Below are 72,089 nucleotides of genomic sequence, written 5' to 3'. Positions count from 1 at the left end.
TGCTTTTCATTTATGCATGTACATTTACTTCCACACGTTAAAAAAAAATGCTAAAGGTTAAGGAAAAATTATTATCACTAAAGATTCAAAAATAGTATAAAGACAATTGTCGCGTGACAATTAAACTTTTGAATAAGATATTCGGGCTGGGGCGATCTTTTCACTATAATATGAATGTTTTTTTTATTATCAAATAATAGGGTTAGATTTGTTATTTTATTTTTTATTATACAGTAAAATTACTAATTTAATTTTAGAATAAAATAATCTAATGCCTAATACTTAGGATTTTTTTTGTATTTTTAATTTTTAAGAATAATATAATTATTTTAATATTTTTAAAAACAATACCAACAAAACTCCCACTCATGAGTTATTTTATTATTTTACATTGGTTTTATTATAAATTCTAAAGGTGCTCATAAAAATTATTGTAAGTTATAATTATTAAATACAATAAAAAAATTATTGGTATATACAATGCATGTCTTAGTGTGTAGATAATCCTGAGAAATTAGCATGAGAAAAGTCGTGCAACCATTTATCATTATTTTTCATGATAGCTTTTAGAAGGCATTGGCTCTTTAAATGTAATGAGACGATGTATGTTTGTAATGATTATTTTTTTTATATTCATGTAACAAAGAAATTAGTAAAGAAATATACTAAATTATACATGGTTACAAATACATTATGTCCACCAATATTTCATGCAAAGTAAACTCCCCTTGACCATTTTTTTTATATATAATCCTGTAATAAAAATAAATGCTAATTACTGCGATGTTATGTGAACCATGAAGATGACATGTAATTGGAAATGAAGCGCACAAAATGTCCTGCTTTGAAAAATAAATTCAAACCACCTTTTATATATATATATATATATATATAGAGAGAGAGAGAGAGAGAGAGAGAGAGCAGAAAATTTGGGATTCTCTTGCCATCTGTTATCTGTAAAAAAAAAAACAGAAAAGAAAGAATAAAAAGGACAGAAGATTCCATCGTTCATGACCTTCAAAATTCCACAACTTCAGCCACCTGGTTTCCTTCCATTTCCACATCCGATCGGATAAATCCACGTCATAAAGCACGAGACTCCATTACGCCCGCCCAACAAACCCGGACGTCATGGATTTGGCTGATGTTATTGCCATTGCTTAAGAGTATATTTGTTTTTATCTTTTAAAAGTGTTTTTTTATTTTAAATTATTTTTAATATTTTTATATAATTTTGATATAATAATATTAAAAATATTTTTTAAAATAAAAAAATATTATTTTAAGATATCACTAAGTAAAAATTACTTTAAAAAATAACTATTATTATATTAATATAAACATGCTAAAAACATGTTTTCATTATCAATCATATTAACCTATACATAACATACACTATGCATAATATTCTTATCAAAATGATCTTATGTATGCTATTATAATTTGTCAAATAATAAATTATCAAACCACTTTATTGAATGTTATTTATTTTAACAACACTTTCCACTAAAACTTTTGCCCCATGCCAACAAATTCAATTTGGGTTTTACCTATTTAAAAAAAAAATCAATTTCTTAAAAAGAAAATTAAAGACTTTTACTAGCTAAAATGAATATTGCACATGAAACAAAACAAAAAACATAAATAAAGAAGAATATCATGAATGCATCACTCCGATCAACAACTCAATTATTATTATAATAATGGTGTTTTTTTAAATATGTTTTATTTAAAAATATATCAAAATAATATTTTTTTATTTTTAAAATTTATTTTTAACATAAAAAAACTAATAGGTTTGAGTACCTAATTAAAATTTTGAATAGGTTTAATTAATGATACTAAGAGCTTAATTGAAGAATTTATAAGTCTGGGGACTTCATTGAGCTTGAAATTAGTTTAATTAATGAAATAAGGAGCTTAAATTAAAAAAATATCAAAGTTTGGGGTTGATTTAGAACTTAAATTTAAAAAATATTAAAGTTTGGGGTTGATTTAGGTCAAAATTGCAAGAAATTAAAGTTCAATGACCAAAATGAAAATGAGGGAATACTATAGGGAGTTTAATTGATTTTTTCAGGGGTGATTTTGAAAGAATTAAAAGTTGAAGAGTCAATTAAAGACTAAATTGATTAAATTGGAAGCCTTGGACTGTTTTGTAAACGGTACTGAAATGCAAGGTTCTAATTACAACATTAAAACTTAGAGGACCAAATTGAAAACCGGCAGCTCCACCCCAGAAACGGCGTCGTTTTCATTTCTTTCTTCGTCTTCTTCCTCCGGAAACAGAGGAGGCCCCTTGCAAAAGGAAATACCGATTGCCACCCAGACAGGCAACCCAGACACATATTGCAATTCCCACAACTTCCATTACCAGTTTCTCAGTTCGTTTCCGTTTCCCTCGCCGTCATAACAAGTTATCGAGGCGTGAAGGAAACCACTACCAACAGTCCAGCAATGACAGGACTGCTGGTGTTCCAATCCAACCAAAAAACAGAGTCTCAAGTTCTATCTCCACATGAAGATCAGTTTTCGAGGAAGATGAAGATCAATTTTGCGCAAGAAAAGCCTATAAAAGGCAGAGGACACAACGAATCCAGGGGGAAGGGAGAACAAAAAAAAAAGAGGAAGAAGAAAGCGAAATAAAAAAAGAGACTGAGAGAGAAGTGACTAGAGGAGCAGGAACGGAGAGAACAAAAGGAAGCCAAAGACAGAGGCTTCACCTGCAACAAGCACCTGTCGATTCTTCGTCCAAGACGTCCGCAAAAGAAAACCCAGGGAAGCACTCTTTCCCTCCTTGCAGAATTAATTCACTCTTTGGTAAAGCAAGCTTGCGTGAACAGTTCACGCATGCCGAGACATAATCCATAATCGGGCCGGGCTGGATCTGGCCAGCTGTATATCAAGCCTAGTAAAAAAAGTGTGTCAGGTATGGATTTTAAACCCAACAAGCCCAAACTGCTATGTTGCCCAGAACATACCTTTATGCTTTTTTCTATATATTTTATTTCTTTTAAACTATATTTAGCCAAACAAATCTCTTTTTATATTTGAAAATTCTAGAAATACTTAGGATATTTGTTGGTATATTTATAGCCCCCACACTTTATTTTATTTTTTCTTTAAATTTTATATTTTTTTGCTCTATGCTTAATTTATGAATTATTATTGTTAAATATAATTTCATTGGGCAATGTTTTTTTTTAATTTATTTTTGTTTAAAAAATCAATAAAAAAATAATTTAATTTTTTATTAAAAATTCAAATTTTTGAGAATTTATTTATTAGAGATAAGGGAAATTTTTTTGGACTTGTGTAATATTTAATAACATTAAAGTTGAAAATATGTGCAGAAATATTAGAGTTTTGAACATGATAGGAAGAATAAAAAAAAATGAATAAAATTTTAGCAATTTTAGATAAAACTAACAATATAGTTTATTTCGGATATGATGTTTAAGGTATGATATTATCTTCTCTTTTACGTAACCAGTTTTATATCATAAAATTTTTATTAACCAGTTAGGGTTTCCAGTAATCATAATATTAGACGGTAACTTTTTGAATTAGATATTTTTTTTTTAAATATGTCATATATTTATTCCTTTTTCAATTAAAAAATTTTAATTGATTATTTTGATATGTATATCAAAATAATAATAAAAAATTAATTTAAAAATAAAAAATAAAAATAAATTTTATTAAAAATATACTTAAAACTGAAAAACAAACAAAATCTGATAAAGTCATTTCACGTTTGCCTAAATGAACGTTAGAGGATAATACGGTAAATCTGCCAGATTAAACAACTTTCCATTGGTCACAAACTTCAAAAAAAGTTCCACCGTTTCTATCGAATCCACGTGAAAAAAACCACAGGGACTAAACTACCCTCAAACAACAAACTCAGGCGTTGTGGATTAAGCTGGCCAACGTTATAATTACCATACCGGAATATACCCATATCGACGGGGACCATTTCAAAATAACTCACCTCACCAAATCCCGAAAACTATAAATACTTCTCATTCTCATCCAAATTTCTTGCCCTAATAATTGCCCCCGTACCCAAACAAACCCCTCCCTCTTTCCCTCAGCCGCAACCATGCCTTCCCTATCCAAACACCTCCTTTCCTTTCATCTTCCCTTCAATTCCTCAATTCTCGTCATCAACTCCTCAACACGACACCGCTTTCGCTAATTTATTGTTAATTATACGGCGGTGATGGATGCGTCGGTGGAGGTGAACTATCCGGTGGATGTTGTTGTTGCGGCGGCGAAGAAGAAAAAGAAGAATTTTGTTATGGGATCTGATGAGGTGTTTAGTAGAGATAATAGTATTAGTAATAATAATAATAATAATATTAGGGTTTCAACGGTTGCTGTTAAAGAAGTTGAGGTTGAGGAGTCGATTTTAGTTAGCCCTAGAGTAGCTGACGCTGCTTCGATTCAGCAGTGCAGCTCTTTGTTTGCTCAAAAAGGTTAGTCTTTTTCCTTTTTTCTTGTGAATTTTTGAGCTTACACAAGAATTTGTGTTTTTTTTCCTATACTTTCTTGAATTCTTTGTTTTTGAATTTAAATTTTTTTCTTGTTATATTTAACTGTGTAATCATTTCTAGCTGTAGATGTGATAACTTGTTAAGGAATTGATCGGTAAGGGATTGAAAGGGAGAAACTAGTTAAAGATTTATTGTGGGAAACAGGTCTGGATCTAGTCAAGCATGTGTTAGACTCGTGGATTGTAGAAGATGAATGTTAGGTGAACGAGTGTGAGGTCGGAGAGGCTGCTATATTGGGTGCTTGAGCTTGATTTTCAGTTATGTATTGTTAATTAGCTTTTAAATGCATCATTAAGTGTGCTTTAGGGTAAAAATTCCTGTATTTCAAATTAAATTAATGTAAGCTAGGTTATCATGTGGATGTATAGTCTGTTATCTATCAGTTCAACTTCCGTGGCAGATGTGTCATAACCCTTAGAAGCTTCTAGAACTGGGAATAGTTAAAGAAGTGGTTCTGGGGAGTGATAATTAAAGAAAAATCCAATTTTGGATATTTTGCTTTGCTGACATTAAAGCTTTGTATTAATTAAGATTATGATGTATTTATCATTTGTGGCTGCTTGCATGTGCGGGTGTGTGGTCTTTCTCGGTGGTGTAATGTTCTATTAACCATTGTTTGGCAGATGAAACGAGCTCAATCACCGCTTTTGGGTCAACTTCACGGGAGAGGGTTTTACCTTTGGAACACTGTGAGCGAGTAATTCAGATGCTGAGCTTACCTATTAGAGACATTTCTGAACACCTCCATTGTGGTGGCTCAAATGGGCCTTCATGGATTCCTAGGCCTGAAGAAGTGCAAGTGCAAAGAAGAGGAGGGAAAGTGTCAAGAAGTAGCAGTGGTTGCTCTAAGAGACCACGATTATCTCCATCGGAAGATTCCACCGGTCCAGCTGTTGTTGACAACTCAAAGGAATCCTCTGATAAGCTAGGTTCAAATCCAACCAAGAGTGACTCTCATGGTAAACCCCTTTTCCCTGGTATAAAATAACCAGTTGACCTCAAGTATTTTTCTGTCTACTTAAGATGCCTCTGGCGGAAGCTCCTTAAAATGATTTTCATAGTTGTGGTCAATTTATTAACAATTATAATGTTTTCTAGTACATACATGTTTAATTCTATATTCATGTAATATGGCAGCTCTTCACCTAATATGATGGCTGCCTGTGTCTGCAAGCTATGGTGAATACCTAGCAGGATTCCTATAAGTGTGCATTTATTTCCTCTTTGTATTGCTTGCAAAACATACACACAGAGAGAAAGCAGTTTTGGAACTGCAGCATACCTTTTCTCTTCCACTTCTCTAAATCGATAGTCTTTCACTGTCTTTTCTTTTACAATTCATGTGTTACTTAAGTCAAAATCTGAATTGTGCCAGGATGAATTCTCAAAATGATCTTGGATAGATTTAATCTTTCCATATCACTTACAACTGCTGGCATCACTGAAATTCGATTGTAGCAATTAACAATAACCTATCATATGTTCTTCTATTACGTGCAATTTAGTACTGGGTGTATAAGAATATGCAACAGTAAATATTGATGTAAAAGCTGTTGGCGAGCTCAATCCTAATACTGTTGTGTGGTTTATATATCTAATGTACATTTTAGAAAAAACTCAATCGGCAAAACAAAAGAACAACTTTGGTAGCAAGCGAGGTGAAAGGAGACACTCTAGAGTTACTGTGAAGACTAAATATGATTCCTTCTCTGTCAAGGCGGGTTTGTCGAGCTTTGGTTCAGCTGCTGGAGGGAACAGCTTTTTTGGTATGATACAGTCACATGAATATTTTGCTTTTGTTTTATGATTAGTTTTGATTGACAATATGTGTAAATTTTGTAATTGTTGCCTTGGCTTATTCTGTGTTACATCCATGCATACAAATTTAGTTTTCATACATTAGAGATATATGCCAAATCAACCTTCTAATATTTATGCAATTGGTGCAATGTTGATATTTTTTTATGCATGATTTAGAATTCAAATTAATGAGGTTTGCTTGAGACTTTTTTGGCAAGTTTTTGAGAGAAACCCATCAATTTGGGGTGAGGGAGCAGGGAGCATCAGGATGTTGTTGAAGGCACAAATCGAGTCTATTGCCTCTTTCTTTGCTAGTTTGAAACTGCCCCCATTTCCTGCTTCTAGTCTGGTTCACTGAAGTTGTGTGCTGTCCTGGTGATGAATGGACATTTGATTTTTGGTTGCCATCAGTCTATGAGATTTAACCATATGATTCATAATTTCACAGATTTTGCTTCTTTTTATGCGCGCTTTGAAGATTATGCCTCTTATCTTCACTTTCTGCATCACTTTTTTTTGCCTGTTTCTATTGCGCTGGTAACTTATTGTGCTATGTATCTTCTTGTTAGGTAGGGTTGCATGAAACTCATGTGTTTATATTTGGATATTAATCTCAGGACTATGTGGTTTGAAGGCAGATGTTCATGACATCACAAAGCCTGTAGATGATATATCATTGAATGATCTTCTCAATGGCACTTATGACTGTCCTAGCTTAGGCAAAGACAAGGGGAAGAAAGCTGCAAATACGACTGAAAATTGTCTGCATTCAGTTAGAAAAGCCTGCTCAGTTCTCCAGTTCCCCAGGCCTGCACAGTTCCAGTATTTTGCCGAGATGGATGTCTGTTCCAGTGAGAAAATGCCCACATGCCCATCTAACTCTGTTTCTATAGTGGAAAATGGAGATTCTTCAGCAACTAATATGTCTTCTTCATCTAACAAGGTTAGTTCAATGAAGTTATTGAATGCAAGAGAAGGTAGAGAAGCATGGCATAGATGAGAGTCTAACAGCTCGCTTAATAAGTCCTTGTAAACTCTTCCTCTCTCTACGAACCCCTAACACACAAACACATAACTATTCACATTTTCTTTCTAAAATCTTATTATTAAATTTCGAACTCAAGTCACCTTGAGTGTCATTTTACTCCCGACAATATCCATTGGAAATCAGTTTGTAGAGCTGATTGAAATTTGGGATGACCTGTATGCAATTCTGTGTGATTTTTTAAGTCTTTAGGCTCAAATGAAAGAAATGTTTTGGTATGTTGTCATCTAACATGCGATTGTTACTTACCCTTTGTAGATACAGGATTCTTGCAACAGGCCTGAAACTCCTGCTAATTTGCTTGATTTTTCGTTTGACCAACCTAAAGATACTTTGGAACATTTGGCACTTCCTCCACCCAAGGATCTGGAGTCTTTGCTTCTGGATGCAACCAAGCATGCTACATCATCAAGGCATGTCCCTGATCCACGTCCAGGAAAGACAACATCTCGCCGAGCTAGCTTGCCAGCTTTTCCCTGGTCCCACACTTTCAGTGGGTACTCCAGAACTAATTCTGATTCAGTTAAATGTTTGCCAAGTAGGAGTACATGCCAAGGTAGATGGGTAAGAATAAGAGACAGTTTCAATTCTCCTGGGTCTGCCTCTGATTGCTTTATGAACTTGGAGTCCCTTGCTTATGATGAGACATTAGTTCCTTCACAAGGACCAAAGTTGGCTGTTGTAGGAAATAATGTTGATTCATTGAAACCTTGTTGTGGGTGGAGCTTGTCATCATCACTGGCTTCTATAACATCCCATGTTCTGTTAGGTACAGTTTCTTGAAGGGCTAGTTTTTTGAGATGGTCTTTTCAGGCTATTATTTAACAAAGATACATGCAGATCTTTGAAATACCATTAATAGGGTCATTTTTCTTCCAATTGCAGAATCTGAAGGTGACCCAAAGTCTAAAGGAAAAGGTAAAATATGAAGATACTGGATAAATTTGTTTTCATTTGATTTGAAATACTCAGCTGCCATTTTGCAACTGTGTTTCATGTTGAGTAACTAATTTATGAGTTAAATGGCCTGGATGCGTGCACTTTTGGCATTAAAGACCTTGGTTTGATTGGATAATCATCGCATTTTAATGTGTATTTGTTTTATGTGTGTTTTTCCTCTTCTGTCTTACAGTTGAACTTTGTCCAATACTGTTGGAGGCTGCTCGAATCTTGTATGGCATTGCCACTCAAATGGCAAGGCAAAACCAAAATGGAATATCAAGGTGCCCTGAGAAGCTCTCACAAAAGGCTATGAAAACTCGCAGGACAAAATCAAACGAGAAACGTGAAGATGTATCTGCAGCATCAACTTCGTCAATGGGTGGTGTGGACCAGATAACGCCCTCAAAGAGGCCTAAACTCTCAACGATTGGGGACAAAAAGGATCATGGTCATATCAACGGTCTTGGGAAAGGGGCAATAAATTGGTCTACTCCAAAATCTAGTAGATCATCTCCCAATAAATCAATTGGAGACTCAATTGCAGAAAGTAGGCATTCTGCTGCTTACATCTTAAAGCAAACGTGTATGATGCGCCCACCTGCCAAAGTTCTTCACAGGACTTACAATGGTCAGCAAAAGGTTCGTAAATAGATGCAGATGGATTGAAACAGAGAATGTTGGGCAGGACTGATATTTAAGATTCAGAAGCCTCTTCATTCTAATCAATTCTTGTAATTCATCAACACCGCTGTTGGGCCAGCCAACTGTGCTGGACAGATGTGTACATATTGTGGGATTGTTGTATGGGTTTTTAGACTGTAGGCGGACGGGATTTGTTGTTAGGGTTCATCTCGAGGGATGAGCAACAATGTTGTACCATTAAGGACAGTAGTTGTACTTTACAGCAGGTAATTCTTTGCCTTGTGTAAAGCATTTCAATGAGGCAATAGGAATTTCAGCTCTTTTCCCCGTTTGACTTGTTGAAGTTTTTATGAGAAGCTGATCGGTTGAAGTTGAATATTTGGAGAACCACCTGTATTTTAAAACGAAAAGAGTTGCCAACGGTCCATAGTGCAAAGAAACCAGTGGATGTTCTAGGTGAGATCTGGTTAATAATCTGAAGTCCTATGCGGAAAAATATTTAGATTCAAATTCAGTAGAGACATGATGCACGATGGTTCCAGGCAAGATGTCGTCTTTGAATATATTCATCACTCTCAGATAATGGGGACCTGGCTCAGATAGCAGAGCGCTCGAGATGTACGGGGATCAACACCCGCATCTCTCCAGTCTTCACGCACCCAGAAGCTTTGGTGGAAACTGAAGAGATTAATTTGTGTGCTTCTTATCGAGTCTCAGACAATGAAGAGAGTAGTAATTTGTAGACTTGTTATTTTCTATCCCAAAAGGAAAAGCTTAAGATTGCTGGTATTACTTGCAGCTTTGAAAAGGCTACACTGTTTCCTTTTCCCTTTTCCTTTTCTTTTTTGACTGTTAAAGAAGGATAGAACCATTCTTTCAAAAGAACATCTCCGGGAATTTAGAATAACACTTTAACTGCCACAGGCTCATCTCATTTTCTTTTTTCAACTTTACATTTCATCAATGGAACAGAGAGAGAGAGAGAGAGAGAGAGAGCAATTCCTTTCATCAGATCAGAAGACAGATGGGAATTAACTGTGTTTTTTCTTAATCTTTGGAGCCAAGATTGATTGTCACCTCAATAATAATCACCACTCATTCATATTTCTTTTTTCTAACCGATCAGTGCTCCTCGGGACGTCTATTTCCTTAATATTGTGGCCAAAACATATGGACATGCATATCTTGCATTCTCATTACAAAGACTAATTCCTAACCCAAGAAAGGAAAAGAAAAGAAATCAAAATTAGGAAAATATTTGATCCAATATGAGAACCAAACCCATGGCAAAACCAGGATCAAATCCCGGTTCTACATTCAAAACAAAAACCTCTACCCCATAAGAAACACCTCCAACTATAGCTTCTTTCCTCTTGATCTCAGCCAAAACCTTTCTTGATCCATCTAAAACTTTGCATGATCTATGCGTATAAGAACCTTCGATCACAAACGAAGGTCTTTTATCCGAGGATCCTCGAAAAACATAAGCAAGTGCATTGTGATTCGTATTCTTCCTGACACACCAAATTGGATTCTTTGATAACTTGGTTCTAGCGCAAGGGTTGCCTACTTCACCTTCATAGACAAGCCAGCTATCAATTCGTACTCCAAGCTTCTGCAATTATATATATAAAAAACCAAGTTTGAAGAAGAGACCGATATATCTTAATTTGATCCGTCTTTATAAGGTCCCAGGTTCGAATTCTGACCTTTTTTAGCCCAAAGAACTCAAAAACGAATAAAATGCGAAAATAAAAGGGCTAATTACCTTACGTCGACGCATTGTGAGGATTGATTTCCCTGAGCCATCCATAAGAATGAGTTCCTCAGGACGATCAATGTAATTATCAACGCGATAAACTAAATCTCCACAAGAATTGATAACTGTAAACCCATTGCAACTAATTAAGAGTGACTTTCTCCACACTGTTAATGAAGTGCACTTGCCAGCAGTACTAATCTTGTTCTCGACCTCCTCGGTCTCAGCAACTGGCTCGTGATAATGTTCTTGATCATGGACTGATCTTGACAAAGATTTTAGGAAAAATATCATCTTCAATATAGTGGTAGTAGTCTTCGCTTCGGAACCTTGAAGAGACATTTATATAAGCCACCTGTAGAATGTTTGAATGGCTGTCTTGTCTGTCTCGTGATTTTGCTTGTTAGAAAGGAGACCTGTGCGTGTATGGTGCGTTGCTCTTGTGGGGTTTCCTCGTTGAAAAGTTCATCACTTGGAATTCTAAAGCCCAATGCAACAAGACTTTACCTGACTAGAAATGCCTCGTCAGCTATTGTCTTCGACTACGAGAATAATAATTTCATTTTAATCTTCAGCGTTAAGTTTTTTTTAATAAAAAAATGAAGATAATTTATATGCATTTTAATTAATTCCTTCTTAAAATTTTAAAGTTAATAATTAAATAAGTTTTTAATAACTAAAATTTATGATATTTAAACTAATAATTTTTAAAGAATAAATTCAGAAACTGATATATTAGACTATATTTTCAGGGTTGAAGGGTTCGGTTTTAAGATTTTAATTTTATTATATATGTGGGTGCAGGAAGATGTGACACGTTTGTGCTGCCATTGTTGGTTTCCAGCATTCCGAGGTTCATCCTGTATGAAGTAGAGTTAGGCATTTGTATTTGTATTTTTTTTAAAATAGAAAGACTTGTATGCATATGCGGGGGGGAATGAATTCTAAGGAAGTTGATTATTATGATATGGGATATTGATGAATATATTGTAATCACATCGGTAGTTGAATTCTGATTAATTTTTTTTTTTTATGGTAATCGATCTATAATTATTTATATCTAGCTTTGTTGCATTAAAATAGATGCTATGTTATTAAATAATTAAAAACAATATCACATTATTAAAAACACTCTCTCAACCGACTCCTTTTCTCCATCTCTAGCTTGGTCCCTTCTTTCCTTTAAACAAACTCTCTCTGTTAATGTAAAAATGGTACGTGTGTTTTGAATTTAAATATTTAAGAATGTTATTGTTTTTTAAAATATTTATTGTTAAAAAAAAAATATTTTTTATTTTTTAAATTTAATTTTTGATATTGACATATTACAACAATATGAAAACATAAAAAAAAAATTTAAGTAAAAAAAAATTGAATTTTCATAAATCTTTGTTTGGACTACACTCTCAAATAGGATCCATGTGTACAAACCTTTATTTGGATTGCACTCCTAAACATTTTGTTTTGATATAATAAAAAATATGAATAATTTAAATCAAAGTCATAACTTAGGTTAATTTAGGATTAGATTTGATGGTTTGTTTTAGTTAGTTTTTATGAGACATTCATGGTATTGAGAAAAAAATCTAAACACTAAATTGATGTTTAATTCGAAAACATTTGATTTTATTGATTTAAAATAATTAAAGGTTTATTTTCTTAGTTGGCTTTGTATGGGTCCTTGTGTTATCAAGTAAATTACAACACTCGATTAATGCTTGATTTTATAAAATTACATTAGATTTCATTAATTTAGAACAATTGAAGCTTTAAAGAACGAATTTAAAATTAAAACATATGTTCAAGGACTGACTTGAACCAAAAAAAGGATAAATGACTGATGCATATATAAAAGGTTACTGCAATTAGATACCATGTGTTATGAACCCCAAACTTTAGAGATGATGAAGACGACTAAAGTTTGGCTATTACAACTCATTTTTCTTGAATTAACTTGGGTTGATTTTGGTTAATATAAAAATAAAAATAATTATTATCATGATTTTAAAACTTAACTAGAGAGTCGATCTAGGAAAAAACTCGGGTTACAAATCGAGTTGACCATTGATCTGAGTTAATGTAAGGATAAAAATAATTATTATCATAATTTAAAATTGACTAATGACCCGAGTCAACATAAGAATACAAATAGCTATTATTATAGTTTTAAAATCTGACTTGATGATTAGCACAGAGTCAGGCCTGAATCATGAGTCAGTTTGACCATTTACTTATGTCAACGTAAGGATAAAATAATTATTATCATATTTTTAAATTCAATACTAGGGTCAACTTATGGTCAGGTCTGGGTTACAAATTAAGTTGACCATTGACTTGAATCAATATAAGGATAAAAATAATTATTATCATAATTTTAAAATTCAACTCAAGAGTCAATCTAAGTCTAGGTCCAGGTCACAGATTGGATTGACCATTGACATGGTCAATGTAAATATAAAAATGGTTTTAAAACTTGTCTAGTGGATTGATCTGGGGCAAAGCCTGAGTCACGAGTTGGGATCGTCAACCCAAGTTAATTCAAGACAATATTAGAATAGAAAGAATTATTATCATTATTTTATAATCCAACTTAAGGGTCGACTTAGCACAAGGTTCGAGTCACGGGACTCGGTAGGTTAACCTGAGTTAATTTGGGTCAATTTAAAAATAAAAATAATTATTATTATAGTTTTAAAACCAACCTTGGAGGTCAACCTGGGACAAGACCAGTATTACAGGTCGGGAGGGTCAACCCGATCCAAGTCAATATATGAATAAAAATAATTATTATCATAATTTTAAAACTTAACTCGAGAGTTAATCCAGGGCATAACCTAAGTCATGAATTGGAAGAGTTAGTCCAAGTTGACCTAAATTACTAAAAATCAAAGCAACCTCATTTTGACAAAAAAATTCAACGAATTATTTACCTATGTTTTTATCTTGGTTGACTGAGTCATAGATCGATCTAGATTTTTGACCAAGTTATATTGGATAAATCATTTTTCTATTTTTTAAAACTTGAATTGCTCTAGGCTCCAGGTTAGTTGGGTCCTGTTCAGTGTCTACCAAATATAAAATAAAGATAAATTGTTTAGTCTAGTTCAAAGCACACTAAACACAAGATAAGATAATTATTTGTCTAGTCTTATTCAGTTCAATCTGATCAAATATTGTCTAATATACCAATATTACTCTAAATATTTAAGAATATAAATAAATAGATTTATATTTTTTTTAGATGAATATAATGATTTTATTATTATCTCTCAAAATCAACAATATAGGTTTCCAATTCAAAGCCTGTTTAGGAGTGAGTTTCAACCTGTTTTTTATTAAAATTTAAAATTTTAAAATTTTAAATTATTTTTTTAATATTTTTTTATTATTTGATATTACAAATAAATTTAGAAAAATAATAAATAATGTTAATACTTTAAATTATTTTTTTAATATTTTTTGATTATTTGATATTACAAATAAATTTAGAAAAATAATAAATATTATAAATTTAATAATTTAAAAAATATATATTTTAAAAAATAATCACTACAATACTTTTAATCCCCCTGTAAATTAGCTTTTGATTAGTGAAATTGTCAGTATATACTGATCGAGCCAGAACAAGTTTCTCCATTTCAACGTTAACAAGAGGCCCTCCGTTGATTGTCGTGTATTTGTTGTCTGTCACGTTCATTACCTCATGAATCAAATTCTACACATGCACCCACTTGATTATTGTTGCGAAACTCATCATAGTATAAGAAGTTTACTCGAAAAATCTAAGGATCAAAGTCGAGCTCGAATTAAAATTTGAATTAAATTAGATAAGATATTGATTTAACAAAATTTAATCAAACCAGATTTTTTAAAAATAATTTGGTGAGTCAACACCAAGAAAAAAAAATGTTATTATTTTAATAAAAATAAATAATTCAAATTGACTCAATACTCCCCTGAATTACTCAAATTATTATCCAAATCAATCTCCAAAACCTGTCTAGCGTGTCTTTAACTATAATTGAACACATGTTTGAAAACCTTTGGATATCATAAGATCAGTCACTTCAAAGTGATTCAGGCACCCATAACATTGTCGGAATCCTTTTTCATTACAGCTTCTTCCATTTCTTTCTATATATATGTTTTCTTCTTCTTCTTTTTTTAATTTTCAATCAACATGATTGATATTTAACTTGCTAATCTGGTCCAATACTATAAAAAAATGGCTGAATTAATATTGTACATATCCATTGTAAATTGTAAGTATTACATGGCTATTAAACATAATTCAAGTTATACAATTAAATTAAAATCATATTGGGTGTTTTTAAGTTCCCATCCTAAAAGAATATAGTAAAAAATCAGAAATAGAAAAGAATTAATCCTTGCATGCTTTAGGAATGAAAATAACATCAAATTAGCTTAGTTTTTAAGTATCTTATATTATATACATGTATGCTTAAGTGTGTATCTCAATTCAGATCTTTTTTTTTTTAATGAACCAATAAAGAATTATAAACATTTTAAATAATATCATTTTGAACTAACAATTCATGGATTCAGATTTAGCAAAAAGATAATTCGTGGTTATTTTCTGTTTGAAATATAAAATAATAAAACCTATCAATTCTTAATACAAACCAGTTTTAATTCAAAATTCGTTGAGCTTCCATTTCAACCTTTTAGGTAACCTCCCAAGTCCCGAATCTCTATATACCAATTCTCAAGAGATCTTCCGACATTTGTCAGTCAAGACACCAAGAAAGAGACGAGTACTTTCCATCAAACAGACAGATAAGACGCATCCAGCTAGGGTTTCTGTTCTTCGCTCTTGAATTTTATATATGGAAACAGAGTGAACATATCACGTAGTCAAATACCATGCCTGTATACGTGGCCAAACCTGCAACCAAGTCTGGTGGGTTCGATTGAGATTTTATTCCTTGCTATCTTAAGAAAACCATGGCATCAGACATTGAAGCTTGGATTGCTTGTCAAACCACGTGCGCATTTATAGGTTGAAGTGCGATAGGGTTTTTCTTTCCCCGCCATGATCGGAAAGATATTTCTAGTTTCATTGCCGGTCCAAAGTATTTTTAAACACAAAGTAAAATATACAAGCTGTGATAATATATTTTTTATTTACAAATAGTGAATTCAATCTTTAATATATATAAAGTAGATTTTTTAATTATCAAAACGATAATGAATTTAATTAATTCAAGCTAATTTAAGCTAATTTATTAAAATCACAACTCATATCAAATAAAAATATAATAAAAGGTTTTAAATTGTATTTTTATCCCACCTAGTATGTTGTCTATCTAATTTTTCTAGTTTGTGAAGATTTGATTTGCAGTAATGATTTATAATAAAAGGTTTAAAAAAAATCACAATAATATTGATTGACTTTAAATGTTGTTATGGAAATATAAAGAAATTTCAATAAATTAGCTCTATGATTAAAACAAAATAGTTTTAATTGATTCATAAACAAATAAAAAAAGTACAATTTAAAAAATAGATGCTAACAAATATTCTTTTTTTTTCATAACTAAATTTAAATAAGAATTTCAACTAATGTTGACATATCAAGGCTGGTATTATTTAAGATAAAAAAAAGTTTCCGTTCTATTATTAGCTTGGATGTACATAGGCATTAGCACATAAACTTATTCAACCCATCAAAAGTTGAAATAATTAACAAATTCCTTTTATTTCTCCAGCACTAGAGATGATCTTCAGTTAAAAAAAAATAGAAAAACAGAAATAAAAGATTATCCTCACATGTTCACAAACCTGAAATGATTCTAATATGATTTACTATACAATAAGAGTGTTTATCATCTGGTTAGATTTGGTTTGTGCTAAAATATTCAACCAAATTGAAAGCTATAATTTCTGAAAAATTTAACTTGGATCTAACAAAATATTAGTTTAAATTGAACCAATTCAGTTTGAACTGTGTTAGTTTTTTCTAAAAGAAACTAGGAAAACTGATAGCTTTGATAAAGTTATTACTTTAATATGTCATATAGTTTTTGTTTAATTCGTATGCACATACTAAATCTCGTACTCGGGGTATTGATTAGGAATATCACCCCATTTTATACGTATGAGATTGTGTGAGTAATTAAAGATGCATATTAGCCCAGGTCACTCATACTTACCTGGTGAAGCATGTTGTAGTTTCAAGTACCTGCACAGAAAATGAAGTGATACCACTAATAGAGATTGTGGTGCTTGTTATGCTTGATGGCAAAGTTGATGGATTGTCAGTTTTAAAAAATAACCATTGACATAGAAATGTGGTATTTACATGGAAAACTTATGGGTGTCTTATGTGGTGTTTGCTTGCATGGGTAAGAGTGGACATGCCAAGGTGAGTCGAGATTAGATGAGGAAGAGGTCATTCAAGCTTGGATTTTGCCTAGGAAGTGCAATACATCCACCAGGTAAATAGGTTATTTTTGTCCTTAGAAAACATGTGTCACCCGCACTATTTTTTTTTAATGTTTATAAATTTATTTCATCAAGATTTTTTTAGCAATCTCAAGTGTTATTATTGAAACTCCATGCCTTTTTTTTATGCCTTCGTGGTCACTTTTTTTTTTCTTTTCTCTTTCTCCTATTTTGTTTTTTGTGCAATTTATTTGTCTCTCTTTTTTTTTTCCACCGTTAGATCATTTTGTTTTTCTCTAGCCATTTTGACCTTCATTAGATATCCATAAATAATCTTGTTAATAATGCAAAGATGTTCAATTTTTTTTTTGGAAGAGATGTACATTTCAGTTTCTTTATAATTCCTAGCAGTTTTGGGGAGATATTTTTTTTAATTTTTTTATGTGACGTCAATATATAAAATTAATTAATTGTAAATTTTAATTCGTTCTTGTTCTTAATTTGATATATCCTTTTTTCAACTATTTTTAAAAAATTAATGGTCTCACATGCAACATATGATAATTTTGATATAAATATGTAAAAATACCCATTTAAGTTAATGAAATAAATACTCCTTTGAGTAAAAAAGAACTGATTTTGTGCCCGTTGCGATGATTTTCATATATAACTGAGCTTACCTAGGTTCAAGTTCCAACCACCAATACATGTTACAAAGATAATTTAATCAATTTAAATAGAAATCAATCGTGCTATGAGTATTCAATTTTAACGAAATTAATTTGCAGGAAGGTATATTACAGAATAAGAACAAACTAAAAAATTATAAGTGATTGCTTTTTTTTTAAGGATATAATTGATAAATTATGTAATAAATAAGAGCATTTTGAAAAGTTTGCCTTAAGATCAAACTTTTGGGCTGAAGAACTGGGCCCTCTATAAATATGGACTGGCAACCAAGCTTTTTTCAGAAGGGACTTCTCTCTACGTAGCTCATAGCATAACAAAGGCTACAAAAGCTTTGACTCGCATAAGGAAAGCGGACTTCCTACCAAGTAAAATTGGGCCATCCTCTGGGCTTTGTTCCAAAGGGATTTTCAACCTCCTTTGTTTGCCCAGTCTATGTGTAAATAGGGATCTATCTCTTTCAGTCTGAGCTCCATTTGTAAGTCCAATCCATGGAGAATTTCCTTGTCATTTCTGTTCATTCTGACAAAAATGTACTTAAAATTTCAAATACGAGTTATGACTCGCGATGCGTGGTATATTGGATAAAATTTCTTTTGAACAGAAAATGTCTGACATAACTTAAGTTATTTTTAAAATTATTAAAAAGATAAAAAATTTAATGGAGTATAATTTTCAATTAAATAAATATTAAAAAATAAAACTCAATTTAGATGATTTTAAATTAGATTTGGGGTTAAGAAATAAAATTTTTTATTTATAAATACTATTCTATTAATAAAAACATAGTTTTAAAAGCCTAATTGCAAAAAGTCCATATCAATATTTTACTCATATTGTTATCTCTATAAATTAAATATGAAAAGTTAAACAAGTGGTGATTATTTTGTTGAGATGAGATTTAAAAATTCAAAGAACAAAAAAAGATTCGAGATTCATGTTAAAGGTTTTAATAGTGCTCACAACCAAGCTTTGAGGAAATGCCAGGAGTTGATAAATCAAAGGCAACACATTAAAGTTGCTTATGTTGGAATTTTAAACCGAGTTCGGAGAAATTATTGAACTTGATTGACTTTAACTATTGATTAATTATATTCACTTTCTTTTATGTCAAGGATTAGCTTCTCATGATCATGATGAATCCAAGGATTCAAAGAATTAAGAAAACTTTCTTAAGCTTCTATGGTTTCTTGTTGATCATAATCAAGAAATCAAAGATATTGTTTTAGATAAATCTCTTTATAATTTAAAAATTATGGCTCATAACTTTCAAAAAATTATTGTGAGTGTTGTTACAGTAGGAACTACCAATATCATCTTGAATGATCTTGGTTATAAGTTCTTTGCTATTTTAATTGATGGATCTCATGGTATATTAATTAAAAAAAAAAATTCTTAGAAAGTGAATGATTTTTTGATGTTTGGTAGTGTCTTGGAAAATAAATTAGAAAAAAATATTTTTCAGTGTGTGGTTATTTTATAAAAAATAAGTTGGAAAATAACTTACTAATGTTTTATTTTTTTTCAAGTTTATTAAAATAACGAGGAACAAATCTCACAAATTAAAAAGTTGAATAAAAATAAAATTGAAAAAAATATAATTTCATAAATTATCTCAAATAAAATAAATAATAATCAAAATAATGAAGATCAAATCTAACAAATAAAAAAAAGATGATGAAATTAAAATACTAATAATTATAATTTCATAAATTATTTCAAATAAAATAAGTAATAATTAAAAGAATGAATATCAAATTTGATAGATAAAAAATTTTAAATAAAAAAATAATAAGAGAAAAGAAAATAAAAATTAAAAAAATTAAGAACTAAATTTATTATAAAAATCAAATTAAATCAGATTTTAGGGAAGAAATTGAAAAAAAATTCAAATAAAATATATATCAATTAAAAGTTTGAGAATTAAATCTGATAAAATCAGTAAATAATATGATATTTTTAATTTTTTCACAATTTTTATAAAATATTTCTTGTCCAAGATAAAAAAAATACTTTCTTGAAAATTAAGCTAAATTTTTATTTAACTGTAAAGTGTTTTCTATTTATTAATTTTTTTTAATGATAAATAAATATAAATAAAATTTAATTTTTTTTAAAAAAAAAGCAATTTCCAGACGAATAAACACCCATTAATAATCAACTTGAAAGCTGAATTTTTTTTTTCAACTTATCTCGTGCACAATTCTTTTCCCTTTCTATGATTAAACCAAATTGAAGTTCTACCACTTAAATACGCAGTCATGAACTACGTGTTGGTTCAGCGACACGCTTTGAGTTTCCAACACCGAAGAACTTTCAAACGTGCAAGACAAAATGCCCTCCTGAAATGACAGACCAGATTGTTTATACATTACATGTGGAAACATCGCCCATAAAATAGGATTGAGTCAATTGTTATTATACTTTTATATAATCGATCCTCGATTAAAAATACATTATTGCACAGGTATGTTGGGTTGTGGTTGGCCTTTATCCATGAGAACCTGTAAATACATATTATTATTATTATTATTATTATTTTGCAGGGATTGTTTGGAGAAGAATTTTCAATTTGGTCGATTGCATAAAAAAACTGCAGCGTTTGATTTGTCATGCTAACAAATTATACTTTGTAACTCGTTGCACAGACCAATCTTACTGTTTTCGTCCACACAAAAGAAATTCTCAATTTGAGGCCGTTCACAGCTTAATCCATTCGGCGAATGTAATTTTAGATTATCTTGTAAGGTATCTTTTACTTCTAAATATATTAAAATAATGTATTTATTATTTTTTAAAATTTATATCAAAATAATTTAAAAATATTAGAAAAAATATTTCTAAATAAAAAAAATATAATTTTAAGCTTATAATATGTTAACCGTAATGCCAAACACATAATGTAAAACACATATATATATATATATATTTTTTTTTAATACCATTTCATTCCCCCGAGTCCTTTATTTTTCTATTAAATATGTGTACATTTTAGTAAAACAATGTACCAATGCACCAAAATTTGGCACTTCCCCCCTGCATTCCCATTTCATATGATTAATTAATGCTTTTACACAGATTTTTTTACGAAGTCCATGCCTGCTCTGGATATTACTCCATCTATAATTGTACAAATGCTTTCGCCACCTAGGAATGGCGACTAATTCCCTGAAAGGTCTTCTGCACTTGGCATGGTTGACCAAGCACGCGGAGTCAATAAGACCACTTTTGGGCTCAACTACAGGCTCACAGCTAATCCTACCTACTCCCTGCAAGAAAAAACAAGGCAATAACATGGACCAGTCACTACCTCCAATCTCCATGAATCTTCATTCTTCATTCTTTTTTTTTTTTTCTTCATTCTTCATTCTTCATCGAGAGGGATGTGCAGAAAGTGGCCCTTAATTTCACTCGTCATACTATTCATTCAACTAGGGTTCTGATTTTCTAAATTTTACCAGCCCCCAATTGTCAGCCACTAAAACATAAGATAATCCATATTTTTGCCCCTACAGTATCCTATAAATAAATCAACTAAAAATTGATCTCATATGAAAAAAATCTCACAATAGCATTTATACAATTATTAAGAATAAAAATAATTAAAAAATAAAGTAAAAAACAAATATAGTGAAAAAAATCATGGAAAAGAAGAAAAAAAAAATCTTACCTTAATGTAGTTGTAAGTGAAGCTAAGGAGAGAAAAAAAAATCTGTAAAGCATATTAATTAAAAAAACTAAGAGAATAAAGGAAGGAGGATGAAGAAAACACACCCAAGCATGGAAGAGAAAAGAAGAAAATGAGGAGAGAAGAGAAGAAAATAGATATTGATGTTTTTTACATGTAGTGAAGAGGAAGAAGAAGAAGAAGAAAAAAATTAGTCTATTTCTTGTGAAATAAAGAGATTTAAGCTTTTTATTAGGATATGTTAGCGACAGTTTTATGGACGAATAATTAAATATTAATATTTTTTAATTATGCTATTTGTAATTCTATCTATAATTTTTAATTTAAATTTTTAATTTCATAAATTTTTTTCAGAAACCGCCAACAATCACCAACTATTTTTCAATTCGTCGGTGATTCTGTTTATAATATTTAAATAAAAAATTTAAATTAATTGAATTTTTTAAGAAAACCATCAAATAACACCGATGATTTTTCAATCTGTTTGGTTTGGTTTACCAAAGAATTTATTTGTTTATGCAATGCAATTATAATTGTATTTGTTTTTCCATTTTAAAAATATTTTTCAAAAAATTTTAAATTTTATTTATTTATTTATTTAAAATTAATATTTTTTGATATTTTTATATTATTTTGATATACTAATATAAAAATAATTTTTATTAAAATAAAAAATATTATTTTAATATATTTTTAAATAAAAAATACTTTAAAAAATAACCATCGTCGCACTTCCAAATATCCTTAACATTAACATGGTTCTCCATCCATTGACTCCGAGGAAGGATGATGAAGAAAACACACCCAAGCATGGAGGAGAAAAGAAGGAAATGAGGAGAGAAGAGAAGAAAATAAATATTAATGTTTTTTACATGTGAAGAGGAAGAAAAAGAAGAAGAAAAAGAAAAAAAAGAAAATTAGTCTATTTCTTGTGAAATAAAGAGATTTAGGCTTTTTTTAGGATGTGTTAGCGACAGTTTTATGGATGAATAATTAAATATTAATATTTTTTAATTATGCTATTGACAATTCCATCTATAATATTTAATTTAAATTTTTAATTTTATAAATTTTTTTCAGAAACCGCTAACAATCACTGACTATTTTTCAATTCGTCGGTGATTCTATTTATAATATTTAAATAAAAATATGAATTAATTGATTTTTTTAAGAAAATCATCAAATAACACCGATGATTTTTCAATCCATTTGGTTTGGTTTACCAATGAATTTATTTGTTTCTGCAATGCAATTATAATTGTATTTATTTTTCCATTTTAAAAATATTTTTCAAAAAATTTTAAATTTTATTTATTTATTTATTTTAAATTAATATTTTTTAGTATTTTAATATTATTTTGATATACTAATATAAAAATAATTTTTATTAAAATAAAAAATATTTTAAAAAATAACCTCACCACACTTTCAAATATCCTTAACATGGTTCTCCATCCATTGACTCCGAGTAGTTAATGCAAACTAATTAATGCCAATCCAACTTTATGAAATGTTTTCTGGGGGTATTAAGAATAGCTAGCTAGCTACTTAAAGGTTCGTGGCCATATTGAAACCGTAGGATTAACATCACAAGAATTAAAATACATGAGCCAAAGTAGAACATTATTGAACGTATAAGGGTTAAAGTATGGTTTATTCAATATTGAAATAATCGAGAGGGTGTAATGGTATAGTTTTCTTTGGAGCAGAACAGTCTATAACTGCCACCACTATAAGATAATATAGCTTCTTGATAATGGATGGCAATTCCATCTTAGAATCGAAGAACAATTAAGTAATCACAGGTAGATCCAATTTCTTACAATATCTTTTATTTATTAATCAAAAACTTGACTGGCTAGGTCATTTTGACCAAGATGCGTATTTTGTAAGCTTCAAACAAGTACTATATTAGCATGGCAGTCCAGGACCTTTACTGGAATTTGCCTACTTTTGTATGCATGCGACCACGATACAGGACACCACTCCAGAGCTTTCCCAACTCTCGTTTGTTGCTGCGACAGTATTTAATTTTTTTAAAAAAACTTTATTTAAAAATATATTAAAATAATATTTTTTTATTTTTTTAAAATTTATTTTTTATATTTCTACATCAAAATAATAAAAAAAATTAAATAAAAAATTTTAAATAAAAAATTTAAATTTTTATAAAATTTTGTTTGGGTTGAGATCCCAAACACTGCCAACATTGATAAGATGCAGGGCATTAACTTTTTTAAAAAAACATTTGTTTCTTTGTAAGATTTTTTTATTTAATTTGACTCCCGGCATGTGATGTATATAAATAGTCATGTGAAAGCAGTCGTGCTTTGATTGACATCTTTATGTTTTTTTTAAAGTGGAATAATATTTTAAAAAAATTTAAATTTTTTATTTTTATTTTTACATTTAAATTTATTAATTTTTGTTTTTAAATGATTTTGATTACTTTGAAAAATAATCACTATAGCAATATTAAATAAGTTTTTAGTGGTCATTTGAAATTGCATTCCAAACCGTGTTTCTATAAAAAATATTTATTTAAAATTATTTTTTTATATATATCGTATTTATATAAAAATATAAATATTTTTTTATTTAAAATTATTTTTTTATATATTTTTGAATTATTTTTATGTGTTGATATTAAAATTATTTTTTTTAATAAAAATTATTTTAAAAAATAACTATTATTACATTTTCAAACTATTACGAGACTCAACATCATCTAAAAAGAATGAATTTACAGAACTAGAGCACTAGGAAGTCATGAGTTCTTCAACATTATCTACGAAGAATGAATCTACTGAACTAGAGCACTAGGAAGTCATGAGTTCTTGTTTTTGGTATTAACTGTTAAAGTTTTTTTCTTCTTTTTGTCCAATTTTGATGTATCAACACCGAATCTTTTGATCATGTATGTTCTAGGAAAGCAATTCACAGAAGAAAATATATCTACAACAACAAAAAAAAACCACGTGATCGATTATATAGAATTTGAATTCAAAATAATGATGAGGAAATCAAGTACCACCAGAAAAAATCTTAACATAGATATCACTTGTCTTAAACCAAACCAAATATCAATGTAGATATCTCGAATCTTCACTAAGAGGACACAAAAGAAAAGAAAAGTCCGTCATATATTAATTGCTTTCGGTTCTTTCAATGATCTAGTTACATTTTATCTTTTAATTTCTTGGATAAACATGAACCAAAATGATAATGAATTCAAATCTAATTATATTAAGCATCAGAAATAAAATATGCTACTGCATAAATGTTATTATAGTTCAAATAGCCTTCTCTTTTTACCTTGTAAATTATGTGGCAATACATAGTAATGGTTGGGGAGGGAGCAACCGACGAACATCAAAACAGAGGAGGCCGAATTACACCAATTCTTGTACAGGAGTTGTTGGGCAACCCATGGCCATGGTACTATCATTCGGCTTTACACGTAAAAAACTCCTAGAAGTCCACCTGTTCACGTCAAACCTGTCCCTCCAAAGTTTGGAAGCAAAGCAAGGATCTCTCGGGACCTAGAATAATAATAATAAAAAAAAAAAAACTAGCAGTAAAAAAGAAGAAGAATAGGGTGTTTACCAAGGATTTCTCAAGTTCTATTGTTTTCTTTGATAAAAAAATAAAAAATCAAGTTGGGTTTTCGATGTTATTCTGCTATACAGTTTAATTCAGATGGGTTCAAAAATTTCTTATCATGTCATTGATTTTGTGACTTCAAAGCGTCGCTGAGCACTTGTATTATAGAGATCATCCTGCGCCCCATTTTTCTCGTGCAAACCAAGCTGGACAAAAACAGTCATTTTCCACAAGAAGTCTGCATTACCATGACATTGCTGCTCGCCACTCTTTGCGTCACAAATTCCTTTGTCCAGGACTTTACATAACTTATTTTAATTTTTAATTTTATGACATTGTGGCACAAATGTCATAAAATTAAAAACAGTCTAAAGTAATTTATTTATTTTTTGTACTGATGGCTGAGATTTGAAGTACAATCGAGAAGTGCAATCTCTTGTACTTAAAGATTTGGTACTTAGTACTGTATATCATGGCATGAGTCAGGAATGTTCTTGTTACCAACTGGCGCATGCTTCTAGTCAAGAGAGTTGGGCGACCACGAATGACGGCACAATTCGCAGCAGGCAAGCCCTCTGCATGCTAAGCGTTAATCTCCGATGCAAGCCGCTACGCGTCATAAAATTGTTGGGTGGAAAGATTTCTTCTGGTGGGTGAACTCCTCGTAGCTTATGAGTCGTGGACAATCTCCCAATCATATGTAGCAAATATTTTATGGTCAAACAAAGATCAGCCTAAAAGAACCTTCTGTTTCAAATATAATTTAGCAGTCATCAATGGCGTTATTCACTCAGCAAAAAGCTACTGATGATGATAAGATACTGGTTGGGCTGCTGCCCGGTGAAGTTTTTTTAATTTTTCTTTTTAATCACAAGCTAGGGGTCATGAGAACTCTACTTGGAGATGTAATACGTTTTGTCTTTTTTCTATTTTTTTTCATTTTTTCCACATATAAAATACCAGGTTTTAATAAGAGAAAATGAGATTTTCTCCAAAAAAATACAAGACATAATTATTACGTAAAAATATTAAATTGATTTTAATATTAAAAGGTTTTTTTAAAGAAAACTGTTATTCATAAAACAATCATCCTAAAAAAACCTCAAATTTAGTATTGAGTTTCAAGCTTTATCACCTATTGGTTAGATTAACTATTGTTTTTGAAAATTGGTTTGATTAACATTGTTAAGCATTACTATTTGGTTTGGTGCGAAAGGTGCATTTTTTGCACGGTTCATTTTGTGTAAAACATCCATAGATATGGTGGACTTTTAATTAGAGGTTGGTGGGTGATGTGTTTGTCATGTGGGCATATTGCTTGTCCAAGAGTGATTATAGATGCGAGCATTTTTTTTATTTTTTTTCTAGTGTCAAGAAAACAAGGGGAAATTAAATCACTGCAGGTTCTTCATGACTTTCCGATTTCAAATTTAAAGATGACCACACAGTTTTTGATTTGACCCTAATAAAATATAGGCCGGTTGAACATTAATAATACACATACATGCTTTAATCTTTTTTTATTATTATTATTTATTAATATAAATATTTTGATTAGTTTGTGTGAAAATTAATTAAACTTATAAGTCTGTAATTTTCCAGTAATCCTGGGTTTTGTGATTAGTTTGTGTGAAAATTTCTGTAATTTTCCAGTAATCCTGGGTTTTACAAAACTGAAACTAGGGATTTTTACAAAATAAATCTAGAACTTGATTAGTTGAACTACATCTTTCATAATTTATTTTCTTGTTTTTTATCTTTGTTATTTTTAATAATTAAAAGTAGTTTATTTACATTAATTAATTTTAATGTTGAAAATAGGTATCCAAGCACACTAGTATTAATCTATGGTATTAGCAATTAATTAATTTGGTGTTGCTAATTTTTTTCCAATATAGACTACAACAGCGCACCTACCCTTATTAATCAGTTTGAGTGGTTATATTTGAATTAATCGTGTTCTAAAGTTGGTTTTAAAAGTTTTAAATTCAACTATCCAGTAAACCAAACCCATAAACGTTTCTCAGCTAGAGAGCTAATTACCTATGAGTTGGGCGTGGCTTGATTAGTTTTTATATTAGAACTCTGATTATTAATGATACGAAAACTTTTGTTACCATGTTGAAAAGAAAAGGAATAAGCAAGGGCGGGCAAATCTCACAAAGCTTATAATTACAGCTCTTACTGTAGCAGCATTATATATGCACGATTGAATTATAAGTTAAATTATGAGTTTTTATGTATTAATATTGTGCTAATTAAATTATGTAGATATAAGCGAAAATGCAATGAATTTCTACATTGATGATTTGGGCAGGATTTTCCGATTTGTCTCTCACATGCATAAAATAATATAGATGTTGAGGATACTGGAAATCTTAAATGATAATCTTTAATATCTATATATTATCATATAACCCGCTATAATTGTTTATATTATCTATAATTTTAATTAATTGTGTATTATATTGGTTTGGTGATAAAGGTATTTTTAGATTAGCTTGTGCATCTTTGGCTCGATAATAAAAATATCATTGAATTAGCTTTTCATTCTCACACAAGAGAACATCTATCACCAATAAACATAACACTCGAACTAAAAAAACCACAATTTAAAAAGAAAATCAACAAGGTCCCCAGCTAATACCTATTTAAATTATTATTTTGGTTGCCGTATATGAAGCTGATAGTAAAAGCTAGCTTGCTAGCTAGCTAGATCTGACACACAAGATCCCATGCGTGTCTCAGATTGACAGAATTTCAAATGCTATGATTGTTTGCAAGCACTAGCGGTCCATTAGGAAAGCCAAAGCATGGACGTGTGCGCTGACATTTTGAGGGCGCTGGGGTTCAACGACCGCCCCTAGCTATCCCTTGTTTGATCGATGTTGCCTCAACAAACCTGTCACCCTAATTCTAACGCCTACATCTATAGACCCTTCAAGGAATCTAGTTCGCTAGCAAGGTATTTGTTAGGGTAGGACGTATTGATTAAAAAAAAAAAAAACAAAGTATATGGCAAAATTAGTTTGTATGCACTCACATGACACCATGGACAGCAAAAACTAAGTTAAATTAGCTCATGAGATTTTTACTTTAAATTCTGACATTTTGTGTCTAAAAAATGGTGTCCATGACAAAGAAAAAGATTGTTTAAAAATATTTATTCATTGTGGGCTTAAAGATTCTTGAGTTTAAAAAACATGTAAATTAAGAGTTTTTTAAAATAAGTTTATCATAATTTATTTTAAATAATATTTTATATTAAAGTATTTCATTAAAAAATAATTTTTAACAAAATTTTAACCCTAAAAACAATTGAATCCCACTTTTAAATTAACCCTAAACCTATTCATTAACCATATCTTTCCAAACAAATTTCTAACGATAACTAATGCTAAAATAATTGTCGGTTAGAAAGCCTGTAACTCTATCATTATATTGTTCAAGGTCATAATCATGTATATGATGACGTTTTATAGCGTACAAAAGAAAGAAGAGTCGGTAAATTGGGGGGGTTTTCACCGCTTATAGGCCCACACACGGGCTTGTCAAAATTTTGCATTTGTGCTAAAACTTTTGAAGCTGGCAAATCTCAAGCTGTTCCATGCAATGAAATATATATTTTTTTGAAAAAAAAATGATGGCATTGCCATTCTCATAATCAATAATATTAGAGATATAATTTTAAAAAGATATAATTTCACTTATTAGATTTTAAATTTATTTTTTAAAATTATCAGTTCGATTCTAATAAATTTTAGAGTCATTAAAAATTTATATAATTATTAATTTTATGATTTGTAAAATTATTTGAGATATATCTAAATTAACTCAAATACTAATATTAATTAAAAAAATTAAAAATATGCTATGGATAAAAAATGATACAAGAGCTCACAAGAAAACACATGCTTGATAATTTCCTAAACCAGCAGAACACAGGCGTTCTACCGTTCTATTGTTTCTTGATTTACATCAAAGCAATTACCTTTTTTTATCTTCGAAGAGAAGGTCTCAACTCAACCAAAGACATTGCTGAGCCTCGCAACATCTAATCAATCAGATTGGGCCTGGTCAAAGCCCAAATATCTTTTAATACCAGGTTAACCGATAATAGAAAAATGAAATCCCGATTTTGAAATATGTTTAAATTGTCCCGAAATCTCCGGGGTGCCTCTTATAATGTCATTATAAAAATCATTTTCAAAACTTCCGTGTCCATTTCGAAAGGGCATCTCACAAGATTATTTTATCTTAACCAAAAGCATTTTTGGAAGTTTGGAAAAACAATCGCTTTTTAAAACAGTTTGAACAACAGTTTTTTTTTTTTAAAAAAAAAACAAGATTCTTATACATAAGAGGTACAGATTTTGGATTTGAAGTTCAAAAATATTTTTTTTAAATAATTTTTAATATATACTTTTTATATCGATTTGATATATTCAAAACAATAAATAGTTTTAAATACTAATTTCTCAATAAAACTAAGGAATTTAGGAAGAGGGAAACTTTCATAATCATTATCTACCCCCCTGTTGTGATGTTAGATGGAGTTGACTCTAAAACAATCGCAAAAATCGAAAACCTAAAACGGGCACCAACACCACAACGTAAAAATATATATTACTCTCTCTGCCTCTCCCTCGCTCTCGCCCTCTCGCGCCCACACGCATTTCCAAGGCCTCCGCTTCTCTTTTTTATTCGGAGCTACACAGCTCTTCTTTTTCTTCAATGTCTCGAGTATAAATGCACGCGTTATGCCAAAAATAAATAAATGATCACAAAAACAGAAAAGAAGACTACTTTTACTGGCTAGCTCGAGCATAAAAGAGAAAGACAAAACCATTCCTAGCTAAGTGGTCACAGAGCACTCAAGATACAATCCCATTTCTGTATCGAAATTCTCTCTCTTGGTCCCCTGCATTTTTAGCCCATTCTTTACACAGACACACCCATAGAATTATTAAAGCTTGTCTTTTTCTTGCCTTTTAGTTCTTCAAATCCCCTCTCTCTCTAGAGGGAGAGATTTTTTTTAGTTTATCTCTCTAGAAGACCAGGAGGAAACACAACACTCCGCGTATTTATGCCTTCTCCATTAGATTCCCAACGCGTTCTTCGACGACGACTACTTATACTAACATTTCCTCTCCTCCTCCACTTCTTTATTACTTCGCCACTCACCTAAAATCCATTTCATCTAAAATCAATGAGAGCTTCATTGCCTAAACACGAGCGGAGATGGGCCTCGGACACGCTTCCCGGCAATGCAACAATGAGTACAGGAACATCGCCGGGAACTGAGTCCGGCGAGGAGTTTGTTGAGGTGACACTTGATTTACAAGGCGATGACACGATTGTGCTTCGTAGTGTTGAGCCAGCAACATCAACGGTTATCAACATCGATGATGTTTCTTTCACTACTGGTGGTTCTGTGTCTGCTGGAGCTGTAACTCCGGTGTCGAGATCGCCGACGATCAGGCGGAGTTCGTCGAATAAGTTATTGCAATTTTCTCAGGAGTTAAAAGCTGAAGCTGTAGCGAAAGCTAGGCAATTTTCGCATGAGTTGAAAGCTGAGTTAAGCAGGTTTTCTTGGAGTCATGGACAGGCAACTCGTATTTTATCAGCCTCGGGAAATAATGGCGGTGGTGGTTTTGAGTCAGCTTTAGCCGCCCGTGCTTTGAGAAAGCAGCGAGCGCAGCTGGACCGGACTCGGTCTGGTGCTCACAAAGCCTTGCGTGGATTGAGATTTATAAGTAAGAACAGTAAAAAAACTAATGGCGTTGATGCATGGAGTGAAGTTCAAAGCAATTTTGAAAAACTTGCTGAAGATGGTTATCTTAACCGGGCCGATTTTGCACAATGCATAGGTTCGATTCTCTCTTGACTTTCTATTTTCTTTCTCTTGGTTTTAGCGAAAGCAGCTAGCTAGCTTTCAAAGCACGAACTGAGTCTACATTATTGATTTTTTTTCTACTTGGATTTCAATATTCATGGATAAAAAAGGCAACAAAAGTACTGAAGATTTAGTTGTCTTGGAAATTGATTTTTGAGATTTTTGTTTTGAAAAGGAATGAAAGATTCGGAGGAGTTTGCTTTGGAGCTTTTTGATGCACTGGGAAGGAGAAGAAGATTGAAAGCGGACAAGATTTGTGGAGATGAGCTTTACGAGTTTTGGTCACAAATTACCGATCAAAGCTTTGATTCTCGACTCCAGATCTTCTTCGATATGTACGCCTTATTACGGACTAGTGTATAATAAAATTAAACTTAATTGATGACTTGTTTTATACATTAATTAATTCACCTTTTTCCTTTTCTTAAAAAAAAAAAACAAATATTGCATGTTAAATATCTCACTCTTATCTGAGATCATGCAAGAAAAGACATTGATGGACGAAAACCAGCATGGTTTTGGTCCATCGGAACCCGGTTTGTCTCTTTTCCGAACTCTGTACTAGAAATGATAAAAAAAAGAGAGAGAGAGAGGATGAATTTGTATTTTCCTCCAAATCCCAATTATTGAAAAGTGATTATACAATATTTTCTGCCATGATTTTTATTTTCCTCGAAACCCCAATTATTGAAAAAGTGATTATACAATATTTTCTGCCATTTTTCTCTTCTCACTATCAAGTAATCTTGAATTAGCGGATAAACTCGGTGATAAACAACCTTTCTGTTGTTATGTTTACAGGGTGGACAAGAACGAGGATGGTAGAATCACAGAAGAAGAAGTCAAAGAGGTACTACAAATGAATTTAAGAAGACATTATAATTAATCATGTCTCTCTCTCGAATTCAATTAATTTAATCTTAGCTAGTTACATTGATTAAGTGCTTAATCTTGAAGTAACGTGCATGAATTAGCCAACAGCCTGTCAAATTATTGTAGAAATAAAATAAGAACCGACCTTCCAAATATGAGGCAGAAAAAATAAATTAAATAAAAAACAGATAATCCTTTATATCATGAATATTGCCTAAGCTCTTTAGTTATAAATTAAGATAGCAGGCTATATCAATAAACAGGGTGTCGTTTTTTCTATTAAAATAATCGCTGAAGTAGGAGAGGATTCGGTGACCCTAAATTTATGAAAATTCTAAAACTAACCAACCCAATAGAATAGACATGATTCAATTTTTTCTTGATCTCTGACGCCATTCCCACGTTCTCAAGCTTCTTATGAACGGGGCCTTTCTTAGAAGAGTTTCAGGTTGAGAGACGGCAACCTTCTATATATATATATAGTACGATTTTCTCAGTGGGGTTGTTGGGGGCCTTTTGGACCATCTGCCTTAATTTGCATGAAAAGCTGAAATTAGTGACCGTCAATACTGTTGTTTTCAATATTATATATTCATTAACTTTATAATTTCTTTACATGAATTGGTAGATTATCATGCTAAGTGCTTCTGCAAATAAGTTATCAAGATTAAAAGAACAAGCAGAGGAATACGCAGCTTTGATCATGGAAGAGTTGGACCCAGAAAGATTTGGCTACATCGAGGTGCGGATCCTCTTTAATTTTACTGACAGATGAACGCTAATGTTTTTTTTTTTTCCTTTCTTTTTTCATGCATGTTTGGTAAATCCCATGAAATACTATAGCGATTCTAGAATCAATTAGGTGGGCTTAGTATAATATTTATCTTCATTATTTTCATACCGGGTTCCAAGCATTATTTAACTAAATTTGTTTAATCAGAGTCAAATTTGATCCCTTGTCTTGTTCTGGGTCAGAGGGAAAAAAATAATAAAAAAGAGGCACAGCTGTTGCAATTTTATAGCAAAGTCCATTGTTAGGCTCAGGCAAGAGGGCCTAAATTCACCAAATCTTGCCGGGTCTCGATGTTGTTGAACCGTACTCGAAGAAAGAATGAGAGAAGAAGAGAGAAATGGCAATCGTTTCTTCGAAATGGCACAACTAATTAATCTGGTTAAGCAAGCTTATTTATATTGAAGAATATTTGTGGTAGTTGAACAGCTCCATGGCTTTCTTTTCCACTTTAATATGCACGTCTGTTATAGCATAGAAGACTTTTAAGTGGAGGCACGCAGTTTCCGAGGCACAGCTGGTTCAGATGTTTTTAAGACCAGTACTCACATTAAAAAAAAAAAAAAAGGTTGTCCATCATGTAATGATAAATTCAACGAAAAAATTAACGTGAATGGTCATCGTCGAACACAGTTGTCATTGTCACCAACTAGCTCAAGATTTTCTTATGGGTCTTTCTTCAATTTGGTAGCGTAAATATTGATTCTTTATCCAATAGGCTTTCGAATTACGTATTGTCATTGCTTTTGTTGTCAAAATGGAACGAAACTTTTGTAGATTTCCAAGAGCATGAACCTTTACCACTCCAGATTTTATATGGATCCTAGAGACTGGCTCGGATGGTAGGACAGTTTATTTCTCATGTTAGAGGATCGAGATTTTAAATATAAATAATTTATTCACGATCCAAGTAAGAAAAGAAAGGACGAAGGTCGGCGTAAAGCTAAATAAACAAGTGTTATTTTTCTGTAAAAAAACAAGTGTTATTTACTGTATCGGAAGTGCCTTGATGATCTGTACTTTTTTTGAATCTTAAAAAATGATATTGATGATCTGAACTATATTATTCCTGCCACAGTTTGAACCTGACCTCTCAAGTAATGCTTAGCCTTCACTCATACATAAAGCATTACGCGTGCTCCACTCTGCATCAATTATAGTACCATGATCAAGATTCTCTTTTTCATTTTTTGTCTGACTCCACTGCTGGTGATTTTGATGCAACCTTGTTTTCTTGTTGTTGCCGAAAATGATATGTAGCTATGGCAGCTAGAAACACTCCTCCTACAAAAGGACACGTATCTGAACTACAGTCAAGCTCTGAGCTACACAAGCCAAGCCTTGAGCCAAAATCTACAAGGGCTAAGAAAGAGGAGCCCCATAAGGAGAGTGAGCAAGCACTGCGTATACTTTTTTCAAGAGAACTGGAGAAGAATTTGGGTTTTGACATTATGGGTTATGATAATGCTAGCGCTGTTCGCATGGAAATTCTTTCAATACAAGCAAAAAAATGCTTTTCATGTAATGGGTTATTGTCTCCTAACAGCCAAAGGAGCAGCAGAGACATTGAAGTTCAATATGGCTCTGATTCTCTTGCCCGTCTGTAGAAATACTATCACTTGGCTGAGGTCCACGAGGTTGGGTCCCTTCGTGCCTTTTGACGACAATATCAACTTTCACAAGGTATGTACAAGGTTGCCGACCCCCTCCTCTTCTTGTCTGTATTGCTTTTTTAATACGTTTACATCCTTTTAGGGTCCCATATAGAAGACTTTGCAAGAAAGTCAATATATTGGTTGATCTTAGCCAATGAAAATACAATGATTTAATTTTCAGTGCCTGAATTATTGATCCCGAGGGATATTTGCTATACTTCAACTGGCTGCAGTAGCTGCCAGCTTAAAGGCTTTCATATATACCCCTCTTTTTTTATTAAATAGTGTTAGCCACAGCGTATGAATTTTGTTGTCGAAGAAGGAATTTGAAAGAAAAGAACCAAATAAATCGATAATTTTGTATTGTTTTATTTAGTTCATATGTTTTTATAAATAAAATTATAATTTTTTAACACTCTGTAAAATTGTTTATTAAAATTGTAATTTCTTTATTTTTAAATAGATATTTTATTTATTAATACATTTGATTACTTATTTTCTTATGATTATGTTTTATTAATTACATAAATAAAATTACTTTTTCATTTTTTCATTATTATTGTTGTTGTTATAAACTATTTTCCAAAAAATTGATTACTTTTACTTTAAAAACAAATTATTTTATTTTATTTTTCATAAATAAATATTTATTTTTAAAAGTAATTATCTTTTATTAAATTATTTATTTTCATGCAACACCATCCAGCTTTATAAAATAGTACTTGTGTTGTCATTAATGGCCTGTGCTTTCCCGTAACCAAACATGTTCTCAAATTCGTGTTTGGTAACGAGGGCACTTCGTCGAAATGAATTACAATTTGTTCTCTCTTTTCATTTGGTTAAACTTAGGGGAGATGGGTCAAATCTAAAGGATTATTCCTATTGTGGGGATTTGATCTTCGTAAACTCTTGTCTTTCCCAAAGGGCTGCTACGATTTATATAATTATTAATTTTAAAGTATATGAAATTAGTTAAAAGTATGATATTAATAATTTTTTATTTATTTAAATTCTTATCAGTTAAAGGCTCTGCTTACGCTAGCTAAGACCCAAATGCTCCGTGTTCTATAAAATAAAAGAGTAAATTCATAACTAATTCAAAGCTATTTTACCACTGATAAAAGATATTGAAAATTTCTATCAATCTTGATGATGTACAAAATGACACCATTTAATCACAAAAAGATCTTTTTATATATATAAACTTATTTAATTACTTATGGTAAATCGCATTGATTTAATATTTCTCACACACATGCAGACCATAGCAGCAGCAATTGTAATTGGTGTGATTCTCCATGCTGGAAACCATCTAGTCTGTGATTTTCCAAGGCTTATAAATTCATCTGATGAGCAATATAGAGCATACCTGAGACATGACTTTGGTGAAAACAAACCTTCATATGCAAAACTGGCTAGAGGGGTCGAAGGTGTGACTGGAATCTTAATGATGATCAGCATGGCCATTGCATTTACACTTGCAACAAGATGGTTCAGGAGGAGCCTCATTAAGTTTCCAAAACCCTTTGACAGGCTTACTGGATACAATGCATTCTGGTATTCGCACCACTTGTTTATCATTGTCTACATCCTGCTCATCATCCATGGTGTATTCCTGTATCTGGTGCATAGATGGTACAAAAAGACGGTATGAATCTGAAATCTTTTAATGGAAGTGAATGTTTTTCTTGTTTGAGATTGTAAACTGCCGGCATTTTATTGCTTGCAGACATGGATGTATCTTTTTGTTCCAGTTTTACTATATGCCGGAGAAAGGGGGCTGAGGTTTTTTCGTTCTGGCTTCTATACTGTCAGGCTTCTCAAGGTATAAAATCCTGAAGACCTCTGTCATTTCAGTTCGATCTTATGGTTAATGTCTAAATGTTACCATCTTGAAAGAGCCCTATAAACTGGCACAGTACTTCTGTAAACTTTAGAACCTACTGTACTAGATTTTTGTCATAATTCTTTTTTTTATCCAGGTTGCAATTTATCCTGGAAATGTTCTCACATTGCAAATGTCTAAGCCTCCCCAATTCCGGTACAAGAGTGGACAGTACATGTTTGTCCAGTGCCCTGCTGTTTCTCTATTTGAGTGGTAAATCACTATTAATATCTCAACTCTCATGAAAATGGCTTTTTTGGTGGTTTAAAATACTTTCAGTTGTAGTCTACCAGAGAAAGGTGCTTGTAAAATACATCTAGGCCAACTGCTAGCAAGAAACTTGCTCATTTTGTGCTTATTCTCTTTATGGGATATGGTCATTATTTTGTATGATTTTTTTTTCATTTTCTGATGAAAGCTAGTGAAAAATAAATTTGATAGGAATCAGTATTTGATTTCTTTCTTTTGTAATTGATGATCGATTGATACCAACGGTTTCAGTTGGTTTCTTTGCTCTGATACCTGATTTTCTCCAGAACTCAGCATGCTTTTATTTTTCCACCCAGGCATCCATTTTCAATTACTTCCGCACCTGGTGATGACTACCTCAGTGTTCACATTCGGCAGCTAGGTGACTGGACTCAAGAACTAAGAAGAGTGTTCTCTGAAGCCTGTGAACGTCCTGTAGCAGGTAAGAGTGGACTTCTCAGGGCTGATGAAACAACAACAAAAAGGTACAGAATATGTATATGTTTCCCTTTTCTTTTCCCATTCCGGTTCTTTTTTTCCCCCTTTGGATAGCATTTTGTGATTATATTGTTTATGTAATATTCTTCTCCAATGACAGCTTGCCAAAGCTCTTGATAGATGCGCCTTATGGTGCACCGGCACAAGATTACCATAAATATGATGTGTTGTTACTTGTTGGTTTGGGAATTGGAGCAACACCTTTCATCAGCATTCTCAAAGATCTGCTTAATAACATTGTCAGAATGGAGGAGCAGGCTGTAAGTGACTAGAAACCTGACTTTCACTTTTCCAATCTGCATGTAAACACATGATCGTTCCTTTAATACTATAGATTCTGTATTGCGAACTATAGCAAATTTCCAGACTTAATCCATGATAATCTTCTAAATGCACAATCACGAGTCTGATTCTCATTCTCAGGATTCGGTCTTGGATATCAGTAGGACATCAGACATGAGCATCGGAAGCAATGATACATCAACCTCTAACAAAGTTTCACCAAAACGTAAGAAGGCTGTAAGGACCACCAACGCTTATTTCTACTGGGTAACAAGGGAGCAAAGTTCTTTCGATTGGTTCAAAGGAGTCATGAATGAAGTTGCAGAGCTTGATCAAAGGGTAATTAATGCCAACTTAGCTTGAAATTAATTAAATTACAAAAAAAATTCCCGTTTTGCTTGGTTTCCTTGATTGTTAACTTTGTCGTTGGACTATTCCAGGGTGTGATTGAGATGCATAATTACTTGACCAGTGTGTATGAGGAAGGCGATGCTCGATCAACCCTTATTACCATGGTCCAAGCCTTAAACCATGCGAAAAACGGTGTGGACATTGTCTCTGGCACCAGGGTAATACTAATTATTTTGTTTAGGCTCATTGCGTGTTCATGTTGCGGCTCGCATGTTATATCAGTTGGGCTTTTCCAAATTTTCTGACACCTTCAATTACACATAAATTACACTCTGTGCAGACAAGTGACAATAGTGGACTGAAATATTAGACCAAGCAGGTCTGCTAACAATTCCTCGTTTTATCATTAGGTGCGAACGCATTTTGCAAGGCCTAATTGGAAGAAAGTTCTTTCTAAATTATGTTCCAAGCACTATAATGCAAGGATAGGTGAGTATACCTTCTAGCGAACAGATTTTTTTAACAGAGAAAACCTATCCTCCTGTTCTAATATTATCGCTATGGTTTTGGAGCAGGTGTGTTTTACTGCGGAGCACCTGTCTTGGCTAAAGAACTAGGCAAGCTCTGCTATGATTTCAATCAAAAAGGTTCCACAAAGTTCGAGTTCCACAAGGAGCATTTCTAAGTGAACAAGGGTTGGTATATATATATTATTTACACCTTTTTTCCACAAAAGTCTTCTCCAACACCCTTCCCAACTGCAAAATAAGAAAATTTATAATAAGCCAATGAAGCATTGCACAATCTTGGGCAGAGAAGGAGAAAGGGGTGGAAAAAAGGCTATAGATGAATATGTGGTTATTTACTAGCACACCAAGCACAGCCACAAAACTTATTCTGGCTCATGAAATGGCAAGAGGTTTCAGTGATAAACCTCAGCCAGTTCAGAGTTGACATGTAGATAGAGGAAGTAAAAGTGGCATTGCTGAGATGAAGAATGGGTTACAGCTGCAATGGAGAGGTTGACATAATTTGATAATGATAAGTTTGCCATGCATGATTGTTAGACATTCAAAGGTGGACAGAAGAGGACAGTGTTGAAAGGGAGAGTCTTGAGTTAAGTTTGTGGACTCCGAAGGAAGGTGGGAGCATTGCACTTTCCCCTCTTGAAGTCTGTCCAGAGAATCCTTCTGGAATGTCAATGCTGCTGGGAGGAGTCAACCTTGTGAAATTGCTTTTGATCACTTGATTATAATATGCAAATTATATGTACATGATGATATTCATAGTTTTTTTTTTCCTTGTTTCTATAATATTCGAATTATATGTAGATGTTCAAGAGAGGAAGGCTACTAGTACAGTATTGAGGCCTACCATTGGAAGGTAAATGGGGTCCCTTCTGTTAGGAACAGAGTTTGTAGAGGTTGAAATTGTAACCCTTCTTTAGTATTCGAATGAAGTATTTCACTTATCGCTTTAGTTCTTTGATTTACTTGCCATTTTTTCTAACATTTTCCAAAAGTGAAAAAAAATGCTCAAGCTACAGTTTTTTTTTAAATAAAAATTTAACACTTTATTTATCAACTTCAATAAGTTTAGTTAATTTAATAATACATAAAAAAAATGTCAATAACAGTAGATAAAATGAAAAATATAAATAGTTGATAATTAACTATATAAAAAAAGAACTGTGAATATCATAGTCAAGAAGTGAATAAAAAAGCTTGTTATAGACTCGTTATCACCACCATAAAAAATTTGTTTATATTTAACTAATTAATTCAATTTAATTACAAAATATTAAAAAAAAAATTAATCTAACAAACAACAAAAAATAAAAATATTCAAGACAACTTAGTTTATTTTTAAAATTAATAAAAAATCATATAGAAAACAAATAAAAAAATAGCATAGCTCAATTTTCAACTAAATAAATATTGAGGGGTGAAACTAAATAAACATGAGTTTAAAAACAATGATAAGAAAAACAAAATAAACCTCGACATATTTTCTAAAACTATATTAATCTTTCAAATTTACAACTTGTAAAAATTTATATTCGGATTCAATCAAGAACTCAATTATAAATTAATGTAATGTTAAAGAATAAAATAAAAAAATTAATTTAAAATATTTTTCAAAATATAAAAATTAATAATAAAAAAATAAAAATTAAATTTGATAGAAAAAATAAAATAAGGTGAAATTACAAAAAAAATCAATTTTAATAGCAGTTTAAATAAAAAAATAGCAATAAAAAAATAAAAGTTAAATTTATCTAATAAAAAAATTAAAAAAATCTAATTTTATAAATTAATTTAAATAAAATAAGTAGTATTAAAAAAAAATCAAATTCAAGGAACAAATAACTTGAGGAGCAAGTTTGAGAATTTAGAGGGGATGTGTAGAAATCAAAGAGGAGAGAGTAAGAAGAGAAAGAAGATCATTGACGTCAGAGCAGATATTAGTTTGTCACCATGTTACTGAGGGAAGGAAGGGGTATTGAAACAATTCAAACACGTGCCATGGAAGGGTGTTTTTGGCTGGCATAATCAGCTTTAATACGGTTGAGTGGTTAATAAGTTGTCACGTGCGATGTTTTTGTCAACCATTTTTTATTTAAATTAATATTTTATATTTATAAAAACATCAAATTGCGGGTGAATGCCCCTAATAATAACAAAAAAAATACATAGCATGATGACTAAAATACCTTTGGCCCAAAGGAAAAAAATATTTTTCTTCTAAAGGTATTTAAATTTTTTTTGGCTATGTTTTTAAAATAAAAAAGACTAAAAAACTTCTTCATGCTTGTTAAAGAATTTTTTATTTGAAAGATAATTATATCATCTTAAAATGCATCCAAATGTAAAAATATAAAAAAAATAATTACATCATCTTAAAATGTGTCGAAATGTAAAAATATAAAAAAGACCCTCTACACCGACCTTGTAGATTTTATTTTTATAAATATTTAAATCATTTTACCATTCTAAAATTAGATGAAAGTATTGTCCTTGATCAAAAAAGTAAAAACAATGTTCGAGAACTCAATGGCTTCCAGGGTTTTTTTCAGAAAAAATAAAAAAATAATTGTTATTGGGCTACTTTTTGGGAGCACCGAAGTTAAATAGGAAGAGGGAAGGGGAAATGGATTTGCTTAGAGATCTTAGGTTGGAGCTATAATGTTGCCCTTTGCACCAAGAGATTAGCTATTGTTTTAACAAAATCCTCAGTTCTAGTGTTTTACGTGCATCGTTGGATCATTGTTAGCTGTTGGCCCATCAGTGAGTGCAAATTTCCTACTACAGGTCTCAGCATTTTGCATGTACTGTGGGTTGGGCTGGGCTTAAGTCCAGCCCAGTTTTTATTAGTTTTGAGTTTTAACTCTTTGTAACATCTATCTTCAAATACTGGGCCCTGCTCTCAAGTAATATGCAGCGGCGGCCTCTAATAGGCTTTGAATAATAAAATAAAAGTATTTGTTCACGTTAAAGAAAAGGAAAGATACTTTATTGCAAGGGTTTGATGGTATTTGAATAAATTTTAAATTATCTTTCAATTAAGGGTGGTTCGGTCTTTCAATTTTATACTTTATTGCAAGGTTTCTTTGACGTTTTACATGGGTTTTTTTTTTTTTTTTTTGTATTATGAAGTTAGCTTGATGGTATTTTTTATTTTAATAAATGTTAAATATTAAAAATAACATGAAATATTATTTTTATAATATCAAGTGGGTAACCCTTATGCTTTTCGACCAATAAGTGGAGGGTTGTCCGATGAGTAATGATTTATGATTATTAAATTATGATTGAATGTTAGATTTTCAAATTTGATTCTGCTGTCACAAGTTAGCATTCCAATAATCTTTTTATTTATAGAAATTGTATTCGTCAAAAGCAATTATTATGTAAAGCTTATTTTGATTATTAAAGAATAACTTATAAGGTATTGTTAGCATAAAAAAATTAAAATTAAAAATTATTTTATTTTTAGAATAAGATTATAAATGTATTTTTTTAATTAATAACTCACTAACAACTGAGTCAACAAAAGACAATAGAAAATGATATACAATTGAACCTTTAAATCCTTCAAAATCACTATATTAATCATTACTGCTTTTTACGACCAATATAAACACCACATGCCTTTTAATATGTTAATTCTGTATTGATTCTAAAGACTTGTTATTGCAGAATAGAACTCTCAAATACTTATATTTTTCTGGTGAAAAACTCGTATATTATTCTCTAATTGATATTGCTTTGTAAAATTTAATTGTATAAATAATCTTTGTAAATGATCTCAAATCTCCTTTATTTTCTCATACTTCATCAATTGTGTACCTATGAAATGTTCAACAAAATTATTAATTCAAGTAATAATCTTTGCATTATTTATTCTCAAACATCTATTAAAGCAACATAACCCTGATCAATATTTTTAGGTATCATAAATGTTTTACTAATATATTCCTATATCTTTTTACACTTAAGAAAATTTATCATTATATAACTCCAATATAAATAATTATTTTTATTTAACCTCACATTCATATACTAAAGCGAATAATCTCTTTGAGCAACTATAATCAACAAACAAAGAAAACAAAATTGTAAATGAAAAGAAAATAAAATACTAGATTACAGAAACTGAATATATATTTTCTCGAAATTATACGATCATTCTAAAATTTAAGATTAAACCTCATTCCATGGAATCATATTTTAATACTATGTTAAAGAATTTAAAGAAATATAAAGAAATATAAAAACAAGAAAGGAGGAAATTAAGGTTTTATTGATAATACATAATGTGATTGCAATAATTTTAAAAAATTAATTTCACTTAAATATAAAAAAATTATATATAATTCAAATTGAAAATAAAACAAAATAACTTATATTTTTTAACAAAACATATTTTCAAGATTAAAAAAAAGAGAGAGAGACCTCATCAAGGGCCGAATCATTCCCAAGGTAAAATATATCGTCTCCACCACGTCATCCAACTGGTCCCCTAAAGGTGACTGAAAATTCAACATGGCAGAATGGCTGATGCCTCATCTCTTCAATGCTGCTACTACTGCTATATAAAAAGTGATTCAACAATAATGCAACATCCACTTGCATAATAGATTATTATAACGCATAAAACAAGAAACAAAGTTTCTTAAAATCCTGAAGAAAAACTAATCCTCTACACCTACAAGCTCGAGCAAAATGTCCGACGGCAACCAGATAGTTCTATTAGCACCAGCTAGTTCTTACCAGAGAAGCGACGAAGAGTATGCCACGATACAACACAAAGCGTTACGGCAAAAAAGAAGTGGCAAATGTTTTTTTTATTCTCTTGCTTTGATTGTCATCCTGAGTGCAATCATCCTAGTTTTTGCAATCATTGTGACGCCAAGAACCCCGCGTGTTAAATTAAGCTCGGTTGCCGTCGAACGTAACTTGAGCTGGGCAAAGGTAACTTGCTTAACTCAAAAGGATGCCCATTGGTTATAAATGTGAAAGAAATATTTGGAGAAGCGTTCATGAACATTCAATTATAAGAGTTGTTCGGAATATATGTGTATTTTTAGTAAATCAATTCTGTTTTTATTTTTTTGTGATTTCACTTGATTTATTCTTTTCGCTGCTTTAAAAAGAACTAGAACTGCTATTTTCATTCATTCAAATCCCAATATTTGAGCGAATTTTATGCTATCAAATACAGAGCTGAAACATAAATCAAAGAGCACCAAACAGCCGCAGCCCCAGATGACTGACATAGTCTTTTAATTATTTTCAAAATAAATAAATAAATTACGTCTTTTGATGCCTAAAAAAAATTACTTTTTAAATCGTAGTATGAAAGCTCTGAATTAATTTTTTCATCTTGTATCAATCAGCTGCTTAACATAGTCTTTTAATCAATCAGCTTCTCCATGCATCCAAGCTACTTCGTGGGCCACATTGGCTGCTCTGTGATGGAGAAGAAAGACTCCTTGAGCTGGGCAAAGGTGACTTGCTCAACTCAAAAAGATGTCCATTGGTTATAAATGTGAAATAAATATTTTTAGCTAGAAAAACAAGGAGGATGAATATTGTTGTGAAAATCAGGTCATCAGGCAGTCTGTTCGAAGCTAAGAACATAAGTAGTGACATTAATTCTGGGATGTTGAAGATGAACAGCTATGCCAAGTTGAAAGGAGACGTCCGTTTGTTTGGAATTGTGAAGAACAGGACTGCAGTAATGAGTTGTGGAATGAATCTCAATTTGAGTAGCCGCTCAATCCAAGATTTGGAGTGCATCTAGCTAAATGTATAGCTACTGTGAGGGAGTTGTATAATTATTTTGTTGTCTATAAAAGGTTTTGGGAATATATGTGTGTATTTTTGTAAATCAATTCCGTTTTGTTTGATTTATTTATTTTTATTTTTTTGGTGATATCACTTGATTTATTCTTTTTCGTTACCTTTAAAAAGAACTAGAACTGCTAGACCAAATCTTCAATTTCCCTTTTCGTCATATTTCATTCATTCAAATCCCAATATCTGAGCGAATTTTGCAGCCCCGAATGATTAACATATATCTCAATTTCACGTCTTTTGATGCCTAAAAAAATTACCTTTTAACTCCTAGTATGAAAGCTCTGAATTAATTTTTTCATCTTATATCAATCAGCTTCTTAACATAGAACTTCTTGGTGTGCTCGTGCCCATGACAAATAATTCTAGGTTGTTTCATGGGCATGCATGTCCTACAACGCGTTTCCAAAAAACATGTCTCAAAGCATCCAGGTTACTTCTTGGGCTACATTGGCAGCTTTATGATGGAGAAAGACTCCTTGAGCTGGGCAAAGGTAACTTGCTTAACTCAAAAGGATGCCCATTGGTTATAAATGTGAAAGAAATATTTGGAGAAGCGTTCATGAACATTCAATTATAAGAGTTGTTCGGAATATATGTGTATTTTTAGTAAATCAATTCTGTTTTTATTTTTTTGTGATTTCACTTGATTTATTCTTTTCGCTGCTTTAAAAAGAACTAGAACTGCTATTTTCATTCATTCAAATCCCAATATTTGAGCGAATTTTATGCTATCAAATACAGAGCTGAAACATAAATCAAAGAGCACCAAACAGCCGCAGCCCCAGATGACTGACATAGTCTTTTAATTATTTTCAAAATAAATAAATAAATTACGTCTTTTGATGCCTAAAAAAAATTACTTTTTAAATCGTAGTATGAAAGCTCTGAATTAATTTTTTCATCTTGTATCAATCAGCTGCTTAACATAGTCTTTTAATCAATCAGCTTCTCCATGCATCCAAGCTACTTCGTGGGCCACATTGGCTGCTCTGTGATGGAGAAGAAAGACTCCTTGAGCTGGGCAAAGGTGACTTGCTCAACTCAAAAAGATGTCCATTGGTTATAAATGTGAAATAAATATTTTGAGCAGCGTTCAATTATAAGAGACCAATAGGGGCTTGTTAGGGAAGGATCGATAAACATTACTGATGATGCTAACAGCCAAACTATCCTTCCTCCTACTGTATGAAAGACATGTACCAATAGGGGATTTTGCAGTGACTAATGGAAACGATACACGTACGGTTTGTCTCCAAATTGAAAGCGAGGTGATTTTAATTTTTTTTATTCCTTAATACTGTCGAAGAAATAAGATGAAGATAATAAGGATAATATAAAAGATAAATTATTTAAATTTTATTTCTTTCAATCATGTAAATTTAATTTATTTAGTAATTAAATATAAATCGAACGTTATATTTCGATTGTAATAATAGAGAATTGGTTAGGAATAACTTTCGAGGCACAGAAATGGGCTTCGTTTATAAGAGAGAATAAAACCAAAATGTCCGATTCCTTTACCCGGGCTTGTAAGTTGTGTTAAGCTTACAAGAATGTAAGACGAACAATGATAGTCTAATCCCAAGGCCTGGCTAGCAAGGCCTGGTCTGGCAACTTTTGCATCTCAATATGTAGCCAACTGGGCTATAAATTTAAGCTCTTCTGTAGGCTTTATTTGGTCCAACGCGCAGTTGGTTAAGCCTTCGAACTTTTACCTTCGAGGAATAATAATTTTATCATGTAGTTCAAGATTATTATTTTTAAAAAAGAAAACAAATTCGATTTCTACGAGAAGTTTCATCTCAAGCTAAATGATTTGTGGGTAACGTTCGATTTATATAATCTACAAGGTAAGAAGGAAAAAAGGTTGAAATTGAAAAAACCATTAAAGAATTTTTTTCCCAACAATATCCAGCAATTCTTTGACGATACAGAAATAAAATCATGCTAAAAATAAATAAAATAGAAAATATATTATTAATAAAAAGTATCAACCATTGTTGTCATTGTCTCTGATACACTCTATGACTAGCATTCTCATAGCTACACTTTTAATCCAACTTTTCAATAAAATCTTGAACATGAATTTGAAAAAAATAATGAATATTTATTTTTATTTAACTATATATATATATATATTATTGATAAAGGAAAAGATGATGTTGCTAAATGAGAATTGAAGCTGGTAGAATTTGTTAATTTATTGAGAAACTAACCCTCTGTCTCAAGTTTTATCATATTGTTTTAATAAATAAAAAAATCTTCTTTCAATTTTCCATTTATATTTCGATTTTTTCTTTACTTTTTAGATGATATGGAGATGTTTTATAAACTTCAAGGATGGAATTAAAATTGATACACCCGATGGAAATGGATGGAGGGGAGAAATTAAAACAAAAATGATATATGTGGGGGTTGATTGGAACTAAAATGAAAAATATAAGGTGTGAATATTGAAACAAATCAAAGGTTTTAGATGAAAATGAGAAAATATATAAACTTCAAGGGATAAGTTGAAATTTACCCATGATTTTTTCAAAAACATAACTCCCATACTAACTTTGTTTTTATTTTAGTAAATTAAATAAAATTACCATGTTTATTTTATTTTATTTTATTTTATTTATTTATTTATTTTGAAGGAGAGGCCTATCATGGCCTCTCTCAAACACAACTTGAATTTACACTTACCTTGCGAGAGAAGAGAATCCTTACATCTAGCTATACAACCCAGTAATTTTTTGGATTATTTTATAATGCTTATTAGCTTGTATTAAAATCTTCATTAGCATACTGAAGGTTCTTTGGATTATATTATAATGCTTATTAGCCTTTATTAAAATTCATTGTTAATTGTTCAAAGTCAAGAGTCAAGACGTGCTTCCCCTGCAAACGCGTTGGGACCGAACATAAAAAGGTTTGACGATGCGCTTCACTTGACAGTTATATGTCAAACAATATGGACAGGATTTAACAAATTGCAACAAGGAAAAAAGAAAATTCAATCATTCCCTTCTTGAGTACGGTCATGGCAGAGACAGAGCAGGCCAAGCCCTTAGCCCCGGCAGCATTCCGAATCCGCAGCGTTGAAGAAGAAAACATGCCTGCTATATCGAAAACTCACCGACGAAATTGCATAAAGTGCTGTGGCTGCATCACTGCCATTTTATTAGTTCTTGCCACGACTATTGTAGTTTTAGTCCTCACAGTTTTTCAAGTCGACGATCCTGTGATCAAGATGAACAAGGTATCGGTGCAACGGCTAGAGCTTGCTAATGGGACTCTTCGGACTGATGTGAACGTTACACTTCTAGCTGATGTCTCCGTCAAAAATCCCAATGCAGCCGCATTCAAATTCAACAACGGTACAACAACTGTTTACTGTGGTGGCGTGATGGTTGGTGAGGCTAAGACTCCGCCAGGCAAGGCCAAGGCGAGACGGACGCTACATATGAATGTCACGGTAGATTTAATTCCTAACAAATTATTGGGCGTTCCAAGGTTGATGAGTGACATAGTGTCGGTAAGGAAATTGACTATGAGCAGCAATACAGTAATTGGTGGCAAGGTGAGGATACTCCAAATTATTAAGAAATACCTTGTGGTGAGAGTAAACTGCACCATGACATATAATTTTACAAGTCAAGCGATTCAAGGAGGTAATTGCAAACCACATCTTAGCATATAAGCACACTATAATGTAGTTTTCACATTTTACTGCTACAATTCCTCTTGTTGTAGCTTTTATGCTTTACTTTCATTGATGGATTGCTAAAGAGCAGTCTCCATAAGCGACAGTGTTACCTTTATAGATTGGTATAGGAGAAATCACTGGGATTTTGTACCCTGCATTTGTATTTAGGAGAAATCACTGGGATTTTGTACCCTGAATTTGTATTTCTTTCTTTCCCTCTTTCTTTTTGAAGAATATTGTATGAATTTGTACTTGAAAAGCAGGGTTTGCTCCAAATAAAATTACTTACATCAAATCTTTACTTAATCACAAGCCTAATTGGAAGAGTTTGCACGTCCATCTCAAGAAAGGGGACAATTCCTTGCCATGATCCGATGAAAGTACTCGTTGTGCTTAGACCATGCTTTTTGGAGTGGTGGAATAGTAAAGATGGAGGGGGGGGGGAATATTTTCAATTCCCAGATTTTGCATTGCAAACAACACCGAAAATATCCTATAGTTTATGTAAACCTAAATATATTTAAACAGTATTTGTGACCTTATATTCGAGACTCGGCGCTAAAATATTGAAGAAAGTTGTTGGAGGAAATTTCGTGCTTGGAGAAAACAACCAAAAGAATACTTCCATGTGACCTTCAGAATCTCTGTTGGAGGTCCCATACCGGGCAGTTGATCAATGAGGCCAATGCTTGAGTAATCATCAAGAAAACATTGAGGGTTTGTGGTCAAAATACTGACATTTTAAGTTTGAATTAATAGTTGCTAAGTTGATGTCGTGCGTTATGTGGAAATTCTATTACACGACCTGGGATTTTGCAAAATTTGGACTTTCATTCGTTAGGTTTTGTTTTTTTTTTTTTGCACGGGTTAATTTCATTGCTGCAAATTGATTATATTTAAATTTCATCTCATACATATATAATTTGCAAATAAAATCAGAAATAAATCATTTAAGTTCATACAAATAAAATAAAATAAAATCTTTATAGTGCTAAAAACTTCTCGTGAGATGTTTGGTAATCTAATAACAGTTATATTTTAAAGAATTTTTTACTCAAAAATATTAAAAATATTAATTTAAAAAAATAAATAAAACTTTAATAAAATAATAAGTTGAAATTCACTCTATAACACCCCTAAACATAAAAAAAAATACAGTAGAAGTTTGTATTAATTTCAACCCTACACGCCCCTGTAATCCAATTGTGCATGACTTCAAGTATTCCAGCACTCCTCTTTTCACGGCAAACCTTTAAGAGGTATGAAAGGGGGAAACTTGACTAAAGAATAGTCTTCTTAGGATCTCGGTGGAATAAAAAAAGAGGAAAAGTTTCTTCCTTTATCTCGTTGGTAGCTTGCATTCCTACGCTACGTTGTGAGTTGGGGTGTTCAAAAAGATTGAACAATTGAGAAAACCAAAAAAATTAAAGAAAAATTAATTAAGAAAACCAAGTCAAAATAAAAAATTAATTAAATTAATTTTCAAAACTATAAAATCTTGTTGATTTGATTTAATTTTAATTTTAAAACTGTAACCAATAAACCAAACTTAACCAACAAAAAAATAAGAGAAATATAAATACTAAGAGAAATACTATAGTTAACTTAACCCTAACAATAACAAAATATTTACATATCTTTTGCACAATATCTCCAAAAGCCATTGCCCTCTATTTTCCATCTCAAAACTCAAAAGCTAAGCTATACACACACAAATAAATACCAAACAAAAACTTATATTTTAATCTCCTTAGTTTCTCTTTTTATTTCCGTGCAACATTTCCATCTTTTCTTTCAAGCCAAATAAAAACTCACATTTCCATCTTTTTAGATTCTCTTTTTATTTCTATGTAAGCTGTTGTGAAGATATGATTTGTCTTCTTGTTAAAGGAATAACTTTTGTGGTAAAAATTGATTATAGATTGGTGGCTTAGTAAAAAATACGATTACAATCAATACCCATGAGAAAACGATGGCTTCCTCAATTTGGCTTGCCCTTTTCTTTTGTTTTCTAAATTTCTTTACCAACAAATATTCTTATTAATCTTGATGCTAAAACTTTTGGGGCTTTGTCATATTTGCAGGATTTTAACAACAAAAATAGAGATGTTAATTGTAATCATCTATATAGCAAGCAGATATGAAGAGTTTTCTACTCTTAGGATTAGATTTACTAGTTTTATAGGAAAAAAACTGAGTTTCACCAAATCCAACCGGTTTGGTTTCAATTGATTTTCATTATAGTTTGGTTTAAATTTTTTAAATTTTAAATTATTCGGTTTGGTTTGTTTTTATAGTTCAAACCAAACCGTATCAAATTATAAACAGCTCTAGTTGGGAGTATTAAAAAATTTTCAATGTAAAAAAAAAAATTGTTTATGGGAGAATTTTTTAACATTGTTTTTATATTTGAAAATGGATTCATTTCAAAAAACTTTTTATTAAAATAAATTCTCATTGCAAAATAAAATTTTAATATGTGATTTCAATAAAATAAATTAAAAACTATATTTTTCAGTAAATAATAATAAATTTGTTAATTTAAATCAAAATTTTAGTTACGAAGATGATATATATATATATATATAATACCATGATGCATGCATCTTTTTTTAAAAAAATTCTAATTATAGAACACTATTTTTTTGTTAAAAATATTAGTCATTTTAAATAATTATAAAACATATATTTTTCAAGTTTAAAATCAATTTTGTTTTTAGAGTATCTTTTGTTTATTACAGCGAACACAATGCTTTTAATTGAAATCATCATTTTTATAAAAAAAATATTTATTAATTATTAAAGCAAGTTAGAATAATATCAAAATAGCATGTTCATGTTTTATGTTTCATTGAAAGCAAACAAAAATCATGAATGTGATAAAATCATGTTTAAATTTTATTTTATTAAAAAAATCAATTTGAATCATATTTCCATGAACAATTTATTATTAGTATTATTATTATTTTCATACCAGATATATAATAATTCAAAAGGTATTTATTAAAATTACATAACAATATTGATTTGTTAAAAAATTAAGCTATTTTAAATGAGCACAAAACATATATGTCTCAAGTTTAAAATTAATTTTTTTATTAATATATTTTTTTATCTTAGGGAGCACAAAATTTTTAATGAGAATCATTGTTCCTATTAAAAAGAATTGTGATTTTTAAAGTAATTTAAAAAAATATCAAATTGTGTCCATATTATATTATACGTGTGATTGAAATTTTTTAAAAATCATAAATGTGAGATAATTATGGCCAAAATCTATTTAAAATTAAACCAAGTTTTATGACTAATTTATTATTATTATTATTAGTGTTGTTATTATTATTATAAAATTCATAATATTATTTATTACCTATGTCAAAATCGAAGAATAAATAAATTAACATAATATTTTTTTTCCAAAAAAAATAAAAAAAGTCATGCCAAGCGCATGACACACAAAATATATATATTGGTATATGAAATGATTGGACCTGGTATTTAAAACAAAAGGATACGAGAACAGGGTGGGCTTTCTCACATCTCATGCCACCGATTATAAAGAGGTAAGTTACTATTCCAAATCTGTTGTTTTGGGTCAACTTGGGCCGTCCCCCGAAAGGACACCTTGGACATGTAAATATGATAAGTTTAAATCACCGAGACCACGGAATCCATAAATCTAATTTCATGTTCATAAAAATAAATAAATAAATAAAATCGCAATTCATAGCATGGTGAATGGTAAGCACAATGTCCCTTGAAACCCCCAAGACGACATTTGAATTTATCCATTCAAAATAATGTCTTCATAAAGAGAACATTAGTTGTGGGATACTACGGTGTAATGCCCCAAGGTGGAGTGTTAAAAGTGTCATTTCCTTAGAAACTTCCAGGTGGGGATTCTTCTTCCATGTCTTATTACAAAATGGTAGCGGCCATGTCTTCGGGAAAATGGTGTTAAAGTCTTGTAGATTTTGGCTCATCCTTTACTCTAAATGTGTCCACTCTCAAAGAGATCAGGAAAGAAAAGCGTTCGGTGAGTTTGGATGGTGTTGCTATAAGGCTAGCCAGAAAGAAGGGTAGAGTCCTCCAATAATCCTACCACCGTGGTTGGAATGGATCGCCTGGGCAGCAGCCCCATCAACACATTCATATAATGACTTACACGGTGCCGCATAGTATTTCCATCCAGATGAAGAATGCTCCTTGATCATCCTAGGGACGAAGGAAGACGGTGGCCTCCGACACAACCACCTCGGCGAGGTTGGGCTTTACCCCCATTCCCGCTCCTTTCACCAGAGAACAACTGGAGATGTGAAAGGACTATTTTTACAACAATCCCACCATATGGGATAAGAATTGGGAGCGAGACTCCTCCTTAGGTTCCTTGACCCAATTCCCAGATGATATGGATTCCTAGGTCGAGGTCTCATTCTCTGCTCAGACGCCTAAGACAATACAGGTGACCTTAAACGTAAGCTCTTCCCTGTGCATTAAAAGATTTGTCTGAATTATCAAGAATTCAATAAGATATGTAATTCGTTACAATTCAAGTCTATTTAATTATATTATTACATAAAATTTTTAATTTCAATTTAACAACTTAATTAAAATTAAACGTAACATATAATTAATTAAAATAATTAATTCTTTATTAATTTAAAATATTAATTTCAATGCAAAAACAGGTGACCCAAAAAGTTGTGTTTAAAAGGAATGTGCTGTGCCTCTCCATGGACAATAACTGGGTTAGCAAATTTTCGGCCTTAGATTAAGCTAGTAGATGCTAGCTAGCTTAGGCTTAAAGAAAAGGAGAGGGCACACAGAATCTTATTACTATCTAAAACGACAAAAGGCTTGCCACAAGATAGTGCAGCGGAGAAGTAAATGCAGCAGCAGTTTTGGTGGGCCCAAGCCTGGCAGAAGGAGACAAATTTAATCTCCAACGTTATTTCACAGGGTTGCATCGACATCATCACTAACCTTCCCTAATTCCAAGATTATGATGAAACCATAAAAAAGAGAGAGGGCAAAGGGGATTTGTTTAATTTGGCTATAGCGGGGAGAAATATGGCATCTTCACTCTCTCGATGTCTTTGCTCTCTCTTCCGTCAACAATAGAAAATCTTTTAACTGTTTGGGTTTCCACTTTCCCCTCTTCTCTGACCACGAAAGACACCTCTTATATCCTGACTTGAGGATTGAGGGCCCTTCAAATAAATCCAAGATTTTCTTGGATCATTACACACACATTTTCTGTTTCTTCATATTCGACTCGTCGGAAAAATCGCCAGAATCCGAGAGATAATTGCCATGGGACAAGGCAAGAACGGAACGCAGCTGCTAGTTCTGTTACTGATTTCAAAAATTCAATAGATATATGAACATTACCAAGTGCCCGCTTGTTTTTAGAGGCAACTTGCAGTTAGCACCTCAAGAAAACATCTTTTTGATGTTTTTAACAAGGTTGAATCTACTATCGAGCCAAGCCTAATAACCCTTTCACATCCAGAGTGGTGATAGCTAGCAATGTACTCATAAACTACTGATTCAGTAGCTAGCCATCAAGCTGAGTCACTAACCAAAATCTCCTCCAAAAGAAGGCATATTTACAAACGAGCAAGTTCATAAAATTAAAAAAAAGAAAGAAAAAAGACTGGACTGATAACTGGTTTCCAAGCCCTGCTGCTCATTTCAGAAACCATCATTTTCTTTACAGAATCCTCAGAAGATCATCATCAATCTCTGATCAATCAATCTCATTTTCCTGCTTTCTTTGGGTCCACAGAAGAACCTTTCCCTTCATGATCTGATGACTTGACATTATTTCTAGTGATTTCTCGTGTGAAGGATCACTCACTGACCTTGATAGCACAGAAGAATCAGAATCTGCAAAACCCAACAAAACAAGAACAGAAACAGAAACAGAAACAGAATTGGTTAACTGCTGGATCATAGTATTTGGTTAATGTAATTAAGAGTGATTAAATAAATGACTGTTTTACCTCGAGAAGCATTGAATGATCTCTTGCAATGAAGAATAGCACTCTGGATCCCATCATGTTGCTGCAACAGCGAATCATCTCTCCTATTTGACAAAACAGGACCTGGAGGAGCCGTTGCCACCGTCGCCGACGAAGCTGATCTTCTTTTCCCTAAATGCTTGCACACAACCCTCAACCCAGAAGGCAAATTCCCCTGTTTTCGACCCTTATGATCGGTCACTGCCACTGCCGGATCTTCCACACTTTCCTTCTCCTTGTCAACTTTCTCAGCCGTTGTTGTTTTCTGGGTCACCGTGGATAGCGGCGGAGCAGTCGGTGTTTTTTGCCCAGAGCCTAAACTTAATTGACCAGAGAATTTCAGCTTCTCTCCATACCGTCTAGAAACACGGATATAAAGGGGCTTAACTTTCTGTAAGTACTTCTGCATTACATCTTTTGAAAATTTCAGCTTCTCATCTGAAGAAGCAACACCAGCAGCTGAAGCAGTTGATTCTTCTGTAGAATTCTGCTTCTGCGATGACTTGATACTTTTGCTATTCTCTCTGGTAAACAAAGACATTACAGGAACTTCCTCAACCTTAAATTTCACAGTAAAAAGCTTACTCTGCTTGCCATTTTCCTCATCTTTCTCCCCTTGCAGTTCGGGAGTAGAAGAAGCTAATGCCGGCACCACAGTAGCTTCTGCCTTTTCATTTGTTGTTGTAGTGTTTGGTTTCTTCTTTAATCCCAACATGAATACGCGAAATTTTACAGCAGATTTTAGAAAAGACACCGAGAACTGAGAGGATTTTGAGTTTGGCTCAAGTGAAGATGGCTCTATGGGCACAAGCCTTCCTTTGAAAAACAAGTCATCAGAAGGAGAAAGAGCAAGATTTAGATCACCCCTGTCATTGCTAGAAGCCGAGGAGACAGTGAAATTAATCTCCCTCTCTTCGTCCATGTCATCATCCTCAACCTCAACCTCAACCTCATCATCATCATAAGTGTCAGCAGCATCATTTCCCTCCTCAGAATCAGCCCCATTGTTTCCTTTGTTCTCTTCTTTTCCGTCCCCTGCCTCCTCTTCTTCATTAGGAACTGCAAACTCCAAGTCAAAAAAAGGCCCATCATCGTCATCATTCTCATCATCAGTTTCCGCTCTGCTTGGAGACACAGCAGTCACAATTTTAGTGGCGCGTACATTACAATAACCATCTCCACCGCACCCAACACCACCGATAGCAGCACTACCACCGCCACCACCTCTCCAGTACCTAAGCAAGCTAAAAGCTTCCATTGTTGGGAGAGCCAGAATAATGAAAGGGAAATAATTGAGTGAGTCGGTGGTTGTCTAATAAGAGGGAGAAAGGGGAGACGAGGGTAAAAGGAAGGAATCTTTTTCAGTGAGAGATTGAATGAAGGGGTTAGCTTAGGTGAATGGGAGCTGAAATAGTACCTGAAAATGGGTGGCAGGGTGGCAGAGAGGAGTAAGCTGTTTTTACCACGACAGAAAGAGAGAGGGAAATGGAGGTTGGCTTTTATTTTGTCCTGACTTTTGAGGGTGTTGCAGGTTAGTCATGTGAAACCAGTCTGAGAGTCAGAAATTCTAGAGGGTAGGATACAGGATTGTTCAGAATTGTAGGGTTCTTTTGGATTGAAAAAATAATTATAAAATATCACAGTTTATATACTATTGTTATTCTCTCAGTAGCGCTGTTTAGTCAAGAACACAGTCTCGTGCAGGATAATTCTACAATTTTATAAAAATTCAACTGTCATAGTATAAGATTCTCCATAGAAAAACTGATGTGGCAATGGAGAAAATGAAGATAAAAAAACAAAGAATGGGTCTTCGGTAATACACTTTCTTGACATAAAGAAAGTTCTTCCCGACTATTCTAACTGTAACCATGTCTTCAATCACAACCACACAATATCGTAGTTAAAAATAAATTAATCTTAAATAAATTTTTTAATTAATTATAACTTTATTTGATATTCTAATAGTTAGAATTATCTTGAGATTTTTTTAATAATATCATCTAGTATATCCAAAATACAATCCTAGTATATTTATGTGACCTATCCTTCCTTCTTTTTTTTCTCTTAACACATCATTTTATTTTATTTTATTTTTTATTGGTTTTTAAATCTTAAGTCATCTTTTTTTTATTAAATTGTTATAAAATTTTAGATAAATTTTTATTCTTGTTAATTAATTGCATGACTACACAACCGGTTATAAAATATACCATTTTTTATTTTTTTTAACCCATGCTATTCACTTCAAATTTTTACCAAACTGTATTATTTTAAAAAAAAAATCAAAATGTAAAGATGAAGTTACAGTTGTGTTGACATCCGGATGCCGTATAATAAATGGCTGTAAAGATGAAGCAGTACTCTTACTTGTTGTCAGTCCATCTAGTTTTCACATTTCGGTCAATATTCTATTTCTACGGTGCGTTGAACCAGCACAGCGTCACCTCTACTTTAACTACTTACAATCGCAGCGAATAAAGTTACTTTAAATATATATAGTAATAGTAGGTTTTTAAAATATTTTTTTTATCTTATTTTTAAAAAATTGTTTTAAATATTAATATATTAAAATAATCTAAAAATACATAAAAATAATTTTTCAAAGAGTTATAAAACACGGATTAAACGGCAACCTAAACAGCCTCGTTGAATGAGATCTTCCAATTACAATTTTCCATCCTATCATGTATCGTTCATATGGCAATGATTTTCAAAACTGAAACGGGAGACAAGACCATTTGTTCGACCCAAACAGTCTTAAGATTTGTGGGTGTAAATATTGAGTTGGGTTTGCTGGTCTCGAGAATTTCTTATTGCAGATTATTTTCTGATAACCCATAATGTGGTATTAGTATCACAAAGAAAATTAGATAAAGGAATTGAAATCTCCCCACAATTAGAAATAAAAGGGTTAATTTGATCCAGTTTAAAGGTTAAGGATTTGATTTGGAGTTCCAATTTCTTCAGTTATCCACTACCATCCCTTTATGTTTGGTAGCTGACAAGGTAATTTGATTGGCGAGTCCAGATCTGTTGTCTTTACACACGTTGTTGTGTGTCTGCACATTGCCACTTGTTCAAGTTTTTAACTAGTTAAAGCAGTAAAGGAAGCACGTTTGAAATGGAACTTGGCTGTTCAATTATGTCAACTTTTAATGTTGTACTATATAATCCATCTTTATCGATCACTCTACCTTTTGGTTAATTACAGGCAAATATCCAGGATACGATGGAGATGATAAGGGAGAGTAAACGCTTTCTATACACACACACACACGCACACAGCCCTGAGTCATATAATCATAGCATAGAAAGGTTGGAACAGCACTATTACACATGTGATCGTGATCCTAGGAAGGAATTTTTTGGATTTCTTTTTTAAATTAGCACAACATTCTAGAGATTTAATTTGGAAGAAAAACACCCCTTTAAACAAAAAAAAAAAAAAACAAGAAGAAGAAGAAGATGAAATAGCACACTTTTAGAAAAAACACCTTTAAACAAAAAAAAAAAAAAAACAAGAAGAAGAAGAAGATGAAATAGCACACTTTTAGAAAAAACTACAATTCACTCATAAACAAGATAATATAAATTAGTATATAAATAATAAGCAAAAAGCCTCCTCTATCTTGGGCAGAAAACACTTGCCTTTATTTGTCATCTCTTTCCTTTTCTTTGCTCTGGTGTTCTTTTAGAGTAATTCTTCATAAACTTCTCTGCACGATCCCCCGCTGATCCATTTTCAGATCTGGGGACAGTTTCCAAAAACTGTTATACGGGATCGTCCAGCGAATTTATGACAGAAGCATTATCATAAAATGGATTTTCAAAATTAACATCATCTGTGTGACTGCCACTACTGGTCCTGTCTGATTCTTTCCAGAGAGAATAACCTTGATCCATCTTGTGGCTTCCTGCAGCAAGAAAGTCTTTTAGTAGAACAAAGCCTTGAATGCTTACATAAAAAAGTGTGCATTTCCTTCACTATGGCGAGCTGGATAATCAATACTAATCCACATAGAATTTGTGATCTAGCTCATCTACCATGGAGGCTGCAGAATGTATCAGTTATCTCAATCCCCCCTATGATTCTTGCTCGCAAAGAGAAATTGACGAGCTTGCCAATGTAGTTCCAAGTCTCTGTTTTTCAGTGAAAGGCAAATGAGTTCAACTTTCAATACTTCCACGAGTGCACTGTAATTAAATTGATGTCTAATTAGTTTTATTAAAATATATGCTATTTCATCCAAAAAAAAAACTTTTTGTTGCGTTAATTGTTATTTTTTTTAATTGTCCAAAACACTAATTTTTCTAGGGATTTTATTATATTTCAAGACACAAAATATTATTTGTCATAACTTTGTTGTTATTTAGTTATTTTATTTTTTGCTTTGTTTTCTTGGAATAAGTTAATATTTTTACCGTGATATAAATATTTTTTAAGAATTATATAAATTTATTTTGGTAATTATATTTTTTTAATTTATAGTAAAATTACTAATGTAACTCTAGAATGAAATAATTCAATATCTTCTATATAAGGATGTTTTTGTATTTTTATATTTAATAAAATAGTAGAATTACTATATTATTATTATTATTTCACAATGCTTTATTTTATTGGTTTTGACTTTTTTTTGTTTTTTTTTTCTGTTGATGCTCCTTTATTGGTTTTGACTCTTTTTCATTGAATAGCATTTTTGGAATAGGAAAGCTATTTTTGCCATTCATTTACCATTACAGTTGGAGCTGCTAACTGAGAAGGAAAAAACAGAAGCTAAAAGAACAGTTCTGGCTTCTCTTTTGCCTCGTGGGTTGGAGATGCCCTGGGTATCTTATAACCCTCATAGTTTCGAGAGAAAATTGGTTGAACCTGCAAGTCTTTATTAAAAATACAGTGGCCTTGAACTTTATCCTTGACAGTCCTTTTCTTTTGTTTTTCCTTGACCTCTTCGTCTCTTTTCAATTCATCTGCTATTCTTTTGATGTTAGATTAAACCAAGGAGAGACTGCCATGACATAAGTCATATTAAGATATGTTGAAACTAGTCTTCCATTTCATTTTTAAGGCCTTCATCACGTCTTAAGAGTGCCCCCAGTTCCATTGTATAGCAAGTCTAAATTTTCTGATGTCTTCGTCTCTTTTCAATTCATCTGCTATTCTTTTGATGTTAGATTAAACCAAGGAGAGACTGCCATGACATTAAAATATATTAAAATAATATGTTTTTATTTTTTAAAATTATTTATGATATTAATATATTAAAATGATTTGAAAATATTAAAAAAATTCAATATTTTTTTAAACATTCAAAATGTAAAAGCAAACCGCCCGACTGGTTCCCAGCTACAATCCCCATGTTAAACTCACGTGGCACCCATGCAAGTACGGGACGCAGAACCATGTTGAACTACTCTTCTTTCTCGTAAACGCTTTGACCGCTTTATGACGTTACTTGTTGCGCACTGGAAACAAAAAAAAACTATGATTTTTTTTTTCATTTCACTATTTTTCAAACAGCCGGTGGCATCGGGGACTGCAGATGTCTGCTTCTTCTTCTTTTTTACTCGATCAATTATTTGATTTGGTAATTAATTTTTTTGTGAATAAAAAACATCTCGAGTTAAAATATTGCTCATTTTTACAATGCAGAATATAATTTTATCGGTTAAAAAAATTAAAACAGCATGGACAAAATTAAACACCTATTCAAAACAACAACCAATTTTTCTATTTCGCTGTGTTCATGGCGTGAGAAAGTACAGTTTGATCCCATATTTTTTATTTTGGTTCCTGTTTTTCAAAACAACAACCAATTTTTGTATATAATCTTCACAAATTTATTGCTCTTGATTTTTTTTTATATACATGCTTTGAAATAATTGATTCAGGCTTTTTTAATTTTCTAATTAAAACTTACTTGTATGATCATAATACTTTTAAAAAATGTTTTTTTTCAAAAAAAAAAATAAATGTGTAAATAAGAAAATTATAGTTTTTTTTTAAAGTATAGATTGTTTTATTTTTAACTTAAATGGTTATAGTCTTTTTTTTTTTTTGGTTTAGATTATTATACTTCATGAGCTAGAGGGATGACACAGAGAATAGCCTGAAAATGAAAATAAGAAAAAATATTTAGTTTGACTACTTTTTGATGACAAAACTAAGTGTTTTTAGTGTTAAAATATTTTGTTAGGTCAAAGAACTTCAATAATAATGTGTGTTTTTTTATAAACATGCATGAAAAAATAAATGGAATTTCATTTTGATTTATTGATTTTTGGTTGATTTAGGAGGTTTTTATAGTGTTTGACCAAAAAAACTCATTATAAAATTTTAGCCACCACAATGATGAGTAGATTATGAGTATTTTTAGTATTGTGATAGCTATTGTGGTTGTGGTTTGAAAAAAATTATTTTATAAAAAGTACTTTTAGTTGAGGCCGGTTTAAAAAAATAGATGTTTGGTTAAAACTGTGGTTGAAATTGAAGTTGAAGAAAAAATAGTTTAATGTGTTTGGTTAAGAATGCTTTTAAAATTAAAGTTATAAAATAATTTAAAAAAATATATTACCACCGATGATTTTTAATTTAAATATTATCGATTCAACTATTGCTATTACATTATGAAATAAATCATACTTTATATAAAATATTTTTTTATTATTCCATATAACTATTTATAATTCCATTACGTATACATTCGATAAAAACTACAGTTTTTATAATATTTTTAGCATATAATAAGATTAGATAAAATATTATCAGGTATAAAATTCACTATAAACTTGTTTAAAAAAAAATGTTAAAAAAATAACACACTTAAAAAAAATCACGCAGGAAAGTGAACAGTGCAAGAGAACTGCATTGTTCACTATTTCTAAGTGAACAATGCAATTCTCTTGTACTGTTTACATGAGCAGTGTATACTATACACTGTTCATGTTAATTGCGTTGTTTGTTGAACAGTGCAATTAACATGAACAGTAAAAAAATAAGAAATGATTGCTTTTCTTTTTCTGCATTTCTAACGTGGAAATTAAGTGGGGCTCAATGAACAATAAATTAATTTTTTTTTAATCAAACAGCTGTGAACTGTGTTTTAAATAAAATGTAATCGCAGCCGCATGACTAAACAGGCTCTATAAATTGATATTAGATGACACATTATTTAAATCTATAAAAAAAAAAAATCTTTATAAAAAATATATGCCCAGGCGCTCAAGCTTTTTTTAAGGTTATATGTCTAAGTTTTTTTTAAAGATCCTAATGTATTAGGCCACTTATTACTAAGTATGTGTTATAGATTTTTAAAAAATATATATTATTCTTTAATATTGTTATGAAATTTTTTATTAATTCTTTCAAATTTTATTGATTTTAAAATAATTTTTATCTTTTTATTAGATAATTAGATAATAATAAATGTTATTAAATATAGTGGAATTCATAACCTCAATAATAAATTTGACATGTTATTATAAATTGATCTAAGTTAATCCAACATATTTATATTTTAATATTTTTAAAAAGTATCATTGTAAGATTTTTTAAATTCAAATCATAATTTTATCAATCATTTATTTTATTTTTGAATCCATATAATTAGACATAATTAATGTAACTTGGATTAAATAATAATTTGAGTAAAAGTTTTTGAATTTAATTTATTAAACTGGACTTAATAACTATTAAAAAAAATTCTACATGACCCGACATTAAAAAAGACTTGGTCGGATCGCACCATATCAGTGTAAAGAACTTCTTCCTCTTCCATTAGATGTTTCAACAGAACAAAAAAGTCCCGTACTCCACGCTTTCAGAGATAAAGGCCGTTACTGATACATCGTGTTAGAAATCAACGGATAAAGAATCACTAGCCGATGGGGATCACCGATAGAAAAGAAAGGCCTTCTCTCTTAAATAAACGGTTGAATTCGATAGCAACCGTCTGATATATTAACAAACCCCATGATGTTAATAGATATGGTGAAACTATCTTTATGGACCCCAGAAAAGTGACAAAGTACAGACAACCTTCCAAATCCTTAAACGGACCTTTACCACTGGCCCTCCAACGTGCCATCACTTTTCTCCCAATCCCATGCAATGCAATAGTGATGACCTTTGGAAGTTCGAGGCCTTTGTGGGTCCAGTAACAAAATCTAGGTGTCAACTTCCTCCAATAGATAGGGTCGCGCTACATGACAGCCGAATAGGTTTTTTAATATATATAAAAAAATATTAAGGTGATAAAAATAACCGTAAATGATAAAAATAAAATGAAAATACACAAACTTGAGAAATAACAACTTAAAAAAAATCAGAAAAACCTAACCTGAGCCCATTTAACTTACATGTTAAATCTATAATCTAATTATAATAATAATATAATTTTATTATTAGCAAACTGAATAAAATTATAAAATAACTTAATATCAATATTAAAAAATAAAAATTAAAAAAATTAATCAAGAAACATTAAAAAACTCATGTAAAATTAATTTAACTTGTTAACCCCATGATCATAGATATATAATTAAGATAATTTCATAAAAATAAAATTAAAAAACATGAATATCAATTTTTAATAAATTTGATATTAAATTATAAAATTAAAGCAAAATTAATTTTAAAAATATAAAAGTTAACTCTTGTTAACTTTCAAAACATATGACCCTAATCTTGAACTCGAGACTAACCTTATAAAAAGAATATCTTGAAAAAATAGTAAAACAAAAATTCTAAATTTTTAAAATGTTAAGGGATAAAGTTGAAAAATAATGTAATAAAAAAATAATCTAAAAAAAAATAATTAAAAAAATAAAGATTAAATTTGATATAAAAATAATTTGAAATTAAATATTGAGAAAAAAATTAAAAATAAATAAATATTAATAAAAAATAATTACGAAGTTTGATATAAAAAATAAATGATAAAAGTGACATTTGCAGCAAATGAATAGACGAAATGGCACCATGATGCAGATTTAACAATATTTGTTTGCAAGGGTAGTGGAGTATTTATATCGTGTTTTTAAAATATAAAAAGATTAAATTTTTTAATATTTTAAAATATTTTTCTTTTTAAAGAAATATAATTATTACACCATGCATTTGAAAGGTAAAAAAACTAAATTATCCTTAATCACTGTTATAATGACCAATGAATCCCTGCTAAAAGATCATTCTATCTCAACACCAACGCCATAAGTATTTTCTTGAAAGGGAAAAACAATAATTGCAATATTATGATGAATATTAATATGTACATAGTAAACTCTAGTAAAATTCCATACAAAAAAAAAAGGAGCTATATTGATATTGCTATAGATTACGAAATGAAGACTAACTTATGAAAATGATGGTAGAAATTTATTTTAAAGACATGGTAAATAAACATAATTCATATTAAATTAAAAGTAAAATCCATCTAATTTTACTAAAATTTTATTAAAAATTATTTTAAAATAAAATATTAACATGATTAAAATAAAAATACAGGTGAATGAAAAATTTACCTTAAAAAACTCTTATTATATATATTTTTGTACGAAACTCAAAACCTTTTATTTACATTAAAAAAATACAAGATTTTTTTATAAGTTATATTAGTTATTTACCTCCACTACAATACGAGGTAACTAATAAGGTATCTCGAATGGAGGAAATTAAAACGATGGAGGAAGAAAAAGGAGAGACTTAATTAAACTTGGTCGATTGTCTTACCAATCCAAATGAAGGCAATGATGTTGTCCGGAAAATGGAGGGGGGGCAAGGAAAAACATAGCGCACCTTTTTTTAATTGCTGTATTAAAACAGCATAGTTCATGTAATTAAGCACGCAAGGGGTGAAAAAAATTTGTTTGGGAAAAAGCAAAAATGCAAATAAGCAATCATGGGAGCACAAAGTGGAAGCCAATCAAGAAGCAAGGTGGATAAATACCAGCTCGATGCTGTGAGGCAGACAACGATTTAATTAAATTGCAGAAGAAAAAATGTGATTTGCTAAATAAATTATTCTTTTAGTGTTCATGCAATTTTTTTTATTTGAATGAAGCATGTACTTTTACTAGTAGCTTGATTTTCTGAATACAAATGAAGTTAATTTTTTTATAACAAATTTAATAATTAGAAATAAATAAGAAAAATATATCTTTTCAATTTAAACTTTATTTCTCTATTCATGCATTTCTCTTTCGTCCCTACATGTTTTGTTTCACGCAAAGCCTTTTTTGTTATCAATGACTTTCCTATTAAAAAATTAAATATTAAAACTTTTAATTTATTCATTAATATTTTTATTTGTAAAATATAATTAAAATTTTTAATTTAATAAAAAAATTAGAAACCCGTCCATTATTACTAATGACTTTGTAGTTGAAAAATTAAAAATTAATATTTTAATATTTCTGTTTGTGATACAGTATGTAATGGACAACATAAACAATGCAATTGAAAAGTGAAAAGTTCAAATGTTTTATAGAATATACAGATGAATTTAATATGTTGGTGATCCACAATGTACATATTGAACACAATGAACAATGCACAATTAAGAGGTAAACATATACAACACTTTTTGGAATATACCAATGGACTTAATCCGTCGATGATACACTCTCTACATTGAACACAATAAACAATGTAATTGAAAAGTGAAAAGTTTCAATACTCTCTAAAATATACCAATATACTTAATCTATTAGTGATACACTTTCTATTGAACACAACAAACAATGACATATTGAATGAAACAATTCTAATGCTATCTAGGATATACTGATAGACTTAATCTATTGATATTTTGTAGTTTGTCAGTATTTTCATCAGTGTACAACAATTTCTATTATTAAATTGTATCATTATTCATTATCTATTAACCTATAAATAATTAAAATTATAATAGCACACATAACACAATAACATCAATTATGTGCATGAGTAGATGTTTCATTAAGTCGATGAATGATGAAGGATATATCATCTCAAGTTTGTAGATTTTCTAGACAATATTTATTTCAAGCCTTTGTGCATCCACTAGTTTAACATTAAAAATATATCAAATCTTTATAGAATATTGATGTTATCATGTATTAATTAATTATATAAACTAAATAAATTTACAAACATTGGTTTAACTCAAACTTATTCAATCTATTTTAATAATACTCTTAATTCATTATCAATTATCTATATAAATTCAAATTTCTTTACATTTTTAAAAAAATCAACTCAATAATAAAATTGATAAAATATAAAATAAACTCGTTAAATAAAAAATTATTTATTTTATCATAAAACACTTAAGTCATAAATTTAAAATAAATTTCATCAATTTATAAACAAATATAATTTTATAAAATCTCAAACAAACCCTAATATATACAAATCATGTATTTATATAATAAATTTATATGAGAAAAAAACTATAAAACAAGTAAATACTAATAAAAAATATATATATTACAAAAATATATATTAAAAATTAACTTTGAATAAAAAAATTAGTAGTTTTGCTTACTTGAAGTGGGGAATTTTTAATAAAATTTAAATCAGAATATAAATATTGATAAATTAAATGTTAAGGTGATTGAATTTGTAATAATAAGTTGATTTGTGATAAAATTAAAAGGGTGTTCTATTTGTTATAAAGGAAAATGAAGGAAGAAAAAGAAATGGGAAGAGAAAGAGGAAGATCGCCTATCATGCCATAAAAGAAATGGGAAGAGAACGAGGAAGATCGCCTATTTGTTCTATTTTTAATTATTATTAAATTATTAAAAATACATATGCTTTTTCTTGTTTCTCTTTCTTCTGTGCATTAGTCTATGTTGTTTCATTCATTCAAATTGTCAGACATGATACGTTTATCTGCAAAATTGGAAATCCCTTGGTCTGGACAACATGATAAGTTCTTCCTTCAAGAGCGACCTGCCAAAGTAACTATTTGGAACTAAACTTCAACGTGATTCTGGACTCCTCGATAGATTCCATACATACAGATTATTTTATGATATCATGAAGTTGTTGGAACTGATCTTGAATAATTTCCTTCTTATTCTGCACATTGCAACATATATTTGTCCTTATTAGGAGGAAATTGATCGAGTCCATTGGGATCTCGACTACCTGCAACATAGAAATGTGGTGGTGCTTGTTAATCTAAAGCCCAGGAACATGCAGGGTGTTAAGTCAAGTGGGATGCTGATGGCTGCTTCCGATGCCTCCCACGAGAATGTAGAGCTTCTTCTCCCACATGATGGTTCAATCCTTAGAGATAGGATCTAGTTTGGATCCCCTGATGAACAAAACTAACCTTTCTGATCTTGCCTCTCCCAATTAGGTAAATGACTAGTTTTCTTCCTTCCTCGACCTGCATTCAACAATCCCATCATGAATACAAGAGTAAGAATATATAAATTTATCAATCTATTGCCTCATGCATGCATGTACAAAAGAAAAAGGAACCAGTACTGCAGCCTCATCTAAAGATAATGATTCTTGTATGGCAATCCTTGGAGGAGAGCATTTTATACGGGCATCTGCTAGGGTGGTTGCATTCAAATCTCTAAACAATGCCGATATATCTTAAGAGGAGGAGATTAGTTGGTTCTTCCTGAGTTCCTTTTGTTTTCTTATGGGCTCCTGTTGGTCGTTAAGGACAGAGAGTTCCAAAGACTTCAAAAAGAACAACTGCACAGAAATTGTTCGATGAAATGATTGAAAGGGATTTTGTTTTTGGGAATTAGAAATGATATTATTGTCAATTATCAATTATAAATGATAATTTTTTTTTTCTTATTTTGAGGCTGCAATGGGCATTTAGTAATTAAGATAAATATAAAATAATAATAAAAAATTATTAATTTTCTTAAAATATTAAGTGTTGGGTACATATAAAATTTATTTGGGATATAAAGTGTAATTTCTTTAATTATAATAAAAAAATAAAATCACAAATAAACATTAGAATATCTTTTATAATTATTCATAAATTATAAAGTATTCTTATATGTCAATAACTCATCAATGTTCAAAAAAGATTAAGACAACCAGAAGCCCATAATTCTCTTTTCACACGCCCTCTCCTCTCTCTATCCATGAACCGCAACCATCACCACTACAAAACAAGTACCATCATCTAATTTCTATCATAAACGAACTCAAAACAACTAGTATCACTATCCTTTTCCACCCAAAACTAGTAAAACCACCACTAGTAGTGGTCAGTGCGCATCGACAACCACTTGGCACAAACCATGAAAATTCCGTCTAGACGGTTGTAGTGACTAATTGTTGGTGGTGACTAATTAAGTTTCTATAGTGGCTTGATTATGGATGGTTAAGTCTTGTAGTAGCTTGGTTTATTCCTTACCGCGGAGAGGATATAGAAAATTATTGTTAAGGATGGGGGTTGGGGTTTGAGGTGATGGTTGTCGAGGAGGGGTGGTGGTGTTGTTTAGCAAAGGAGGAGGGCAGTTGCTAACATGAGCCAATGGTGGAGATGAGGCATTCTTAAGTGATGGTTGTTGAGGTGGATTGCACTGTTCAAGAGAGGAGGACGAATTTTGATTGGATTTGGTTTCTTAGGATCATGGATTTTAATTCCATTTAATATAATGATTTCAGTTATAAATGCCATTTGGATTAAAAAATAATCATAACACAAGTCCAATGCTAGGTATATAATATTTTTTACATTTTATTTGGATGATGATTAACGGCAGTAAACATAATTATAATACATAATATAAATTAAAATTAAGTATATAAACAGTAAGATGTAAACTATAATTTATAAAAAAGTTGATCAAATTATTTACACGCTCAAAGTACAAAATGTTTTTAATGATTTATATTAAAAAAAAACGAGTGATCTGTCCGGATCAAGAGACAAATCTCCCAAACAAGAAAAAATGATTCCACATTAGATTCCATTTGTAATTAAAAGAATTCATTTGTCGTGCTTATTTTCAGGACAAATGTTATGCCTTTACCTTGTATAAAACTCCCATGAAAATCATGATGGTAATCACAACCTCGGCATTTGTTGTGCCCTAGATACTTTTCTTTTGCGGTAAAGGTGGTGCCATTATTGTCTTCTTTTTCTCACTTTTGGTCTTTCTTTGACACCTCACGACTTTCCTCTCTCGGTTTTGAGAACCAGTGCAGTTTCGCTCCATAATTGTTTTCTTGGACTCTTCCCTAAGTGCTTCCTTTCCAGGCCTCTCTATGCACTAGGCAAGGTATATTTCAAACCGCATTTTGCGCGTTTTCCATTGCTTGATTAAAAAGTATTTTTAAAGCTTTTTTATTTTAAATTATTTTAATATTCTGATATTAAAAATAAATTTTAAAAAATTATTTTAATATATTTTTAAGTAAAAAAATATTTTAAAAAATAATTATTATCATAATATTAAATAAAATTTTAATTAATATTTTTTTATTTTTAAAATTTCTTTAGCACATATTGTGACATGTATAAAGTGTTACTTTTGAAATATGGTACATAAATTTTTTTAATTAAAAATATATTAAAATAATAATTTTTTATTTTTTTATATGAATATATTAAAATCATCAAAAAGCATGTATAAAAAATTAATTTAAAATTTTTTAGATGAAATTTTTTTAAAAAAATAAAAAATAGATTTGATTACAAAAACAAATACACACAATGTTAAAGTCCTTGGTTTAAACCTTAATCCTATCTATTATAATTTTTTTTTTTGTCAAGTTTCATAAATAATTATAGAAAACTCTATAATATGTGGGGTTTATTTACTATAATAATCCATAATAAAAACATTACTTTATCATTGAAAAACAATCATTTTAACTACAATTGAGAGGTAAGATAGTTTATTTACAAGGATATTTTTGTTATTATTTCATCACAATCTTTCAAACTTGTTTTTAAACAGTATAATGACTAAGATAACTTTAAAATAGAAAAAATATCTAAAGATTTTATTGATATTTTCATTTTCTACACAGAAATAAATTACTTAACAATTCTTAAAATCAAAAAAATTAAAATATCCTTGCTAGGTTTTTTTTCTATCTTTTACTCTTGTTTTTTTTTGTTATGGTCACATTGAATAGGGGGTAATTTGGTTTTTTAATAAAGATAAAATATTAATAAAAAAAAATGTAGCTTTTATGCACAAATAAATTACTCAAATGTCCTTAGATTAAAAGAATAAACTTCCATGCAAGGGTAATTTAGTCTTTTTATTTCAATTCTTTTGTAATTCTTGCGTTTAATATGTGAGTGGATACTGTCCACACCATTCAAGAAAAGCGTGTACTAAAGTTTAGCTATTAAAATACTTCATTTATAATAGCGTTGAAAGTGTACAAACATCTTATACATGATGGTGTGGTACATGTTAATAATGAGATGACAATTAGACTTCAATTGACCTTTTTTTTTTTTTTGTCAAATTATAAAAGTGTCCTATCATTAAAGTTTGATATCCAATCTAACCCTTCTTCTTTTGGTTTTTATTTTTTATCTACTTTTAATTTATTTCATCTTTGTCATTTGATTAAATTTGATTTTTATATCAGATTTAGTTATTATTCTTTAGATTTTTCTAGAACCCTTTTACTAATTGCATTTTGTTTTTAATTTTATCTTTCAACATTTAATTTTTTAATTTATCTTTATTTATTTTTCTCTTTTTATTTTGTGGTTTTATCTCAATCTTATGTTTATGTTGATATGGTTAGCAATTTAATTCAGGTTGACTGAAATTTTTTTCATTGATTTTTAATTTTTTTATAATTTCATTGTTAAATATTTTTTTTATTAAGAATTTTAAATCTTTATTTATTTAGATTTACCTGAAATAGTTACTATTTTTTACCAGTTGCTTTTTCTCATAAATTTTAATTATATTCCTTTTACTAATTTCATCCATGACATCGAGGCTGGCCGCTTCTATTTGAAAATAATAATAATAATAAAATAAATAAATTGGATTGACAGTTCTTGGAACAAATCAGAAGCCGGATTCTTATAACTGTAGTGAATATTATAACTATTGATTCAAGAATTATTTTCCAAATATCTAGCTAGTTTTAGCGGTTTGATTGAAAAAGGGCACAAAAACTAATTTTAGACAATTAAAAATTCATCAAAACAACTGCAGATTAAATCACAGATATTAAAAATGAATAATGACACTTGGTAATCCATTAGGAAAACGTCAATAACCTAAAACAAAATTGAAAAACAAATGGAAAGGGAAGATAAATAAAGAAACAGAAAACCAAATCTAATTCTCAATATTTGTTTCAACAAGCTTGAACCATTGGCTTGTTGGATTGTCCTTGCACGTAGGATCATCTCCAACGCAGATGCACTTCTTGGTTACGATATTTCCTGCAAATGGAGGCGCCAAGTGTAAGCACAGATATTCTCCCTTGTGATCTTTGGAAGCCAAGTGAAGTTTGCTGGCAGAGATTGGTTTCCAAGTGGTTTGTGAGCAGTCGGGGGTTAGGATGGGTGGCAGTCCATCGCCAATGGCTTTGAGGCACAGCCCAGTTCCCTTCAACTCAAGGGGACCTTCATGTCCATTGTGGGTCCACCTAGTCAAGCCCTTGCAATTGCCTGCACGAATCTGCCCATCCATCCCTTCACCTACGCAAGCACCACTCTGTGGATGGTACATAATGTAGTTCAGAGGAGCCATTGATTTTGGATCTGCATGCCAGGATTTCTTTTCAAAAGAGTAGCAAATGACAGAGAAAAGAAGTATTTAGCAGAGGAAAGAACGTGTAATCAATCAAAAGTAGACATACCTAGAAGTGTTTGCTTAAGAAGCCCCAACCTCCTTTCAACTGCTGGGTTTTTTACACGATCCCAATCAATTTCCAGGACTCCAAAATATTCCTCCATGTTAGTGACGTTTTGTCTAAGATAATAACTTCCTTGTAAAGCCCACAAGCCCCAATCCAAGTCTTTCTCAGCAGCCCAAGTAGAAAAACAACTCAAGAATCTATCATCACCAGCAGGCATCTGTTTCCTATCAATACCAAATTCACTAAAAAATAAAGGAACTGCATTCTCACCATCAGTAACAAAGGCAAGATTGTTGTTTAGTGATCCAATCTTATCTGCACAAGCTTTATTTACCGATCCATCCACCCAGGGATTGCCCTTTCCACCCCATGAGTACGAGTGTCCCTCAAAAATCAACTTATTGTCAAAATTAGATTTTAAGGAATGATTCTTGAAGTATGTCAAGTCCGTGGCAAAATTTAAGCCTGAAGCAACCACAAGCACATCTGGATTGGCCTGGTGAACCTGTGCTGCTGCTTCCATGATGTAATGATCAAACCAGAGAGTTGCATTTTGATTCTTGCCGCGGGGTTCGTTGCGCAGTCCAATGCTGATGAGCTACAATAACATGATCCATTGGTTAATTATCTACACTGATCTAAATCTTGATGGCATTATCAAACCAAAAAGATCTTTTATTTATATAAAAGATACAGAAAACCGTTTCCTCACCGCCTTCAAAAGATCTGAGCAAGGAATCAAAAAAAAAAATGGTGATTTGAGAAGGAATTTGGAAAAGTTCATTTAGAATACCTGAGTTTTTCCCTTAAAGCGCTGGGCTACCAATTTGAGGCCTTCTATCCACTCCTCGGGATCAAAGTGGGGATCATTTGGGAAGCCATTTTCATCATCATTGCTACAGCACCAAATTGGCTCGCTTATATGGTTATCAGCATCAATCATTATACCATAAGACCCAAGAACATCAACAACAGCTTCATAGGCCTGGGGGACAGTCATTTTTAGCACAAAAGGGTTGTGCTTGATCACCCCAGCCTTAGCTTTCTTCAGGTTTAGACGATCAAAGGATTCCTCAATTGTAAGATTTGCGTATCTAGTGAACATGTGTATAGAAAATGTGAAACGAATGCAATTGTAATTGTTCTTTACAATTTCAGATGCAATGAATGGCAAGGGTTGCTTATCAAGACCTTCTGCCAACATTGGAAAAACATGGGCTGGCCAATTAGCACAGTGTAGCTTCACTCTTTCTCCTGTTCTTTCATCAACAAGCCATCTACCTTGGGTTCTCAACGGAAGAGAATAACATGGGACTGCATAAAGAATAAAGCTAAACAAGAGAATGGCTTGAAAATTCTTGCCTAACATCTTCATATCTAAAACCCTCCAAAGCTCAACTACCTAAGAGAACCAGTATTATTTGTCTAATCACCTAGCACATTTATATACTAGCCAAGAGATAAGAACATTTGTTGATTTAAAACCAGACGGGATTCTAATATGGATATATGACAGTTTTGAGCTCGTCCTCAGCCTATAAAAGATAGGCATCCACCAACCAATCAGAAAGCATTAAAGGTA

The 72,089-nt window shown here is 31.1% G+C and overlaps 6 protein-coding genes across 7 annotated transcripts; 3 read left to right on the top strand and 3 right to left on the bottom strand.

Annotated features, from left to right (window-relative positions):
- Positions 1 to 3,937: 3,937 nt before the first annotated feature.
- LOC105127399 (uncharacterized) lies at positions 3,938 to 9,364 on the top strand. Of its 2 annotated transcripts, none has more exons than XM_011028670.1 (7): positions 3,938 to 4,481; positions 5,183 to 5,518; positions 6,170 to 6,325; positions 6,977 to 7,302; positions 7,669 to 8,173; positions 8,290 to 8,322; positions 8,537 to 9,364. In XM_011028670.1, the coding sequence occupies exons 1-7, from the start codon at positions 4,226 to 4,228 to the stop codon at positions 8,995 to 8,997; spliced, it is 2,073 nt and encodes a 690-aa protein (XP_011026972.1). In that variant the 5' UTR covers positions 3,938 to 4,225; the 3' UTR covers positions 8,998 to 9,364. The 2 variants fall into 2 exon arrangements, with proteins under 2 accessions (XP_011026972.1, XP_011026971.1); XM_011028669.1 differs by having other exon boundaries at positions 7,663 to 8,173.
- Positions 9,365 to 10,096: 732 nt separating this feature from the next.
- Positions 10,097 to 11,144, bottom strand: LOC105127398 (protein LURP-one-related 17-like). Its single transcript, XM_011028668.1, has 2 exons — positions 10,757 to 11,144; positions 10,097 to 10,603 (listed from the first exon to the last, which is right to left on the bottom strand). Exons 1-2 carry the CDS (start codon positions 11,087 to 11,089, stop codon positions 10,235 to 10,237), a joined length of 702 nt encoding a protein of 233 aa, XP_011026970.1. The 5' UTR covers positions 11,090 to 11,144; the 3' UTR covers positions 10,097 to 10,234.
- An 18,674-nt stretch (positions 11,145 to 29,818) lies between these two features.
- LOC105127397 (respiratory burst oxidase homolog protein A-like) lies at positions 29,819 to 39,093 on the top strand. Its single transcript, XM_011028667.1, has 14 exons — positions 29,819 to 31,000; positions 31,202 to 31,361; positions 31,828 to 31,876; positions 32,528 to 32,641; positions 33,950 to 34,372; positions 35,606 to 35,992; positions 36,074 to 36,169; positions 36,327 to 36,442; positions 36,796 to 36,963; positions 37,077 to 37,236; positions 37,400 to 37,597; positions 37,699 to 37,827; positions 38,020 to 38,098; positions 38,185 to 39,093. The coding sequence occupies exons 1-14, from the start codon at positions 30,340 to 30,342 to the stop codon at positions 38,292 to 38,294; spliced, it is 2,850 nt and encodes a 949-aa protein (XP_011026969.1). The 5' UTR covers positions 29,819 to 30,339; the 3' UTR covers positions 38,295 to 39,093.
- A 7,833-nt stretch (positions 39,094 to 46,926) lies between these two features.
- Positions 46,927 to 47,826, top strand: LOC105127396 (uncharacterized). Its single transcript, XM_011028665.1, has one exon. It carries the CDS (start codon positions 47,000 to 47,002, stop codon positions 47,657 to 47,659), a length of 660 nt encoding a protein of 219 aa, XP_011026967.1. The 5' UTR covers positions 46,927 to 46,999; the 3' UTR covers positions 47,660 to 47,826.
- A 5,218-nt stretch (positions 47,827 to 53,044) lies between these two features.
- Positions 53,045 to 55,287, bottom strand: LOC105127395 (probable membrane-associated kinase regulator 2). Its single transcript, XM_011028664.1, has 2 exons — positions 53,671 to 55,287; positions 53,045 to 53,554 (listed from the first exon to the last, which is right to left on the bottom strand). Exons 1-2 carry the CDS (start codon positions 54,944 to 54,946, stop codon positions 53,415 to 53,417), a joined length of 1,416 nt encoding a protein of 471 aa, XP_011026966.1. The 5' UTR covers positions 54,947 to 55,287; the 3' UTR covers positions 53,045 to 53,414.
- Positions 55,288 to 69,842: 14,555 nt separating this feature from the next.
- Positions 69,843 to 72,038, bottom strand: LOC105127394 (uncharacterized). The gene is made up of 3 exons (XM_011028663.1): positions 71,301 to 72,038; positions 70,508 to 71,105; positions 69,843 to 70,409 (listed from the first exon to the last, which is right to left on the bottom strand). The coding sequence occupies exons 1-3, from the start codon at positions 71,880 to 71,882 to the stop codon at positions 69,982 to 69,984; spliced, it is 1,608 nt and encodes a 535-aa protein (XP_011026965.1). The 5' UTR covers positions 71,883 to 72,038; the 3' UTR covers positions 69,843 to 69,981.
- Positions 72,039 to 72,089: the final 51 nt, after the last annotated feature.

Source organism: Populus euphratica, unplaced genomic scaffold, assembly GCF_000495115.2.
Source record: "Populus euphratica unplaced genomic scaffold, PopEup_1.0 scaffold7.1, whole genome shotgun sequence".
Lineage (NCBI taxonomy): Eukaryota > Viridiplantae > Streptophyta > Magnoliopsida > Malpighiales > Salicaceae > Populus > Populus euphratica.
The sequence above is the reverse complement of the archived record's forward strand: the minus strand, read 5'-3'. Positions and strand labels throughout refer to the sequence as shown.

Bases quoted from the DNA above. Each gene is read 5' to 3' on its own strand.
- LOC105127399 (XM_011028669.1), top strand. From the start codon at position 4,226: ATGGATGCGTCGGTGGAGGTGAACTATCCGGTGGATGTTGTTGTTGCG. The intron at 5,519-6,169 runs GTAAACCCCTTT...TGTACATTTTAG, and splicing joins AACCAAGAGTGACTCTCATG to AAAAAACTCAATCGGCAAAA. The intron at 7,303-7,662 runs GTTAGTTCAATG...TACCCTTTGTAG, and splicing joins TGTCTTCTTCATCTAACAAG to ATACAGGATTCTTGCAACAG.
- LOC105127398 (XM_011028668.1), bottom strand. From the start codon at position 11,089: ATGTCTCTTCAAGGTTCCGAAGCGAAGACTACTACCACTATATTGAAG. The intron at 10,604-10,756 runs GTAATTAGCCCT...ATATAATTGCAG, and splicing joins TCACAATGCGTCGACGTAAG to AAGCTTGGAGTACGAATTGA.
- LOC105127397 (XM_011028667.1), top strand. From the start codon at position 30,340: ATGAGAGCTTCATTGCCTAAACACGAGCGGAGATGGGCCTCGGACACG. The intron at 32,642-33,949 runs GTGCGGATCCTC...AATGATATGTAG, and splicing joins AAAGATTTGGCTACATCGAG to CTATGGCAGCTAGAAACACT. The intron at 36,443-36,795 runs GTAAATCACTAT...TTTTCCACCCAG, and splicing joins GCTGTTTCTCTATTTGAGTG to GCATCCATTTTCAATTACTT.
- LOC105127396 (XM_011028665.1), top strand. From the start codon at position 47,000: ATGGCAGAGACAGAGCAGGCCAAGCCCTTAGCCCCGGCAGCATTCCGA.
- LOC105127395 (XM_011028664.1), bottom strand. From the start codon at position 54,946: ATGGAAGCTTTTAGCTTGCTTAGGTACTGGAGAGGTGGTGGCGGTGGT. The intron at 53,555-53,670 runs GTAAAACAGTCA...TGGGTTTTGCAG, and splicing joins ATCATTCAATGCTTCTCGAG to ATTCTGATTCTTCTGTGCTA.
- LOC105127394 (XM_011028663.1), bottom strand. From the start codon at position 71,882: ATGAAGATGTTAGGCAAGAATTTTCAAGCCATTCTCTTGTTTAGCTTT. The intron at 71,106-71,300 runs GTATTCTAAATG...ATGTTATTGTAG, and splicing joins GCTTTAAGGGAAAAACTCAG to CTCATCAGCATTGGACTGCG. The intron at 70,410-70,507 runs GTATGTCTACTT...CCTGGCATGCAG, and splicing joins TCTTAAGCAAACACTTCTAG to ATCCAAAATCAATGGCTCCT.